Raw genomic sequence first — 72,089 nt, forward strand, 5'->3', positions numbered from 1 at the left:
AGCCAGCAGTGGCCAAATATCAGCTGCACCCAAGAATGCCCTCTGGACCTTTTTGCCGGTGCCCGAAGACTGCAGCCAGGTGCCAGCCTGCCCCAGAAAAATTTCATGAGACAGTGTAGCAGCAGTGTTTCGGATATTACGGAAAATCACAGCACACATCTGGCACCAGGCTTCACCCTTAACGACCTTGCGACAGCACAGGCAAATATTTCCACCTCCCAGGGTCTGCTGGCACCAGACGGATTCGGCAGTCTGTACCAAATGTCCTTCCATCAGTGGAACCGCTTTTCTCCATATGGCCCGAGAACCTCCCGTTTAAACCCCACTCTGCTCCTGGGGATATTTCCTTCCCACCAGAGCACCGCCAAGTATCAAGCTACAGAGTTGCAGCCTTTGTGCCCCCCTTTTTTACAGTCTTAATGAATTTATACCATCTCCTTTCTCCTTTCTCCCTTTTTAGTTTAGTCCCTGTGACTCTTTCCAATTTTCCACTTTCTTTCCAAATGCTTTTGGAGAAGGGTGCCTTTCCCATATTCTCCCCCCCCTCCCCAGTCTCTCTCCTCCTGGAAAAGTGGTTCCGTACCTTTCACGGCTACTCGCTCACCAAGTTCAGCTCTCTGCACCATGTTTCTGCTGAATTCTGTGGTTCAGGTTTTGCAGATTTTTGTGTTAATCCTCCAATCAATTTTCTAGGTGTGTAGGATTGTTTAGTGTTGGTCTCGTTCGGTAATAAAGAGATTTTAAACAAATTACCCAACTAGTTGCACGTGAAAAGCCAAATGAAACATGTATTAAGTACATTGTAGTTAGGCAGTGAAATATAAGTCCAGTCGATAGCATGTATACAAACACGTTTAGAAACACCTGTAATTATATGTATTTAAAAGGTTTTTGAAAAACTCATTTAGAACAGAGCTGTTTCAGGCAGTTCAGGATATGGGCATTATAGAGATGGATGTGAGCACACTTCTTACTGGATGTTTTTAAGAAGCTAATTTACAAATGCTTTAAGGAAATCATTTTTATTGGAGTTAAGAACGTGGAAAACCCCTCATGTGAATATAGAGGGTTTAAACAAAAGTTCCTACTAGATATACACTTGAAGCTACATAAATAATGCATTATCACACAGTACTTTTAGGCACTTAAAGCTAGGTCATTTTCTAGTGCTTCTACACAAGGGTTTAAGAATTCTGACTGCCTATTCCCAAGAAGTTTTTAAAACCCTCTTAGAGAAAAAGGTACTTTTCAGCAGTAAAGCATTAGTGTTTACACAGGGAGGTTGTGGGTAAATTGTTACTCTACATGTCTATGAGGTACAAGAGTGTCACTTGAAGCACTCCCAAAATGATGCTTTATGCACTTCAGCACGGGTCCTTTCCCTGTGGTTAATATAGAATAGTTTTAAAGAATTTATTTAAATTCCAGCTAGTTAACATACAGTGTAATATTTGTTTCAGGTGTAGAATAACAGTACCTTCACCCTTCCTTACAACTGCCTAGTGAACTTCACAAAGAGCACTCTCTATTCGCCATCCACTGTGAAACCCATTCCACACCAATCTCCCCTCAGATTCCATCATGTCCTATACAGTTAAGAGTATGCTTCTTGGTTTTCCACTCTTTTTTTTCCTCTATGATCATCTTTATATTTTGCTTCTTATATTTAACATACGAGTGAAAGCACGTAGCCCAGTGCCATGTGGGCTGGGTGGTAAAGGGCATATCTGCAATCTTAAGTATGCATTGGGGACCAGCCTACTTCTAGGTGTCGTGGTTGGTAATTACACCAGACAACTCACCCCTTCCTCATAGAGCTGCCCTTCAAGAAGTAGCATGATGGTGGAATCCTACAGGGGTCATTTTCTTCCTCACCTTCATCCCTGGAAGCAGGGAGAACAGAGAGCACACTGATGAACCCATGGGTCAGGGGAATGGAGGTAGCTGAGATCACAGAGAATGAAATCTCACAAAAAAGAAAAGCTGGGGAACTAGGGCATAACTCAAATATTCCTTAGATTTAGGTGATTATGTAGACAGTTCATGAAGTGGGTATGACGGGGGGTGATGAAGATGAACAACTTGGCCCAGGGGAAGAAGACCCACACACAGGAACAAGGGAAGGAGCATTCAGAAACAGGAGACTCATGCAGGAGAAGGGTCTGAGGATTCTACGAAGATGGATTTTGGTTTGTCAGGTTGATTTGCTTGCCTCGTGGTTCAGTGTGATCTATGGAGACTCCAGGAGTCAGAGAGCACATGGACAGAGGGAGAATAGATTCATCTTTAGGGAGGATGTGATGGGAAGGGTAAGATGAGGCAATCTGATATCCATATGGCCTCCTGAGGATGTTTCGTGTTAATGAAATCAGAGAAATGATTGTTGTCACTGGCAAGATGAATCCAAAGTTCCTACTTTTATTACCCTTTAAGAACATGAAACAGCTCATCTCCAATGCAGGAAGTAGCCTTCTTTAGATCTATCTTGGTAGAATATAAGGACTATGTTTCTAAGACTTTAAAAAATCCTCTAATGTTTTCTTGAAATCCTCAGTAACATAGAAGCTGAAGGAATTTTGCAACCCATGTTCATGCTCTATTTGTATAAGTGTCATGTGTGTAAATTTAAAAAAATTACAGCCTGACACTTTTGGACATTATTTACTGAAATATCCCAGAGAAATTTTCAACTGAAACTAGTCACATTGTTCTGCCAGCATCTGAAGTCTTTAAGCTCAAAATTCCTGTTCTTAGGTCCTGCAGTTATTTCTACGAAGTAAACTCTTCTTTGCTGACCCAGTGTTTTTCTTGAAATCCACCCCCCAAAACACATTGTTTTGGCAACAGATGATTGCTTTGGATCATGAATCTATCCATCATAAGGGGAGGAGAAAATAAGGGGAGATAAATTTGGGCAGCTAAGGCCTAGGCATGAAGACATAACATGACATTCATGGGGAGAGAAAGGACATTCCAGAAGGACACGGACATGGAGAGACCAAGGTCAAAGAAAGGAGAGTTCTGTCGTAACTTTTAATGGTTGGCTTTGTGTCCCTGAGGGGCTGAATTATGGTGGAACCATAGGCAGGAGAGCAGACTGTGATCTCACTCAGGTCATGGTAACACGTTCTGTGGGATGGAGCCCCAACTCAGCCTCTGAGATGACAGCGTGGAGTCTGCTTAGGATTCTCTCTCTCCTTCCCTCTCTGCCTCTCCTAATTTTTCTTTCTAACTCAAAATAAATAGATATTAAAGCAAATGAATGAATGAATGAATGAGTAAATAGTGTTCCCTCAGAATCTTGTATGTGCAAATTTTAACCCACATTGTGATTATTTGCAGATAAGGCATTGAAGGTTGTAATTATAGGTAAATGAGGTCAAAAGGGTGGTGTCCAAATAAAAAGGGCTGGTTTCTTTAAAAGAACTGATAGAGACAACAGAAGACAGAGAAAATGCCATGTGATGACCCAGGAAGAGCACCACAATTGGCGCACAATTGGTGAGAGACTTCAGGAGAAATCAAACCAGGCAACACCTTGAACATGGACTGCAGAACTGTGAGAAAATAAACACTTTTTTTGATATAGCCACCCACCGTGTGGTATTGTTACGGTAACCCTAGCAAAGAAGCACAATCCTCAGGGACTCTGTCTCCCAAGTCTGTCCTCCCCTACAAAAGAAATATTGAATATTATTTTTGCTATACCTGTGATGATTTTTTCTCAAACTGAAAAGTCTTTTTGAATATAATTCAGAAGCAAAAAGCGTACTGATGTAGGTCTTCCATAAAAGCAAAGAGGCATAATGAGAACTTCTGAAAGGTGGGAATATCTATACATTGATTCTGACACATGTGCTACATTATTGTAGGCTCATTGCCAGAGGGGCTCTGGTCCATGGGACACGAACATATGTTCATAAGTACTTAGTTCAAGGACATTTTATTTTTTCTAATTTTCATTTATTTTGAAGAGAAAGAGAGACAGAGCACGAGTTGGGGAGGGGCAGAGAGAGAAAGAGGGAGACACAGAATCAGAAGCAGTCCAGGCTCTCAGCTGTCAGCACAGAGTCTGACACGGGGCTTGAACTCACAAACCCTGAGATCATGACCTGAGCCAAAGTGGGACTCCTAACCAAATGAGCCACCCAAGAGACCCTCAAGAACATTCTAATTAAATCTGAATGACCCAGGTATGCGTCTGGTCAGATGTCACAGATTAAGAGACAGTTTTACTTCTTTGAAGAGCTTGTATGTGCTGTTCAAGGAGTAGGCATAAGGAGGCTGTGCAGACCCCTCTTTCTCTCTAGGCCTGGGTTCCAGCTGAGTGAAGGCAGTGCTGTACTGGGAAGACCTTCACCCAAAAGATGGCTGAGGAGCACCTGCAAGAAGCAGAGAGACAGGAACTCCCAGCTGACAAATTGGGAAGCATAGAGTCCTCTGTTCAATCGATAGACATGTCGACCAGGTTTGGACCTGGTGCCCAGGGCTCTTGCTCCCCCATTCCCCACTGCTCACAGTTCCAGTCTCTTTAGGATTGCTTCTTTCACTTATAAGTGTACATAGAAATTTCCTCTCTCTTTTTGTGGACTCTTAACACCTGCCCATTCATCACTGAGTCATCATAGTCTGTATGGACCTAGCAGAATTTGTTTACCCATTCAGCTTTGAAGGACAATTGTTGCTTTAAAATTTTTAGGCAGTCATGAATACATCTTTAATAAACATTTTTTGGGGCGCCTGGGTGGCGCAGTCGGTTAAGCGTCCGACTTCGGCCAGGTCACGATCTCGCGGTCCGTGAGTTCGAGCCCCGCGTCGGGCTCTGGGCTGATGGCTCAGAGCCTGGAGCCTGTTTCCGATTCTGTGTCTCCCTCTCTCTCTGCCCCTCCCCCGTTCATGCTCTGTCTCTCTCTGTCCCAAAAATAAATAAAAAACGTAAAAAAAAAAATAAAATAAAATAAACATTTTTTTTAAGATTATTTTGTGGACACAAGTCACTCATTTAGGGAAATACCTAAGAGTGTGAATTCTGTACTGTTTTATATTAGAGTTTTTGTGTCTTTGTAAGAAACTGTCAAGATAGTTCCAAAGTGCCTGGGGCATTTTGCATTCCGTGTAGCAATGAATGAAAGTTCCTGCTGTCCTACATCCAGGGCATCATTTAATGGTTATCGCCGTGTTGAATTTTAGCCATGCTACCGGAATTCCACTCGTAGCACATTGCTTAATTGGTCATACCCCATTGCCATATTATGTTGGACGTCTTTTCACATGTGTAATAGTCATTTGAGTATCTTCCTTGGTAAGCAGTGTATTCAGATCTACTCATTTTGGAGGCACTGCGTGGCTCCTGGGAGCTCAGGAGCTCAGGAAATCTCTAACTCAAAATAAAGAGAGAAACAGTATCTCTAAGATTTCAGAGCTCAAGAATTCTTAAATTCCCAGATTGTACATGGGACAAGAGGGAGCTGAAAAGAGGGTCACTTTGTTCTCCCAGGCAACACATCCTGCACAACTCTTTAGTCATCGCCACCATGAGCAACGGTGGGGCCATTTTGCTTGTGGAAACAAAGAAATTATTTTTGGGTTAGAAGACCAATGTATTCCAAAGGATATATTTTTATTGATCTTATCCAGATACCCCGAGTTCAGACCTTAAACCCTCTAGATACATTAGGACAAGTAATGGCAAAAGCCAAGACCTTGTCTGTTGGTTACAGGCAGGGACAGAAGAATGAATAGGACAGCTGAGGAAATAGAGGGTATATTATTAGCCCATAGTGCCTCATGGAACAAGAGCTCCTTGTGAAATTTGCAGGTATTCAGTTCTATAATGATGGCCAACAGCATTGATCACAGGCTGCAGCCCAGAGGCCACTAAAAAGTTGTTTTAACAAACCTGGATCCGGGATTTCAGGCTCACACTGCAGGTGGGTCTTCACTGTACTTCCTGGTCAAAAACCTATGGGTTCTGCCTGAGAGTACTGGCACAATTGGTAACTCCAATATTCTTGTTCAAACGTCCCAGGACCTAATCCTAACCCTATTCAAGGCTCAACCCCTCTGGGGGCCCAATACCTGTATCTGAGAACAGAACAGAGAGGGAGCACATAGCCCGTGTGGGACTGTTCAGTGTGGAATTTGGAAGATCACCATGCCGTTTCCAAAGAAAGGATGGTGCTGCACAAGGAGGAAATGAGGCCGACCTCTGCCTGGCACACACCCTAGGCAGACCCTTGATACCAGAGACGAAGCCTGACCCACAGGTTCCCATGTGCCCTCCATTCAGTCCTGCACTGAGGGATTTCAGAGCCTTGACACTCCTAGGACCTAAACCTAACCCTAGCCAGAGCTCTGGCCCTAAGGGGGCCCAACATGGACATCTGAAAAAGAGAACGTGTTGTGGTGGGCCGATGACCAACAGGGAATATCTCAACGTGGAAGCCACACTTTCATCATGACATTACCACGGCTAGAATGGAGCCATAGGAGGGGACCCTGAGACCATGCTTAAGCCTGGCTTACACAAACGTTTGGTTCCTTTTTTCCAACCCTAAACGTGACCCACACCCACACATGGGCCCTCGTTTCAGCCCTACAGGGAGATCATGCCCCTGTGGGTGGTTGTGCCCAAGACGCTTCTGGGGAGCCAACCCTAACCCTACCCACGACTCTGCCTCTAAGTCACCTCTTAGGTATGAGAAAAAAACAGACGTGGGGCACCTGATGGGTGCAGAAATATTAAGTTATGCTGAATTGGAACATGGGATTTTCAGGGCCTGGAGATTCAAAGGGGATACGGTGCCCAATCTGAAACCTGGAATGAACAATAGGCTGTCTGCTGCACCAAAACCATACGCCTGTCCTGCAACCCCAATGGGTGGCCTCACTTCCACCTTCTAGGGATATCACAGGACTAATGTTGGCTCTGTTCTTGAAAGGTCTGAGCCTTACCCCTAGACAAGACTCTTTCCTTATGGGGATCCAATTCCTGGGTCTGAGAACACCACGGATTTGGCGTCCAGAAGCAGTGCAGAATTAATCAACAGGGAACTTGGAACATCACCAGGCCATTTCCAAAGCCCCGCACAAGGGGGATCCTGAGGCAAAACCTAAGCTTGACCCACACCGTAGGTGTCTTTGAACCCAAAGACTAAGCCCTCCAGAAAGATCCACAGCACAGGTGGTGGTGTTGCCCCGGCATGGCCAGGGAGCCAACCCTAACACTAGCCATGGCTTTATTCAAAGGGGGTCCACCTCCCAGGTCTGAAAAAAAAAAAAAAGAGCAGACTTGGCGCACTTGATGGGTGCAACATTCTTCATCGAGGAACCCTGGAGTTGACCATGGAACTGCCAGGGCCCAAAAGGAGCTTCCATCCAGGATCCAGGGCCAATGCTTAAGCCTGGAGCACACCACTAGCCCTCCAATGCAACCAAACCCGTCACCTGTCCTTCACATGAACAGGCACCCTCAACTCAACCCTCCAGGGAGATCCCTGAACTGGTGTGGTTTGTGCCCCTGACACCTCCCAGAGCCTAACACTAACCCTATTCAAGGCTGGATCCCTGTGGGGGCCCAATACCTAGGTCAGAGAACAGAACAGATAGGGGGTCCATAACTGGTGAGAGATTATTCAGCGTGAAATTTGGAAGATCACCATGCCATTTTCAAAGCAAGGATGATGATACACAAGACAGAAAGACACAACAAACACTTGGCCCTAGAGATGAATCCTGACCCACAGCCTCCCATGAGCCCTCCACTCAGCCTTCCAGGGAAACCACTGCACTGCTGGGGGTTCAGAGCCTGGATCCTCCTGACCTCAACCCTAGTCAGGGTTCTGACCTTAAGTGGGTCCACCATGGACGACTGAAAGAAAAGAAAAAAAGAATGGATGGGGACCAATGACCAGTGGGGAATATCTCCTCATGGAAGCCAAACTTTTGTTATGACATTTCCATGGCTGGGATGGAGCTGTAGGAGGGGATCCTGAGACCATGCTTAAGCTTGGCCCACAAAAAATGTTTGGCTCTTGTTTTCCAACCTTAAACCTGACCCACACCCACTTATGGGCCCTCTTTTCAGCACTCCAGGGAGATCAGGCCACTGTGGGTGGTTGTGCCCAAGACAAAACGGGGAGCCAACCCTAGCCCTACCCATTGCTCTGCTTCTAAGGGGGATCACCTCCTAGGTCTGAGAAAGATGTGGGGAGCCTGACTCAGACCATGGGGTTTCCAGACATGAAGGGAGATTCGAAGGGTATGTGGTGCCCAAAGCACAACATGCAAAACACAATCACCCATCCTCTGCTCTTAAACCCTGTGTGTGTCCCACACCCTAACAGGTTGCCTCGACTCAGCCTTCCAGGGAGATCACGGGACTCCTGTAGGATCTGCCCCTCGGTAGGCCACAAACTCCCACTCTGCTCCTGTGCTCAGTGAGAGCTATCAGGCTCTCCTGTGCCAAAGGAAAGAAGGCCTTTAGTCCCTGGGTGTTTGTTGCTTAGCCTGCTGTGCTATGGAGTGTGAAGGTGAGCCAGCTTGGCTCACTGACATGGACGATTGAGTTTCCTTCATTCTGAGAAGCATACAGTTAACAGATGGGAAGTAAGAACCAGGAGGGCATCAGCATTTGAAGAGCCCTTGCCAGGAAGTAGAGAACCAAGTCCTTGTGACACATAGCTACAGCTCAAATAGCTGTAGCTCAAATACTTCTGCCTCCCTCAACTGGTGGGAAAAGTGGCAGGGATAGACCAAGCCATAAATCACTGCCTCCTAATGATAGAAGGGAGGCTTCTTGATGACCAGGATCCCAGGTGTATTCTTTCAGAGGGCCCCCTTGGCCTAAACCCACAGGCCTTTCTTATTCCTGGTACAACCTGGTTGATAAGAGAATGCGCTGGGTACTTCATTCTCAACTTTCTCCAAATATCATGTATGGTGAAGAACTCTGGCAGGGTGTGTCTCCATTGCCACCCCTGAGCTATTTGATGAAAGATGGTTTGCATGGACGCTATTCCGGTGTGGGGAATAAGCTTAGGAATTCCTTAAGCCTGCCACTGATGGGTTAACAAGGCATAAAGAATTACAACGCTATAGGATGCTCACACCAAGTTTGGGTATGCAAGATTAAGTAAATAAGCATAGAGAGGGCGGGCAAAGACCCCAGTATAGACAGGGCAGAGCAAGGCCCCAATATAGAACAAAGGTATATGAGGTAATCAAGACTAGGTATTCAGGGTGGAAACACCCCCCCAATTTAGTACTAAAACAGAAAGCTGTCTTCACAGGAAGGAAGAACCAAATTAGGTAAACAGGTAAATTGGGCTATAGACCACTGTAAGGGAGAGGTGCCCAGGTGGAGCTAATTAGCAAAAGAAAAGTGCCCTGTTGACTCTAAGGTAGCATGTTTATCTGTCTTATCCCTTAGGTTAGCTAAGATAAACAGACATGGCGCCTCATGTATGCAGTTCTCAACCATCTGCCCTGCCCCCGGATTTTGTTTTATATTGACCGGAACTCCCTAACACTGTATGTCTTCAAAACCCCCTTTCTCTCACACCCATGAGTTAATGTTTGCAGATTCATTGTCTCTTTGTGCACGTCCATCATGCTTGTAAGCCTTCTGATCCTAACAAATACAGAGCAAAGACCCTTAATGAGGGCTCTTGTCTTCTCCTGGACATTAGCCATCCCTTGCGTTTTAATCCTGCATCCTGCTTTCTTGCTAGACAAGATAGAACTCTAGACCCAGAGTCTATGACTTTCCAGGACAGTATCTCCCAGTAATATCCTCTTGTTTCAACTTGTGGGTTTGGTTGTGTGCTTGTGATGGTGACAGAGGTATTGAATTTGGACCTTCTCATTTTGGTTTCAGAATGATGTAGTTCTCATCCAAACCTGGGTGTGTGAAGGTGCTTAGGGAGAATGCTGTGGATAGCCTAAGCCAGAGGTTGGGGGTGGAAACTTCCTCCTTTGTGGACAAGTGGGAGTGGAACACTGGGTCTCTTTCCCTGGTTTTCTGCATGCCCAATTGAATGCACAGCTTTGACTCACCTTGGAGTCATTCCTCTCCCATTGCTGCTTTCTTCCCTTGGTCTCAGTTCAAACATGGAACCTACACCAACTGAGGTCCCCAGTTTGAAGGTGAGTTTCCAAGATTTTCCTGACCCAATGCAGGGCTCTTGGAGTCTAATGTCCCAGAAGACAGCTATCCCCCCTGTCCCTGAACCCTGGGTGCTGGGCAGCCTACAGTACTGTGGGATTGGGTAGCCACATGGACCCCTGCCCCTAATGGATGGAGCTATCCTCATTCAATTAAATAAACCGTTTGTACATGTGCAATGTGTTCCTTGACCTGATCAGTGCATAAAAAGCCTTTGAATAAAATAGTGCACCTAACCTTCATTCCCACCTCTTGATCACACATGGAAGCACATTCTTCATATATCAGAGACTCTGCTGCCCATCATGAAGGATACGATAAGAAACACCCCACAAGCCAAAGTTCCCCTCTATTTCCTAAGGGAGAATGTGGGCCTCTTGCTCACAGGGCTCCAATGTTTGCAGCACTCCTGTAGCCACAACCCACAAAAAGTTGTGATTCCTGAGCAAGACGGCTTCTGAATACATTGTGCTAGTCATGTTCTTTCTAAACATGAAAAACTCTGGCCCTCCGTGTATCCAGTTTGACATTGCTTTATCATCCATCAAGGTTAGGCTTGGGGTCCATACAAATTCAGCTTGCAGATATCCAATGTGGACCAGCCCTTGTGACTGTGGGACAGGTGGAGGAAAAGGGGCCCTGGTGTTTTGGTTTTAGAACTACATGGACATCCAGAGTCCTAGGGCATCGGAAGGGGTCCAGCTCAGAGCTGTTTGTAGGGGAGGCTGTGCCAGACATATTAACAGGGAACTGGCCACCTTGCTGGGCCTGGGGGAAATGAAGATAAGCATTTCCTTTCCACATTGATTGCATCCCCATTGGAGGAAAATATTGGATGCCCTTTGGTCCTGGCTGTAGCCATTCCCTCTCCCTCTCTGTGTTTCTGACTCTTTATTCACCCTTAGGAGCCATGGAGCAGGCACTCAGCACATACCCAGTGATGGGCGTCAGGTTCCCCCTTGGACTGTGCTCAGTACCAGCCATGAGCATCGGTTATCCCAAAGGAGAATAGCCCTCCTGTCCCTGAGCTTGTTGCTTGGCTGTTTGTAGCAAGTGGTGGGGGAGGGGAGTCAGTTTAACCTCCTTGCTCTGCCTGATTGAGGTGCTTTCCTTCTGAAAACCAGAGAGTTCACACAGGAAGAGTAGTCTCCAGAAGCTTGTCAGCACATAAAGATGTTTTTACAAGAGTGCAGAATTGCCCCTCTCCACAATTTAGATCCACAGTGGTGGGAACTTCCCTGGTACAGTATTGTCACGGCTCACTCCATTCAATGATGGGAAAAGCAACAAAAGCAGACTAAGTCCCAGGGCTCTGAAGTAAAAAGGCAGGCCTGGTGCTGACAGGGCTCCCAGATAGACTCAAGAGGGGGTTTTTGCCTAAGTCCTCTGGTGTTTCCTCTTCCCATAGCCAGCCAGGTTGCCAGGAGTTGGTGCTGGACACTCCTTTCTCCATAGAATTCCTATTCCAATCTCTGAAGAACTCTGGCCCTCCTTATCCACCTGGACACAGTTTTGCTTTCTTATAGAAACAAGGTTCTTCCTGCAATGCAACAGAGTCAGTGTCTCAAGAGTTCTATCCTCTGCCTTCCACCTGGGAGTCTGGTCCAGTCCTTGTGACTGGGGAAGAGATTTTTCCACAGGGATCATTCTTTATTAATTCACTGTGTTTCAGAAGCATGTGACCATTCCGAGGCCCGGGGCATTTGAAGGAGCCCAGCAGCGGATGTTTGGTGTGTAGGCTGGGCCAGAGACTGGGGGCAGGGAGCTGGCTGGCATCCTTCTGGGCCGAGGGCAAATGCAAGACATCTTCTTTGCAAGTAGATAACCATACCCACAGGAAATGTCAAACTTTGTCCCTCCTGGCATCCATTTCCTTCCCCTTGCTGTTTCTGAAAATTTATGTTTTCCTCCCTTGGGATCCATGGAGCCATCACTCAGCTCACATACTTGGTAAGGCCACAAACTTCCACTCTGCTCCTGTGATCAGTGAGAGCTATCAGGCTCTGCTCTACCAAAAGAAAGCAGGCATTTAGTCCCTGGATGCTTGTTGCTTGGCCTGCTGTGCTATGGAGTATGTTGGGGAGCCAGCTTGCCTCACTAACGTGGATGATTGAGTTGCCTTCATTCTGAGAAGCATACAGTTTGTACATGGACAGCATGAACTGGGAAGGGATCAGCATTGGAAGAGTCCTTGCCAGGAATTAGGGAACCAAGGACATGTTGCAGATTCCTGGGCAAGAACACTCAGAAATCAATAGCTCCAGTTCAAACACTGCTTCCTCCCTCAACTGATGGGAAAAGTGATGGGTATAGACCAAACCAGAAATCACTGGATCCTAAAGAAAGACCAGACTTCTTGCTGACCAGGCTTCCAGGTGTAGTCCTTCAGAGGGCTCCCTTGGCCTAATCCCACAGGCTTTTCTTATTCTGGCTATGACCCGGTTGCTAGGTGACTGCACTGGGTTCTTCATTCTCAACTTTCGCCAAATCTCGTATTTGGTGAAGAACTCTGGCAGGGTGTGTCTCAATTGCCACACCTGTGCCCTTTTGATGAAAGAGGGTTTACATGGACACAATTCCAGGACAGTGTGTCTCCAAGAAATATCCTCTTGTTTTAGCTTGGGGGTTTGGTGGTGTGCTTGTGATGGTGATAGAAGTATTGCATTGGGACCTTCTCAATTTGGTTTCAGAATGACGTGGCCCTCGGCAAAACGAGGGTCTGTGAAGGTGCCCGGAGAGAATGTTTGTGGGTACTCAAAGCCAGAGGTTGGGGTGGAACTCACCTGTGTGGGACAATAGGAAGGGAGTGTCGAGGTGTCTTTCTTCACTTTCCCCTGTGCCCATTTGAATGCACAGATGAGACTCACCCTGTAGTCATTCCCTCCCATTGCTGATTTTCTAACTTGGTCTCAATTTACACACTGAGACCATGTGACTCTCCCATACACAGCTGAGTTAGAAGTATTCGAAGTGAGTTTCCAGTCAGTTTCTGATCCAGTGGAGGGCTCTGAGCGATGTCCCAGAGGACAACAGACTCTCATGTCGCTGAGCTCCTGTTGCTTAGTAGGCTATTATAGCAATAGTAAATAATATTTCTTCTTTGGAAACAAGAGTCTCCCTGGAGTCGTTTCAGTGCCTTTGTTTCAGAATCATATGCTTTCTTATTAAGCTGGGAATCTTGTACAATGCTGGTGAGTGTGCAATAGGTTTGTCCACAGGCACTCTGCAGTTTTTGTTTCAGAATTTGTGGACACTATTGGTAGGGAAAAATGTGTTATAAGATGACTGACAGGACTGATAAGGGAATCTCAGTCCTTGTTAGAAGACTACCCTTCTGGGATTCCCTTCCTACCCTGCTTGCCACAGGCACAAAATTACTACTAATGGGTGTGGAAGTAACAGACTATAAACTGTCCCCTCTGCTGATGCTCTGGGCTCAGATCTCTGGAGAGTGATCTCCTCTGGGCCCACTGAGTGCCTGCCGCTTGGTTCTTCTGCCAGGTGTTACAGACCAGTTTCCATAACATCCAACCGCTCTGGCCCATTGTTGCCACCAGTTTGGGAAAACGGCGAGGCGGTGACAGAACGAGAAATCCCAATGGAGATGGCGTACTCTGCCTGAATTTTGGCAGTCTCCTTCTTGTTCGCTTTAGTCCGGCCCCACTCCGCTCTTCTTGCCGGACTCGAGGAGACTTGGCAATGGAGGATCTGGATCAGACATCGGTTATTAGTAAGGCCTGGGACCCAATTCTTTCCTGTGTTGTCCCCCTATAGTGGTGGAAGGGGGACCTGATCACTCCCCGGAGAACTCAGTGGTCTCATCTGTAGACATATTGTGGGAGGGAAGGTCATAACCTCTGGTGTGTATGTGAGTGTGAATGTACGACTCAGTCTGGCTTGCCTGATGAGTTCGATTCTGTGGCTTCACGGGCGGGCTTAAGGACCCCAAAGCCTACGGAGTATGAGTGGGCCCATCTGCGATTTCATGATGAATGGCATACAGTCTATGGTGGCATTGTAATAGTTTCCAATCGTAAGTCACAAAGCTGAGACCACTGTGGCTAAGCGTCACCTAAGTTCCTTCAGGACACTGCCAGATGGGCATCTGACTGGTCTCCTCATTAGAGGGAGCACCCCTATCCCTCTGTCTTTGTGACTCCACCTCACAGGAACATTATGGGGTTGGGACAGAGCAAACCTGCAGTTCTTGAAACTATGAGAATTTTGAGAAGGGGTTTTCTGGACAGTGTGGAATTAAGATAACGCCCAGTAAGTTAAGGACCCTGTGTGAGTTAGAATGGCCCAATTTGGTGTAGGAGGGCCTTTAGAAGGAAACTTGGATGTCCCAACCATCCGCTGCAACCGGCATGTTGTCACCAGAGACCCAGTTTACCCTGATCAGTTCCTGTATGGGTCCCAACCTCCCCAAATTCTCACCGGTGAACCAGAGGAAGAACTAATCTTGCCCCCACCATATGAACCTCCTGGTTCCTAATACTCTGCCACCTTTGGTCTCCCCACCACCTCCGGCCTTGGCAGATTCTCTCTCTCCTGGAACCAGTGGCCAGGTTGCGCCCTCCGCCAGGCACAGGTGTTCTCTAGATGCCAGGCCACAGCCACCAGTACTACTCTGGGGGAATTTGAGCAGGGGCGATGAAGCCCATGAATATTCTCAGCCCAAGGGGAATCCCCTGGCAATTATCAGAAACTATGCAGGCTTACACCCCGCTTGACCCTGAGGCAAAAGAGCACCACAACAAAAGGATGAGCAAAGTCCAGCCCCCAAAAGCGGGAGGCAAAACCTCCTTAGCAAAGGAACAATATGTCTGCCGCAAGGAGAAAGGATATTAAAGCAGAAATAGATTTAGATTGAGGGGGACCAGGATCACTTCTTCTTGGCCCCAATGAGCCCACAATCAAAATAGAAGTAGCGGGCCAAACTGTGACTTTTATGTGATTTCAGGAGCCACATGGTACCCTATGAAGTGGCCCGCTCCAATTCAGGACTGCCTTCGGCACGGTACGGGCCGAGGACAACCCCCTCCCCAGACTTGCCCACAATAGGGCCTCTGTCATTGTAGCCAAGAAATCAGGCATTCTGGTTGAATGCCAATCACCCTGGAAAACCCTGCCCTTGCCAGTCAGGAAGCCAGGAGGAGGGTAACAACCAGTTCAAGTCTTGCACTCTGTGGTCTCAAACCCATACACCTACCTCAGCCTGATACCAGGCTCTGCCAGCTGGTTTACCTGCCTAGACTGAAAGGATGCCTTTTTTCTGCCTCTGTTTGGCCCACTGAGCCAACCCTTGTCTGTCTTCAAATGGACCAAACCAGACACAGGGTGTTGGATGCAACTGATTTAGATATGCCTCCCACAGGGAGGCCTGCCCTCTTTGGGGAGGCAGTGACCGGGTACCTGATCAGCTTTCCAAGGGAGGCCACATGCTGCACTCTTCATTGTGTGGAGGATCTCCTCTTTGCCAGCAATACCCAAGAGAATTGTACAGAGGACACAAGGGCCTTCCTCCAACTCCTGCCAGACTCAGGATATCGGTTCTCATGGAAAAAGAGCATAGGGCAGGAAAAAAAATTGAAGGTCAACTTCCTCCCCTAGCGCCAAACTAAGAGGGGGCTCTGAGAGTTCCTGGGGGCTGCGGGATTCTGCCAAATCTGGATTCCCAGATTCTCAGCAATAGCAAGACCCCTCTATATTCTCTTGGTAGGGCCAGATTGAGAACCCCCTAGGTAGACAGAGGCCAAAGCTGCCTTCCGAGAGATAAAGGCTGCCTTGGGACAGGCATCAGCCCTTGGCCTGCCGCTTTTAAAATGATTTTCAGAAAAGATGGTACAGCTGCTTCTGTCTTTGCCCTTGCCCCCTGCTCCTGCATTTTCCTACATCTCCAGCTACAGCCAATGGTGTGGATGCCTCTCTGCCCACAGGCGCAGTGTTATGGAGGGCTGAGAGTTGAATTCATTCTGTGAAGTCTTCTCTCAGTACCTGCTTGGGTATACTTCAGAAGCCCCAAGGAGGAGGCTGAGACTGTGCCTTAAGGTGACTCTTGATGGAGTGGATTTATGATTTGGTGTTATTTAAGAAAACTTCGCTGTGTCTCAGCCTGAGAGAGGTGGCAGCTCTCAACCCTGGGCAAAAAAAAAAAAAAAAAAAGAAGGCCACAGAGGTCCAGGGACTCTCACCCTTCACTGCCAATGTCTGCAGAGCCAGAACAGGGCTCATCCTGGGGGAGAAGGAGAGTTGATAGACATAGATAGATATAGAGAGTTGATAGAGTTGGGGGGGGGTTTGCTGTTCTCAGATTCTAGGTGATGAGGTCGATGTACCACTGGGCACCCTTGAGGGCCCCTTGCCCGCAGGTTTTAGCTGGCCACAGACTGTTTCAGTTTGGAATAAGAAACTCATGCCTCTCCAACTCTCCGTTAGCACAATACCAGGACGTCCTCTGTGAGAATCCACTGGTCACTCAGTGCAGATGCTGAACCCTGCAACTTTCTTACCTTCTGAAGAAGGGAAACCAGATCATGACAGTTCTGAGGTGACTGGTTAAGTATTCCCAAGCTGCCCAGATCTGCGTGACCAGGCTGGACAGAACCCAGACTTCACCTTGTTCAGTGATGGTAGCAGTTTCATCACAGACGGCGTTCAAAAGGCAGGGTATGCAGTGACATGCCTTAATCTGAACCCTCACCATTCGCAAGGACAAGCGATTCAACCGACTCCCAGTACCCCTTTGCTACTGTACACGTACAAAGAGAGGGCAATCTACAAAGAAAAGGGCCTTACCGCAGCAGGGAAGAAATTTCCTCGAGGCTGGCTCCCAAAAGAAGTTCTACACTGCAAAGGACACCAGAATGGAAACAACCCTACAGCACAAGGAAGGGTTCGTCTAGCTGACAAAGCAGCCAAGAAAGCATCTAATAAGGAGGTGCTGTATATGATGATTGGGCACGGAGTCGAGGTAATGGTCACAGCCGTATTCATCCTCCTGCTGGTATGCAGACTGAAAATGTGTGCATAAAAACCCAGCCCTGGATGGCCCCAGGTATTAAAGATACAGAGCATCCAGAAGGAGGCGCCAGCGCTGCAACGGAAGGAGTCCCCGCCCATGGTGCTTGAAGCTGATTTGATGGTGACCTGAATAACTCCCACCTGCCCTCTGAAATGCTCTACGTGCTCAAGAATGTCCAGGTGCTGGGCCACATCGAGAAGCTGCTCTTCCTGGAGCTCTGCTGACACATGTTCTTCCAGTGGTTCAGTCACGGTGACTACATCTTCTGGCCAGGCCAGGTGGACGCCAGTATCTATGTGGTGGTGCAGGATGGGCTTCTGGAGCTCTGTCTGTCAGGGCCTGATGGGAAGGAATGTGTGCTGAAGGAAGTGATCCCTGGAGATAGCATCAAAAGCCTCCCAAGCATCTCGGACGCCATCACCAGTCACCAGCACCCCCAGGACACTATGTCTGCCCAGGTGGCCTGAGACTCCAACATGTTGCAACTGCCAGTGGAGGTCTTCTCTGCCATGTTCACCAAGTACCCCAAGAGCTTGGTTCAGGTGATGCAGATCATCATGGTGAGGTTACAGTGGGACACCTTTCTGGAACTTCACAACTACCTGGGTCTGATCAGGGAGCTCTTCACCTATGGGTTCCAGCCCCTGTGCCTCTTTCCTGGCCCTGGCCTCCTGGACTGTACCAGCCCCGTGCATGTCTCCGAGTGTGTGGTCAGTGCCTTAGCTATCGAGGAGCCAAAGGAGACTCTTAGCCAGCAACCTGACCTCACTGGGGCCCCACTACCTGAACCTGCAGGGGAACCAGTGACGATTCCCTCCTGAACAGCCAGGTCTTGCCCCATCATGCCAAAGCTGGCACGATCATCACCCACTAAGGCGACCAGGATGGAAGACTGCACTTGTGCTGTGGAGCTGCCTGCACATCTACACCCCTTCTCACCAGGGGACTTGGTCAAGATCAAAGACTGAAAAAGGATCCTCTCAAAAGATAGTGAACAGGGCCTTTTACGGGTATCACTCCATGGGTCCACCACTCCAGAATCAAGAGGACCAATTCTGAGGAGCCCCAAACTAGGAAAACTGAAAAACCCACTCAATGACTTTTTGGAGAATCCTACATTCTTAGGATCTTCAGCCCTGCTGCAGCCACACGCCAAAAGCTGGCTGGTCTACACATGACAGAAGCTTGAGGAATCACCAATCTGATAAAATAAGTAGACTGTTACTCCTTGCCATCAGGTTGGCAGAGGTTGCCCTAGAAAGCTGAGGAAATAAGTGTTCCTGTTCAAACTCACTTTCCTCTTATGGATAGGATATTTTGTTGGTATTGTTTTCCTCTAATCTGGGCCCCATTTGTAAGTATGGGGTATATTGAATGGAAGACTCTGGGAAATTTAAAAGGTTACTCTTTGGTTATGCTAGTTTGCCTGCCAGTAAGGAGGTTGCCAATGCCATCTGGGGAAGTGTTTACACTGATGTATGTGTCTCAAGCTTCAGAAAAAAAAAGAGATTAAATGATTTTGAGGACAATAGTTGAGGCTTAGAAAAACGTACAGCCTAAGGCCCAGGCTAAATGAGCTGTATTACTACCCCTATGACTAGGGGCAGGAATAGCCACGGGGAAAGGACTAGCATAGGAGACATAGGCTTTTCTGTGGGACTGACGAGAGGCCAACTCCCTAGTGTCCTTACAGAGCCAAATAAGATCCCTGGAAGGAGCTGCCCTCTAGAACAGATGGGCACTTGACCACCTCACTGCTGATAAAGGGGACACCTGCATCTTCCTTGGGGGAAAAAAATGCTGTTATTTTGTAAACCAGTCAGGAATAGTCAAAACCAAACTCAGGGAACTAAGAAAAGGAACAAGCCCATAAAAAATGAAGATGATGCCCTCCGATACAGACTAGGTTTGTTTAAAGGGGCATCAAAGGGGTAATGTTAGGGAAAAAAAATTGTAATAATATGGTCAACAAGACTGATAAGGGAATGCCAGTCCTAGTCAGAAGCCTACCCTTCCAGGATTTCCTTCCTACCCTGCTTGCCACAGGCACCAAATTACCACTAATGAGGGGTGCACAAGTAACAGACTATAAATTGTCCCATCTCTTGCTCTTGGCTCAGATCTCTGGAGAGTGATCTCCTCTGGGCCCACCAGTGTAAAATAAACCTCCTTCTTTCCAAGATCTCGGAGTGCTTCAGTGATCCAGACCAGATTCCATTCAGATATGTAGATATATAGACATATATACATGGATATATTCCTATATATACATATATATGGATAGATATATATACATGGATATATATGGATCTATCTATATATCGATATATTGAAATATCTATATCTATACCCCTCTCAATAGATAGATAGATTCCGGTGTCAGTTAAACAACTGTCTGACACAGGGCAGTATTCACAATGAAGGCAGCGAGCCCATCTTTCCAATCAATGTCAGTAGAACAGTGGGCTAAAATAATGTAGTGTATTTTACACAGACTATCCCTAATGCAGGGGATTCTAAATCTCTCAGTTTCTCCCTATACACTTTGCTTACTCTAACTATATATGTGGGCTTCTCCCTCCTTCATTTCCTGGATTAAGAGCCAACTGTCTCTGGCTAGTCTACCTCAGGATGGAGATTTTAAGAAAATTTCCCAAATAGCTGCATAATCTTTTGTCTCAGGGAACCCCCTTCTCTTCTCAGGCCCGACATAGAATGCCTAATTCCACTAGTGAAAAACAAAACAAAACAAAACAAAACAAAACGAAGCGAAATAATACAAAAACAAAAGAGAAATCAGTATCTTTTCATCTATCTGAAATGACAGGATTTAGGACCAGGTGAACTCTTTCTCTGCCCTCTGTGTCTTTATCTCTCTTCAAGCCTCTTTGTGGCTTCTCACCTTTTCTGCTTTCCTTCTTTCTCCCCTTTCTGCACAGCCTGGGGGTGTAACTTGCAAGTCTGGCTCTACAATGCCTCAGACCCAACACCTCGTCCCCAGGCCGTCAAAAGGCAAAAAACACCCTTCTTACACTTTAAATTTCCTCACTGGTTCCATGGGAAAAAATTGACAATGGTAAACTTTCAAGGGGACAAAGATAAAATATTATTAAGATAGGCATGCCTTTTAAATTATAAAACTTTATTAAGGTTTACGAAAGGTCAAATAAGTTCATGTTATCTCTGTTCCAATTTGTTAGCGAAAGGATGAATTAAAGTAATGGTTAAATTTGTCCGTCTCATAGTTTTCATGGGTAATTGTTAAAAATAGATTTCAGGGTCTTTGGTAACCTAAAACTTGAATATTTTCCTTAAATAATAAATTGAAAAAACTTTATAGGACACTTAGGCCTCTTGCAAATCAAATGGAATGCTGAAACATTGGTTGTGAAACAGAGGTTGACTTCTGACTGCTTGTGGCAAAAAAAGAAAAGAACCACTAAAACTGTCTAAATCCATTGAAAAAACATGCTTTATGCTCAATGGATTCATGAGTGTAACACCTAAAAAATATTCTGATGTATCAGACAAGTCAAAATTGGTAACCACTTAGTTTTCACTGGAGACTAAGGTTTGTAAGAGTGAAATTTCTGCTAAATGTAATCAAATCTAATGGAAAGAAGTAACTTCCTATATAAAAAATTAAGAGATATGTAAAATAGATATAAAAGTAACAAATTTTGTTAAAGGTAACAATCAACTCAACAAAGGAATACATAAATATGTTTATAAATATATAAATGTACCTATTTATAAGAAAATGAATATAAAAATATGTTTTTTTATAAATAAATGAATAAATAAATATAATTATTTATAAGTAAATAAATATAATGTTAATAAAGGGAAAACAAGAGGACAGCACACGCTTTTACACCGTTTTCCATAAGACTTGTTTGGAATTACCAATTCCTTATAATCCACAAGGCCGAGCAATTGAAAACTAAGCACATCAGACACTCAAAAACATGTTAAAGAATACAAAAAGGGAGAAACACACCTGGCTGTCTGCATTAAACCTCAGCTCCTTCTTGAGGGTGCTAGGATTACTGTCAACTTTTCAAATCTTAATCCTCAAGAACTAACTGCAGCTGAGTGATATTCTTCAAAATAAGATAAACCCTCTCAACCTATGGTGCTATGCAAAACCCCCGAAAGGAGGGTCCACATGGACTGGTCTCAAGAAACTTCTCACCTGGGGTCGAGGATATGCTTATGTTCTTTCAGATTCTGGACCTCTGTGGATACCCTCTCAGTTGGTGAAGACTTACCATGGCATCATGGAGACCCCCCCCCAGGACATCTTCCAATGAACCAAGACTTCCGGAGAATGACTCTGAGTGAGCGGCCACTGCCCCCTTTTTCAAGAAGAAAGAAGCTTCTTCATGGACTCCTCATCCTGAAGCCACTACACAAATGCAAGTCCTTGCCCCTGATATCACAAGGGGAAGCTTTAAATGCCTGTCCAACCAGGCCAGGATCCTCTTACAACACAATGGTTTTCAGATACCCAAATTCACAACTGATGGCCATGATTTCTGTCCTGCACAAAAATTCAATAAGTGTAATCCTGATTCTTCTCCTTGCCCTCATTTGCCCAGGCAAGCTCAATATTCAGATTGGGCTCATCTCCTTAACCCACCTCCATTTGATAGCGTAACACTCCTAGCCCGGGATATTCCTATTAGCAGTAATGACACAGAGTTCATGGAAGGAGTTAATCTTAACACAGCCTTCCAAACGGAACAAGAGTATTGGCTTTATATGCCAAGACCTCAATGGTGGCTTCCTGCAGCACCTCCTATGTGGTTAATAAACTTAGCAACTTATCTCCTTGTCTCCAACTAAAAATCAACTGGCTTTTGCATGTACAGTCTAAAACCTCTACAAGGCCAGACAATGTTACCTTTGTGTCCACCACAAGCTTTGATATACCTCAAAAAACAAGCATATCTCACCCTCATGATGTTATAGCTTGCTCTAGTCTCAGCTATTCAGACCACCCCTGGAATAATATTACTTGGGCAACCTGTTATGGAGAGACTGAGCATACGCTTCACTGAGGTATTTGACAGTATTATGGACAGGGTTGCTAGAGGACATCTTGAAATAAAATGTTCAAATAAGCCCACATCCTCTGAACAGTCTAGTAGAAGGAATGTTTTCTGGAAAGATGGAGGTTTATCTGGCCCTCCAATTTCTGCACATAAAGGGAAATGGAAAGGACCTTGCCTTTTTAATCTTTGGAAGCTAAGACTCCACTTCTTCACTCTTAGGATTAGCAACAGTGAAATTTATGCAAATTGGCATAGGAACACAACAAGGATCCGTTTGCATAGACCAGTATTTGTGTCCTTCTCCCTATGTTCTCTTTGCTACCTCCACTTTACAGATCAAATAACTAGAAAATAATCATCGTATCTCTACTTCCCAGGGCTGATTTACGTCTTGCATAAGTAATGAGGACATCACCTAATTATATATCAAGTCTTTATTAGTACTTAGTATGTCTCAACCTGGGTTCCTGTTCATAGCTCTGAGCCCTCCCTATATGCATCCTTGAGGACTAATAGCACTTTCCAAGCTTGTTCACCTCACTGAGGCCTCTCATAACCTCCAGTGACTCCCCAGCCTGTCCTCATAGCACACTTGTTCTTTTCACTATTACAGTTCTTGCCCCCCCTTCTATTTTCACATCTTGCCTGTCATACCTCTGTTCTCCCCAGCAGACTGTGAGGACCTGGCAGGGAGGGACCACTTTGTCATTGGAAGCCTTGCTTCCAACGTGGGCCCAGCAGATCCCCTGGCACAGGTGCATGGGTGGAGCAGTTACTGAATGAAGAAATAGGAGGACCGTGGAGCCCTTCCTCTACACTTTGCTTGGCTTCCTCTGTGAAGATTATTACTAGTCATGGGAGATTCCTATTGTATCTGAAGCAGGGGAAATCCAGAACCTCTGCAGAACGTTTGTCTTGTTCAATTCCTCCAGCAAATCTCAGTGGGAACCAGTGATACAGGAGCCTGCCTGTTCCCTGGTGTCCAGCGCTAGCACTGGAGACACAGGCATGAAGACCACCAAACAAAATCAGCACCATTATGTGGCTGACATGAAGGCAGTGGCCTTTTAAGTTCCCTGGGTAAACTCAGGACCTACAGGCTCCAAGGCTGGGCAAGGGATCTCCAGCTTCTGCGCTTCCCATTACTCTGTCCATCCCCAGTGTATACTTTTGACTCATGAGGCATCTTCCTGTCAGCCAGAAAAATGACACCCTGTTTCCAAATGAAGAGCCCGGGGGCCCAACATGCACTGGTATTGGCCTTGCACTCTAGACTCAGTGTCCTGTGCTCTGACATGTCCTTCCCTTTCCCGAGTCCTCACCACTTCAAGTCCCCAAGCCTCTCTAGGCTCTAAATGGCTCCCAGTAAGTATCAAGCACTTCTCTAGTATCCCAGAGCACAGTGAGTCATCCACGGAGAACCCAGGCCAATTGACACTTCATGACTCTATGGAACTCTCGAGAAATCCACTGCTAACACAACACTATATGGGAGAACACTGAAGCCTTATCTTCTGTAGCTATTGTCTAAACTAAGGGGAGTTAGTTCATCATATTTCCAGCTGCCCACAGAGTTGGGCTGTAGGACCCTAGGCCTTTCCTCTGGAGGCTGGGCCAAGGATGGCCCTGGGTCCAGCAGAAACCTAGGAACATCAAGAATTCATTGCCTATCTTTAGAACTTTGTACATGCAGATCCAGGGGGAAGATGGCAGCGTAGGAGGATGCTGGGCTCACTGCGTCTTGCTGATTACTCAGATTCCAACTACATTTGCCTAAATAACCCAGAAAACTGCCAGAAGACTAGCAGAATCGATTCTCTGGAGCCAAGCGCAGATGCAGAGGCCCACGGAAGAGGGTAGGAAGGGCGGAGAGGTGGTGCGCCTTACACGGACTGGCGGGAGGGAGCCAAGGCAGAAGGGCAGCCCGCCGGCCAAGCAGAGGCCCTGAGTCTGGCTTGCAAAAGCAGAGGGGTCAGACGGAGTGTGTTCTGACAGCAAGCGGGACTTAACATCTGGAAGTTTATATAAGTTAACAGCTCTGCTCAGAGAGCGGGAAGGCTGGAGGACAACGGGAGGGAGAGTTGCTGGGCCCCCGGGATGAGAGAGCTCAGCTTGACGGGGAACAAAGACGCTGGCCAGGACCATTTCCCTCGCCCATCCCCCAGCCAAAATCCCAAAGGGAAGCAGTTCCTGCCAGGGAACTTGCTCCCTCCGCGCAAACACCCAACGCTGTGCTTCTGTGGATCCATCGCTCTGGCGGTGGGTCTGACTCCCTCCCGGTGCCGCAGGTCCCCTCCCGAAGCGGATCTCCGAAGGATAAATGAGCTGAGACTGCCCCTCGCAACACTGTGCACCTTGCCGATCCACCCCAGCTAATACGCCAGAAGGTACACACCAGTCTGTGGCCCCAGCGGTGGGATGGGGGCAGACATCAGGTCTAACTGCGGCCCTGCCCTCCAACGCAAGTTATTCAAGACAGCACAGGGGAAGTGTCCTGCAGTTCCACACCACTCCAGGAACTATCCAAAATGACCAAACGGAAGAATTCCCCTCAAAAAAATCTCCAGGAAATAACAAGAGCTAAGGAACTGATCAAAAAGGACTTAAAACAGTATAACAGAGAGTGAATTTAGAATGTTACTCGAAATTAATCTCTGGGCTTGGAAACAGTATAGAGGACAGCAGAGAATCTATTGCTACAGAGATCAGGAACTAAGGAACAGTCAGGAGGAGCTAAAAAAATGCTATAAACGAGGTGAAAAATAAAAAGGAGACAACCACGGCTCGTACTGAAGAGGCAGAGGAGATAATAGGTGAACTAGAAGATAAAATTATGGAAACAGAGGAAACTGAGAAGAAATGAGATAAAAAATCCAGGAGTATCAGGGGAAAGTTAGAGAACTAAGTGATGCACTAAAGAGAAAAAATCTAGGCATAATTGGTATGCCAGAGGGGGAAGAGAGGGGGAAAGGTGCTGAAGGTGTACTTGAAGAAATCACAGGTGAGAACTTCTCTGATCTGGGGAAGGAAAAAGGCATTGAAATCCAAGAGGCACAGAGAACTCCCTTCAGACGTAACTTGAATCGATCTTCTGCACGACATATCATAGTGAAACTGGCGAAATACAAGGATAAAGAGAAAATGCTGAAAGAAGCTAGGGATAAACGTGCGGTAACATATAAAGGAGACCTATAAGATTCGTGACTGATCTCTCTACTGAAACTTGGCAGGCCAGAAAGGAATGGCAGGAGATCTTCAATGTGATGAACAGAAAAAATATGCAGCCGAGAATCCTTTGTCCAGCGTCTGTCATTTAGAATAGAAGGAGAGATAAATGTCTTCCCAAACAAAAACTGAAGGAATTCGTCACCACTAAACCAGCTCTACAAGAGATCCTAACGGGGATCCTGTGAGATAAAGTACAAGAGACATTTCTACAAGCATGAAACCTACAGACATCACAATGACTCTAAACCCATAGCTTTCTATAATACAACGTAAGTGGACTAAATGTGCCAACCAAAAGACATAAGCTATCAGAGTGGATAAAAAAACAAGTCCCATCTATTTGCTGTCTACAAGAAACTCATTTTAGACCTGAGGACACCTTCATATTGACAGTGAGGGGATGGAGAACTATTTATCATGCCACTGGAAGTCAAAAGAAAGCAGGAGTAGACATACTTAAGACTTTAATTTAAAGGCTGTAACAAGAGAGGAAGAAGGGCATTATATCATAATTACAGGGTCTATCCATCAGGAAGAGCTAACAATTATAAATGTCTATGCGCCGAGTATGGGAGCCCCCAAATATATAAAACAACTATTCACAAACATAAGCAACCTTATTGATAAGAGTGCGGTAATTGCAGGGGACTTTAACAGTCCACTTACAGATATGGATAGATCATCTAGACACATGGTCAATAAGGAAACAAGGGCCCTGAATGATACATTGGATCAGATGGCCTTGACAGATATATATAGAACGCTGCATCCCAGAGCAACAGAATAGACTTTCTTCTCGAGTGCACATGGAACCTTCTCCAAGATAGATCACATACTGGGTCACAAAACAGCCCTTCATAAGTATACAAGAACTGAGATCATATCAGGCATAATTTCAGACCTCAATGCCATGAAGCTTGAAAACAACCACAGGAAAGAGTCTGGAAAACCTCCAAAAGCATGGAGGTTAAAGAACACCTTACTAAAGAATGAGTGGGTCAACCAGGCAATTGGAGAAGAAATTAAAAAAATATATGGAAACTAAAATGAAATTACAATTCAAACGCTTTGGGATGCAGGAAAGGCAGTTATGAGAGGAAAATACATTGTAATCCAGGCCCATCTCAAGAAACAAGAAAAATCCCAAATACAAATTCTAACAGCACACCTAAAGGAAATAGAGGGGAACAGAAAGACAGCCTAAACCCAGCAGAAGAAGAGATATGACTTTCCAGGGGAGTCCTACCAGACGTCTAAAGCAGGGAAGATACCTATCCTTCTCATGCTATTCCAAAAAATAGAAAGGGAAGGAAAACTTCCAGTCTCATTCTATGAAGCCAGCATTACTTTGATTCCTAAACGAGACAGAGACCCATTTTAAAAAGAGACCTACAGGTCCATATCCCTGATGAATATGGATGCAAAAATTCACAAGAAAATACTAGCCAATTGAATTCAACAGCATATAAAAAGAATTATTCAGTGCTCGCTTCGGCAGCACATATACTAAAATTGGAATGATACAGAGAAAATTAGCATGGCCCCTCCGCAAAGATGACAGGCAAATTCGTGAAGCGTTCCATATTTTTAAAAATGAATAAATACGGGCGCCTGGGTGGCGCAGTCGGTTAAGCGGCCGACTTCAACCAGGTCACGATCTCACGGTCTGTGAGTTCGAGCCCCGCGTCGGGCTCTGGGCTGATGGCTCAGAGCCTGGAGCCTGTTTCCGATTCTGTGTCTCCCTCTCTCTCTGCCCCTCCCCCGTTCATGCTCTGTCTCTCTCTGTCCCAAAAATAAATAAACGTTGAAAAAAAAAATTAAAAAAAAAATGAATAAATAAAGCACAGGCATGAGAAAAAAAATAATAAAAATAAATAAAAAAATAAAGAAAAACTATAAGACATTAATCAAAGAAATTAAAGAATCCACAAAAAAAATGGAAAGATATTTTGTGTTAAAAAAAAAATTATTCACCGTGATCAAGTGGGATTCATTCCTGGGATGCAGGGCTGGTTCAACATTCGCAAATCCGTCAACGTGATACATCACAGTAATAAAAGATAAGAACCATATGATCCGGTCAATCGATGCAGAAAAGGCATTTGACAAAATTCAGCATCCTTTCTTAATAAAAACCCTCAAGAAAGGATAGAAGGGACACAAATATAATAAAAGCCATTTATGAAAACCCCAGCTAACATCACCCTCAATGGGGAAAAACTGAGAGCTTTTTCCCTGAGATCAGGAACACGACAGGGATGTCCACTCTCACCGCTGTAGTTTAACATAGTGTTGGAAGTTCTAGCATGAGCATTCAGACAACAAAAGGAAATCAAAGGCATCAAAATTGGCAAAGATGAAATCAGGCTTTGACTTTTTGCAAGATGACATGATATTATACATGGAAAATCCGATAGAGTCCACCAAAATTCTGCTCGAACTGATACATGAATTTAGCAAAGTTGCAGGATACAAAATCAATGTACAGAAATCAATTGTATTCTTATACACTAATGATGAAGCAACAGAAAGACAATAAACTGATCCCATTCACAATTGCACCAAGAAGCATAAAATAACTAGGGATAAATCTAACCAAAGATGTACAAGAGCTGTATGCTGAAAACTATAGAAAGCTTATGAAGGAAATTGAAGAAAATATAATGAAATGGAAAAACATTCCATTCTCACGGATTGGAAGAATAAATATTGTCAAAATGTCAGTACTACCCAACGCTATCTACACATTCAATGCAATCCCAATCAAAATTGCACCAGCATTCTTCCCGAAGCTAGAACAAGCAATGCTAAAATTCATATGGAACCACAAAAGGCCCCGTATAGCCAAAGTAATTTAGAAGAAGAAGACCAAAGCAGGAGGCATCACAATCCCAGCCTCTACTACAAAGCTGTCGTCATCAAGACAGCATGGTATTGGCACAAAACAGACACATAGACCAATGGAATAGAACTAGACCCAGAACTAGACCCACAAACGTATGGCCAACTAATCTTTGACAAAGCAGGATTTTCCAATGGAAATATCTCTCTAACAAATGGTGCTGGGAGAGCTTGGACAGCAACATGCAGAAGGTTGAAACTAGGCCACTTTCTCACACCATTCACAAAAACAAACTCAAAATGGATAAAGGACGTGAATGTGAGACAGGAAACCATCAAAACGCTAGAGGAGAAAGCAGGAAAAGACCTGTCTGACCTCAGTCATAGCAATTTCTTACTCGACACATCCCCAAAGGCAAGGGGATTAAAAGCAAAAAATGAACTACCGGGACTTCATGAAGATAAAAAGCTTCAGCCCAGCAAAGGAAACAACCAACAAAACTAGAAAGCAACCAACGGAATGGGAAAAGATGTTTGCAAATGACATATCGGACAAAGGGCTAGTATCCAAAATCTCTAAAGAGCTCACCAAACTCCACACTCGAAAATCAAATAACCCAGTGAAGACATGGGCAGAAGACATGAATAGACACTTCTCTAAAGAAGACATCCGGATGGCCAACAGGCACAGGAAAAGATGCTCAACGTCGCTCCTCATCAGGGAACTACAAATCAAACTCACACTCAGATATCACCTCATGCCAGTCAGAGTGGCCAAAATGAACAATTCAGGAGACTATAGATGCTGGAGAGGATGTGGAGAAACGGGAACCCTCTTGCACTGTTGGTGGGAATAAAATTGGTGCAGCCACTCTGGAAAACAGTGTGGAGGTTCCTCAAAAAATTAAAAATAGACCTAACTTATGACCCAGCCGTAGCACTGCTAGAAATTTACCCAAGGGATACAGGAGTACTGATGCATAGAGGCACTTGTACCCCAATGTTTATAGCAGCACTCTCAACAATAGCCAAATTATGGAAAGAGCCTAAATATCCATCAACTGATGAATGGATAAAGAAATTGTGGCTTGTGGCAATGAGAAAGAATGAAATATGGCCCTTTGTGGCAACGTGGATGGAACTGGAGAGTCTTATGCTAAGTGAAATAAGCCATACAGAGAAAGACAGATACCCAATGTTTTCACTCTTATGTGGATCCTGAGAAACTTAACAGAAACCCATGGGGGAGGGGAAGGAAAAAAAAAAAAAAAAGGTTAGGGTGAGAGAGAGCCAAAGCATAAGAGACTCTTAAAAACTGAGAACAAACTGAGGGTTGATGGGGGGTGGGACGGAAGGGAGGGTGGGTGATGATGGGTATTGAGGGGGGCATTTTTTCGGGATGAGCACTGGGTGTTGTATGGAAACCAATTTGACAATAAATTTCATATATTGAAAAAATATATATAAAAGTAAAAGCAAAAAAAGGAAAGAACTCTGTGCATGCACCTCTAAAAATTGACGCTGCTGCCCCATGACAGAGCTGTCTTTAACCGCTTTCTTCTTTCTGTCTCGTCACTTTCCCAAGTGTCCACTTTTTCTTCAACACATCTTTCTGTTTGTGTGTGCCAGTGCCCATGTGAGGATTTGCATAGCAGCATGACTCCAAATGGACAGCAAGTGCAGGCATGATTCCTCCCAGAATATGACAGCCTCTCCTTTCTAAAGCAAGAGTGATGGCAGGGGTTTCAGCCATGGCCTAAAACAGCAGATTCCAGCCTTCTCTTCTGGACTCCTCCCCCCCCCCCCCCCCGTGGTCTGGGCCAGTCTTAATCTCTTGATGAGATCATTCACCCCATTGTACCTTGAGAGCTCAGACACGTAACTACAAAAGCCATTTCTCCAGAGGATGTGATGTCAGGCTCCATTAACAGTGGATGGGGTGTCTGGTAGGGAGTGCTCAGCCACGCCTGTATACTAAGAATTCTGGTGTACTGTATACAACTGTAAAAGCCGGCATAATATAGGCAAATGTGTGGAGCCAGTGAAGATATAGCAGGTCTTTGTCCTCTACCAGGTACGCAGGACATCACTGACCCAGGAGTGTAGGCGTGTGCTCCCTTGCTTTATGACGTGTGCTAATGCAGCCAAGACTCTGCTCAAGAAGTAGGTCTTCAGCACCCACCCCACCCCACTAGCACCTACTTTTCCCAGTAGAGACGGCATGGATATCATTCAGGCAGAAACACTATATCTCTGAATACCTCCACACCTTCCACACCTGCCTCTGCTGCTAGGCATGCAGAGATCTGTTATTCAGAAAGACATAGATCATTTCCGAAGGCAAATAATTCTCCAAAGATAAAGTTCTTGCTTTGCTTACAGTTATAGTTGTGCCCCTGTATTAGATATCTGAGGAAGAAACATGAAACCGATGTGTTTCTTTCTCATACAAGTGAAACCTGGACGTGGTTAGTCTATAACAAATTATGGATTGCCCACCATCACATACAAGTGATCTCCCTGCTCTAACATCTTAGTATATGATTTCCTTTGTCAACATCTAAAAAAATCAGAATCCATACTTCACACATTATGCTATGGATAAAACCTCAAGTTCTTTCCATAAAAATTAATTGGTCTTGAATAAAGTTTCCTTTAATTATTATATAAATTTAGATAAAATGCAACCTGTACATTGAGATATAGTGTTTTAAACTGATCAAGTAATTAAAGTGTTTTATTATTTTTCCTGAAAAACACTTTATCCACAAATATCCCATTTTGGCATATTTCTTACTTTGACGTTTATAAAGCACAGCACCAAAACAAAACTGTGTGTGTGAACAAAGCTCCAAGATAAACTGAGTTAGGATAGATGGCTCACAATGGAGGTGCAAAAGTAGCAAGACCAAATCATCTACTCATTTTTTTCCTATTTTTTCCCAAAATTTTATTTAAATTCTCGTTAGTTAACATACAGTGCAATATTAGTTTCTGGAGTACAATTCAGTGATTCCTCATTTATTCACAAAAACCAGTGCTCATCATAACAAGTGCCCTCCTCAACGCCCATCTGCCAATGCTCATCCCCCACCCACCCAGAAAGAGAAATCAGTGAATGACTCCATTGACAATTGCACCAATGGTACTTTGTAAGATAGATATCAATGTAACCAAAGAGGTATAAATTGTGTACTCTGGCAACATAACATGGAACTGAAAGAGGACAAAAATGAATGGGAAAACATTCCCTGCCCATGGTTTGGAAGTACAAACTTGGTTTAGATGGCTATACTACCCAAAGCAATCTACACATTTAAGGCAATCCTTAACAAAATACCACCGTTATCGTTCACAGAAAAAACGATCCTGAAATTCCTATGGAATGACATAAGACCCCAAGTAACCAAAGCAATCCTGAATAAGAAAAGCAAAGCTGGAGGTCTCATTTTGAACTTATTCCAAAGAGCCCTTAAAAGAAACACAAGAAAAACGAGACAACGGAAAGAAAGCTTAATGATTATTGTGACTGACTCACGTATTCCAAGAATACTTCCTTTTGTTTTGTCTGCATGCTCAGCAGTAATCAAATAAAATCAAATGTTTGCCTCTGAGATGTTTAGAATAAATGAAAAAAAAAAAAAAACACAGCAGAAGGTGTTATCCTGAAGTTTCAATGTTTCTGACATTCTCTAATCCTAAGTGTTTGAAAATATTCAAACTCCTCATTTCTAGCTGATAGTAGAATTTGAAAAAGTGCAGGAACCACAAATGACACACTGTCTTTCAAGTGAATTTAGATCTTTCTGTGTTTATGTCACATGTCACTTCCCTGTTTGGAGATTACACAGAAGTACTCAAAGCTCAACCTCTGGAAGGCTTCCCACTTTAGTTGAAAGATGGTTTCTCTACAGGCTTCTTTCACAGAGGTGAGTATATTGCACTATGTTCATAGGCCTCGCATGAGTCTTCAAACACTTCAAACTCAGTGAAACGAAGTTTAGGTGAAAGAGCCCCTCCCCAACAGTCTTGTTTCAGGGGGTTGAGCATTTGGCTCTTTCCATGTAGGTCATGCTTGGGTTTTCAAACTATGTTAACGTTGTAAAACCACATGTCAGGTGAAAGGTGCTTTCCCCACAGTGTGTTTTCACAAAAGTGAGTATGTGGAACTTTCCTCATAGGGCGGGCATACACGTCTCACCTAGCGATGTTAGTGGAAAGATGGTTTCCCCACAGTGTTTTTCCACTGATTTCAGTACATGGCGCTTTCTGAACGCATAGGACCCGCATAGGCCACGCACTCAGAGAAACCACAAGTTAGTTGAAAAATGCTTTCTCTACCGTATGGTTTCACAGAGTTGAGTGTATGGCACTTCGCGCATAGGCCCCGCATAGGTTTTCAAACGAGATGCTACTTGAAAAATTGTCCCACAGTGTATTCTCTCACGGTGTCCCTTTCCTCATCGATCCCCACAAAGGTTTTCAAACACTTCTTTCTACCTTAGTCATAAAAGATGTTCCTTGAAAGACGGTTTCCGCCCCAAGTGCTGTAGAAGGTATTTTCGGCGCAGGTCCCGCAGACATTTTCAGACATTTCTAACTGAGTGAACCGAGATGTTAGTTGAAAGACAGTTTCGCCACAGTGCTGTTTCACAGACAAGAGCGCATGGCACTCTCCTTCTAGGCGCCGCATGTGTATTCCAACACTTCTGACTCAGGGAAGGATTGTTTGTCCACAGTGTTGGTTCACAGAGTTAAGTCTATGGCTCCTTCCCCGTAAGCCATGCAAAGGATTTAAAACCATTTTCGCTTTGTGAAACAAGATGTTAACTGAAAGATGTTTATCCCACAGTGCTGTTTCATAGAGTTGAGAACACGCACCTTCTGCCTAAGCTGCGCAGTGTTTTTCAAACACTTCTAACAGTGAAACAAGATGTTAGTTGAAAAATGGCTTTTCCACAGTAATCTCTGACAGTGTCAATTATAAGTCCCTTTCCTAATTGTTCTCCGCGTAGATTTCCAAACATTTCTAACTCAGTGATGCAAAATATTAGTTGAAAGATGCTGTCCGCAAACTGCAGTTTGACAGAGTTGAGTATATTGCACTTTGGGCATAGGCCCCACATAGTTTTGAAAAACTTTTAATTTTAGGGCAACGAGATGTTAGTTGAAAGATGGTTCCCCCACCAGTGTTGTTGTTGGAAAGACGGTTTGTCCACAATATTCTCTCACGGCGTCAAGTATATGTCACTGTCCTGAACGTTCCCCGCATAGATTTCTCAAACATTTCTAATTTAGTGAACCGAGATGTTAGTGGAAAGATGGTTTGGCGACAGGGTTGTTTCACAGAGTTGAGAATATGGCACTTGGTCTGTAGGCGCCGCACTTGTCTTCAAAGCGTTCTCGTTTAGTGAAACCTGAGGTTAGTGGAAAGTTTTTCACCACAGAGTTGACCATAGGGCACTTTCGCCACAAGCCCCGCAAGTTTGTCAGGAGTTCCAACTAAGTGAAGTGAGATGTCAGCTGCAAGGTGGCTTCCCCACAACGTTGCTTCACAGATTGAGTCCATGGAACTTACCATTTGGGCCCCGCATAAGTTTCCAAACAGTTCTCAGTGAATTCAGATGTTTGTTGAAAGAGTCTTTCACCGCCGTGTAGATTGCCAGAGTAGCGTATAAGGCATTTTATGGGTCGGCCCCATAAACGGTTTGAACCACATCTACCATAGTGAAACCTGATGATTTTTGAAAGATAGTTTCTGCACAGTGTTTGTTCCATTCAGAGTTGAGCTTATGGCACGTTCGTCATTGGCCCCGCATAGTTTTTCAAACGCTTCTAACTTCTGAAGCAAGATGTTCGTTGAAGGATCGTTTCCACACAAAGTGTCTTTGCCAGAATTGAGTAAATAAAAGGCACCACCCCTTAGGCCACCCGTGTATGTTCCAACGACTCTGTGACTTAGTGAAACCAGATTTTGGGTGATGGCTTCCCTTCGGTGTTGTTTCACAGAGTATATGGCACTTACGTTGTAGGTCCTGCGTAGATTTTCAAGCAGTTCTCACTAAGTGAAATCAAGAGTTAGTTGAAAGGGTGTTTCACCACACTGTTGTTTCACAGAGTGGAGTGTATGGCACCATCCGCCTTGGTCCCGAATGTGTATTCAAGCGTTTCTAACTCGGTGAAAGCAGATTGTAGGGGAAACATGCCTTCCCCACCTTGTTGTTTCCAGAGTTGCGCCCATGGCACTTTCCATAAGTAGTTCATGCATAGGTTTTCAAAGTCTTCTTTGGGAAACTAGATGTGAGTTGAAAGTTGTTTCTCCATGGTGTTTTTTCGCAGAGTTGATTACCTGGCCCTTTCCACATGGTCCCCGCCTAGGTTTTATTACGCTTCTATCTAGTGACACAAGTTGTTAGTTGAAAGACGGTTTATCCACAGTATTCTCTCAGTGTCGAATGCATGCTACTTTCCACATCGTTCCCCGTATAGGTTTTCAAACACTTCGAACGTAGTGAGAAAATGTTGGTTGAACGACGGTTTCTGCAAAGTGCCGTTTGCCAGAGCTGAGTATATGGCAGTTCCGTCACAGGCCCCTCATAGTTTTTTGAAACCCTTCTAACTTGGTGAAACGAGATGGCAGTTGAAAGATGGCTTCCCCACGGTGCTTTTTCACAAACTTGAGTATATGGCACTTACTGTGTAGGCCCCGCCTAGGTTTTTTAAAGAAGTCTCTCCCACTCAGTGAAACCAGATGATAGTTGAAAGATTGTTTCACCACAGTGTTCTTTCACAGAGTGGAGTATAGGTCACTTTTGTCATAGGCCCCGAAAGGGTTTTCAAAGAGTTCTCACTTAGCGAAATCAGATGAGCGTTGAGTGTTTCAAAACAGTGCTGTTTCACAGAGTGGAGTGTATAGCACTATCTGCCTAGGCCCCTCACGTGTAGTCAAACTTTTCTAATTTAGTGAAATCAGATCTTAGATGAAACGTGGTTCCTACTCAGTGTTGTTTCGAGAGTTGAGCATATGGCTCTTTCCTTGTAGGTGATCCACAGGTTGTCAAACTATTTTAACTTGAAAATAGGTGATTTCAATATTTTAACTTGATGTTAGGTGAAAGATGCCTTGTCCACAGTGTTTTCTCACATAGTTGATTGAGTATATGCACCTTTCTGCATACTTCCCACATAGGTCTTCAAATCCTTCTTAGTGAAACAAGATAGATGGCAGTTGAAAGGTGGTTTGTTCACAGTATTCTCTCACAGAGTCGTGTATATGTCACTTTCTGCAGCGTTCCCCGCGTATGTTTTCATATACTTTTAACTTAGGGAAACAAGATGCTACTTGATAGATTGTTTTTGCAAAGTGCTGGTCGACGCCGCTAAGTATATGGCTCTTTTGGCCTAGGCCCCGAATAGGTTTTCCAAGAGTTCTCACTTGGTGAAATCAGGTGAGACTTGAAAGAGAGTTTCAAAACACTAGTGCTTGCAAAGTGCTGGTTGACAGAGTTGAGGCTATGGCACGTCCGGCATTGGCTTCTCATATAGTTTCTGGAACAATTCTAACTTAGTGAAACGAGACAGTGGAAAGAGGGTTTCCCCACAGTGTTGTTTCACAGAATTCAGTATATGACGCTCTCTGCCTGGTCCCCGCATTGCTCTTCAAACAACTCTAACTTAGTGAAAGGACATGTCAGTTGAAAGATGGTTTCCCTACCATGTTGTTTCACAGAGTTCAGTATATGACACTCTGCCCAGGCCCCGTATATGGTTACCACCACGTCTAACTTGGCGACAAGAGATCTTCCTTGCAAGACGGTATCCCCACAGTGTTTCACGGAGTAGAGGATATGGCACTATCCGCAAAGTCTCCGCCTGGGATTTCAAACACTTCTACCTTAGGGAAACGAGATGGTAGTTGAAAGATAGGTTCCCCAAAGTGCTACTTGACAGAATTGAGTACATGTAACTTTCCTCATTGGCTGTGCTAGGTTGTCCAGCAACTTCCAACGTAATGAAACAAGATAGTAGTCGAAGGATGGCTTCCCCACAGTGCTTTCGCACAGTTGAGTGGATGGCACTTTCCGCTTAGACTCCCGATAGATTTCCAACACTTCTCACTTAGTGAAACACGGTGTCAGTGGAAAGATGGTCCGACAACACTGTTGTTTTACGTCCCTGTCCTCATACTTCCTTGCATGGGTTTTCGAACGCTTCTGTCTTAGTGAAACAAGAGGCTCGTTGAAAGACGGTTTGTCCACGCTAATGTCTCCCAGTCTCGGCTGTATGTCACTTTCCACATCGTTCCCTGCATAGGTTTTTAACAATTCTCACTCAGCGATACAAGATGTTAGTTGAAAGATGGTTTCCGCCAAGTGCATTTTGAGAGGTGGGCCACAGTGTGTGGCACTTTGGGCATAGGCCGCGCATACATTTTCAAACTCTTGCCACAGTGAAAGGAGATGTTGGTTGAAAGGTGGTTTCCCTTCAGTGTTGTTTCTCCGCGTTGAGTATACGGCACTCACCCTGTAGTTCCCGCATAGGTTTCAAGCGGTACTCACCTAATTAGTGAAACCGGATGTTAGTTGAAAGATTGTTTCGCCGCCGTGTTGTTACCAAGAGTGGTTTCAAAGGGAATGACACTTTCGGAATAGGCCCCGCATAGGTTTTCAAACACTTCTAATTCGGTGAAACGAGAGGTTAGCGGAAAGATGGTTTGCCCACAAGAGTCTCTCACAGTGTCGTGTATACGTCACTTTCCACATCGTTCCGTGCATGGGTTGTCAAATATTTCTAACTCCGTGATGCAACATTTAGTTGAAAGATGGTTTCCGCACAGTGCAGCGTGATAGAACTGAGTATATGGTACTTTCTAACCTACTGAAAACGAGACGTTTACTTGAAAGGTGGTTTCTCCCCACCCCCATTGTTGCTTCTTAGAGTTGCGTCTATGGCATTTGCCCTGTAGGCCCCCCGCGTCGGTTTTCAAAGAGTTCCCAGTGAAATCAGATGTTAGTTGAAAGACTGTTTTACCACAGTGTTATTTCGGAGTGGAGTGTGTGGCACTTTGCGTGATGGTCCCGTAAGGGGTTTCAAACACACCGAACCTAGAGAAACCAGATGTTTGTTGAAAGATTCTTTCACCCCAGTGTTGTTTCACAGAGTTGAGTCTATGGCACTGTCTGCCTAGGCCCCGCATGTGTGGTCACTTTTCACTTAGTGAGACCAGATATTAGGTGAAAGATGTTTTCCCCACAGTTTTGTTTCACAGAGTTGAGTATGTGGCCCTTTCCCTGTGAGTGATTCGTAAGTTTTCACACTATCTTCACTTTGTGAAACCAGATGTGAGCTGAAAGACGCTGCGTCTCCACAGTGTTGTTTTGTTTTGTTTCTTTCACAAAGTTGAGTCTATGTCCCTTTCGGCCTAGGCCGCGCATAGGTTTTCCAACCCTTCTCCCTTAGCGAAACAAGATGACAACTGAAAGACGGGTTTCCCCACAGTGTAGTGCCCAGATTTCGGTATATGGCGCTTTCCGCATAGATCCCGCATAGGTTTTCAAACACTTCTACCCTAGTGAAACGACGTTAGTTGAAATATGGTTTCCACACAGTGTTTTTTCACAGAGGTGAGTATATGACTCCCTGTAGGGCCCGCATAGGTTTTCAGACAGTTCTCAGGTGAAACGAGATGTTAGGTCAAAGATAGGTTGGTTCCCCAAAGTGCTGCTTGACCGGGTTGAGTATATGGCACTGTCCCCACAGGTTCCGCATAGGTTTTCAAGCACTTCTAACTTAGTGAAACGAAATGTTACTTGAAAAGTAGTTTCCCCACAGTGTTTCACTGGGTCGAGTGTATGGCAGTTTCCACACAGGTGCGGTATAGTTTTCAAGCACGTCTAACTCGGGGACAGCACATGGTAGTTGAAAGAAGTTTTCCCCACAGTGTTGTTTCACAGAGTTGAGTGTAGGGCACTACCCCTTCCTAGGCAACACGTTTCCGTCAATTCTTAGTGGAAGGAGATGGGAGGATCGCTTCCCCATAGTGCTCCTTGACAGATTTGAGTATATGGCACTTACCGCGTAAGCTCCACTGACTCTTCTGACTTGAGACGAGATTTTAAGTGAAAGAAGTCTCTCCACAATATTTTTACACAGGATCGAGTATATGTCACAGTCACCATTTCCCCCCGCAAATGTTATCACAAACTTCTAACTTCGTGTTTGAAAAACCCATGCGGGGGCCTATGCGGATAGTGCCATATGCTGAACGCAACACTGTGGTGAACGCTTCTTCAGATACCATCTGGTTTCGCCGTTAGAAGTGTTTATAAACCTATGGGGGTTCGCCACGAAAGCGCCGTAAGCTCAAGACTGTGAAACCACAGTGTCCCGAAACTATCTTTCAACTACCATCTGGTTTCAGTACGCTAAAAGTGTTTGAACAACAGGCGGGGCCTATTGGGATACTACCATAAAGTCAACTCTGTGACACAACGCTGTGGTGAAACAACCTTTCAACTTACGTCTGGTTTCAGTAAGTGATTAAAACCTATATGGTGCCTATGAGGGAAGCGCCGTCTCTTCTCTCTGAGGCAACACTGCGAGGAACTAACAGTTCAAATAAGGTTCAACTGACGTTCAAAAAACGCCTCGTTTCATGAAGTTAGAAATGTTTGAAAAACTTGCGGGGCCTTTGCCGAAAGTGCCTTATAGTCTCTCAAACTGCACCTTGCAGAAACCATCATCTTTCAACTAACATGTCGTATCACGAAGTTAGAAGTCGTTGAATACCCATGTGGGGAACGATGTGGAAAGTGACATATACTCGACACGGTGGGAGAATACTGTGGACGAACCATCTTTCAACTAACATCTTGTTTCCCTGAGTTGGACGTGTTTGCAAACCTAAGGGGCCTAGGAGGGAAGTGCCATACACCGAAATCTGTAGAGCCGCACTGGGGGCGGGGGTGGGGGGTGGGGGACGGTGGGGGAGGAACCATCTTTCAACTGACACCTTGGCTCACTTAGAAGTGTTTGAAAAACCCGTGCGAGACCTACAAGGAAAGTGTAGGCAACACTGTGAAACAACGCTGTGTAGGAATCTTTGAACTCATATCATGTTTCCCTGTTACAGGTGGAGAAATCCTCTATCTATTAGTATAAAGAAAGCGCCGTTTACTTAACTTCGTGAAACATCATTGTGGGGAAACTATCTTTCAAAAACCACTGGGTCAACTAAGTGGTAAGTGTTGGAAAACCCATGAGGGGCTTACACGGAAAGTGCCAGACACTCAACTCTGTCACCCATCACTGTGTTGAAACCGTTGTGAAACAACCATCTCGTTTCACAAGTTTAGAAGTGTTCAGAAACTTCTGTGGGGCTCGTGAGTAAAGTGCCATTAACCTCTGTCAAACAGCGCGTAGCGGGCAAGGTCTGCCCACTAACATCACGTTTCACTGTTACACGTCTTTGAAAACCCATGTGGAGCTTACGCGGTAAGTGCCATATACTCAAATCTGTCAAGGAGCACTATGGGGAAGCGATCCTCCCATCTCCTTCCACTAAGAATTGACGGAAACGTGTTGCCTAGGAAGGGGTAGTGCCCTACACTCAACTCTGTGAAACAACACTGTGGGGAAAGCTTCTTTCAACTACCATGTGCTGTCCCCGAGTTAGACGTGCTTGAAAACTATACCGCACCTGTGTGGAAACTGCCATACACTCGACCCAGTGAAACACTGTGGGGAAACTACTTTTCAAGTAACATTTCGTTTCACTAAGTTAGAAGTGCTTGAAAACCTATGCGGAACCTGTGGGGACAGTGCCATATACTCAACCCGGTCAAGCAGCACTTTGGGGAACCAACCTATCTTTGACCTAACATCTCGTTTCACCTGAGAACTGTCTGAAAACCTATGCGGGCCCTACAGGGAGTCATATACTCACCTCTGTGAAAAAACACTGTGTGGAAACCATATTTCAACTAACGTCGTTTCACTAGGGTAGAAGTGTTTGAAAACCTATGCGGGATCTATGCGGAAAGCGCCATATACCGAAATCTGGGCACTACACTGTGGGGAAACCCGTCTTTCAGTTGTCATCTTGTTTCGCTAAGGGAGAAGGGTTGGAAAACCTATGCGCGGCCTAGGCCGAAAGGGACATAGACTCAACTTTGTGAAAGAAACAAAACAAAACAACACTGTGGAGACGCAGCGTCTTTCAGCTCACATCTGGTTTCACAAAGTGAAGATAGTGTGAAAACTTACGAATCACTCACAGGGAAAGGGCCACATACTCAACTCTGTGAAACAAAACTGTGGGGAAAACATCTTTCACCTAATATCTGGTCTCACTAAGTGAAAAGTGACCACACATGCGGGGCCTAGGCAGACAGTGCCATAGACTCAACTCTGTGAAACAACACTGGGGTGAAAGAATCTTTCAACAAACATCTGGTTTCTCTAGGTTCGGTGTGTTTGAAACCCCTTACGGGACCATCACGCAAAGTGCCACACACTCCACTCCGAAATAACACTGTGGTAAAACAGTCTTTCAACTAACATCTGATTTCACTGGGAACTCTTTGAAAACCGACGCGGGGGGCCTACAGGGCAAATGCCATAGACGCAACTCTAAGAAGCAACAATGGGGGTGGGGAGAAACCACCTTTCAAGTAAACGTCTCGTTTTCAGTAGGTTAGAAAGTACCATATACTCAGTTCTATCACGCTGCACTGTGCGGAAACCATCTTTCAACTAAATGTTGCATCACGGAGTTAGAAATATTTGACAACCCATGCACGGAACGATGTGGAAAGTGACGTATACACGACACTGTGAGAGACTCTTGTGGGCAAACCATCTTTCCGCTAACCTCTCGTTTCACCGAATTAGAAGTGTTTGAAAACCTATGCGGGGCCTATTCCGAAAGTGTCATTCCCTTTGAAACCACTCTTGGTAACAACACGGCGGCGAAACAATCTTTCAACTAACATCCGGTTTCACTAATTAGGTGAGTACCGCTTGAAACCTATGCGGGAACTACAGGGTGAGTGCCGTATACTCAACGCGGAGAAACAACACTGAAGGGAAACCACCTTTCAACCAACATCTCCTTTCACTGTGGCAAGAGTTTGAAAATGTATGCGCGGCCTATGCCCAAAGTGCCACACACTGTGGCCCACCTCTCAAAATGCACTTGGCGGAAACCATCTTTCAACTAACATCTTGTATCGCTGAGTGAGAATTGTTAAAAACCTATGCAGGGAACGATGTGGAAAGTGACATACAGCCGAGACTGGGAGACATTAGCGTGGACAAACCGTCTTTCAACGAGCCTCTTGTTTCACTAAGACAGAAGCGTTCGAAAACCCATGCAAGGAAGTATGAGGACAGGGACGTAAAACAACAGTGTTGTCGGACCATCTTTCCACTGACACCGTGTTTCACTAAGTGAGAAGTGTTGGAAATCTATCGGGAGTCTAAGCGGAAAGTGCCATCCACTCAACTGTGCGAAAGCACTGTGGGGAAGCCATCCTTCGACTACTATCTTGTTTCATTACGTTGGAAGTTGCTGGACAACCTAGCACAGCCAATGAGGAAAGTTACATGTACTCAATTCTGTCAAGTAGCACTTTGGGGAACCTATCTTTCAACTACCATCTCGTTTCCCTAAGGTAGAAGTGTTTGAAATCCCAGGCGGAGACTTTGCGGATAGTGCCATATCCTCTACTCCGTGAAACACTGTGGGGATACCGTCTTGCAAGGAAGATCTCTTGTCGCCAAGTTAGACGTGGTGGTAACCATATACGGGGCCTGGGCAGAGTGTCATATACTGAACTCTGTGAAACAACATGGTAGGGAAACCATCTTTCAACTGACATGTCCTTTCACTAAGTTAGAGTTGTTTGAAGAGCAATGCGGGGACCAGGCAGAGAGCGTCATATACTGAATTCTGTGAAACAACACTGTGGGGAAACCCTCTTTCCACTGTCTCGTTTCACTAAGTTAGAATTGTTCCAGAAACTATATGAGAAGCCAATGCCGGACGTGCCATAGCCTCAACTCTGTCAACCAGCACTTTGCAAGCACTAGTGTTTTGAAACTCTCTTTCAAGTCTCACCTGATTTCACCAAGTGAGAACTCTTGGAAAACCTATTCGGGGCCTAGGCCAAAAGAGCCATATACTTAGCGGCGTCGACCAGCACTTTGCAAAAACAATCTATCAAGTAGCATCTTGTTTCCCTAAGTTAAAAGTATATGAAAACATACGCGGGGAACGCTGCAGAAAGTGACATATACACGACTCTGTGAGAGAATACTGTGAACAAACCACCTTTCAACTGCCATCTATCTTGTTTCACTAAGAAGGATTTGAAGACCTATGTGGGAAGTATGCAGAAAGGTGCATATACTCAATCAACTATGTGAGAAAACACTGTGGACAAGGCATCTTTCACCTAACATCAAGTTAAAATATTGAAATCACCTATTTTCAAGTTAAAATAGTTTGACAACCTGTGGATCACCTACAAGGAAAGAGCCATATGCTCAACTCTCGAAACAACACTGAGTAGGAACCACGTTTCATCTAAGATCTGATTTCACTAAATTAGAAAAGTTTGACTACACGTGAGGGGCCTAGGCAGATAGTGCTATACACTCCACTCTGTGAAACAGCACTGTTTTGAAACACTCAACGCTCATCTGATTTCGCTAAGTGAGAACTCTTTGAAAACCCTTTCGGGGCCTATGACAAAAGTGACCTATACTCCACTCTGTGAAAGAACACTGTGGTGAAACAATCTTTCAACTATCATCTGGTTTCACTGAGTGGGAGAGACTTCTTTAAAAAACCTAGGCGGGGCCTACACAGTAAGTGCCATATACTCAAGTTTGTGAAAAAGCACCGTGGGGAAGCCATCTTTCAACTGCCATCTCGTTTCACCAAGTTAGAAGGGTTTCAAAAAACTATGAGGGGCCTGTGACGGAACTGCCATATACTCAGCTCTGGCAAACGGCACTTTGCAGAAACCGTCGTTCAACCAACATTTTCTCACTACGTTCGAAGTGTTTGAAAACCTATACGGGGAACGATGTGGAAAGTAGCATGCATTCGACACTGAGAGAATACTGTGGATAAACCGTCTTTCAACTAACAACTTGTGTCACTAGATAGAAGCGTAATAAAACCTAGGCGGGGACCATGTGGAAAGGGCCAGGTAATCAACTCTGCGAAAAAACACCATGGAGAAACAACTTTCAACTCACATCTAGTTTCCCAAAGAAGACTTTGAAAACCTATGCATGAACTACTTATGGAAAGTGCCATGGGCGCAACTCTGGAAACAACAAGGTGGGGAAGGCATGTTTCCCCTACAATCTGCTTTCACCGAGTTAGAAACGCTTGAATACACATTCGGGACCAAGGCGGATGGTGCCATACACTCCACTCTGTGAAACAACAGTGTGGTGAAACACCCTTTCAACTAACTCTTGATTTCACTTAGTGAGAACTGCTTGAAAATCTACGCAGGACCTACAACGTAAGTGCCATATACTCTGTGAAACAACACCGAAGGGAAGCCATCACCCAAAATCTGGTTTCACTAAGTCACAGAGTCGTTGGAACATACACGGGTGGCCTAAGGGGTGGTGCCTTTTATTTACTCAATTCTGGCAAAGACACTTTGTGTGGAAACGATCCTTCAACGAACATCTTGCTTCAGAAGTTAGAAGCGTTTGAAAAACTATGCGGGGCCAATGACGAACGTGCCATAAGCTCAACTCTGAATGGAACAAACACTGTGCAGAAACTATCTTTCAAAAATCATCAGGTTTCACTATGGTAGATGTGGTTCAAACCGTTTATGGGGCCGACCCATAAAATGCCTTATACGCTACTCTGGCAATCTACACGGCGGTGAAAGACTCTTTCAACAAACATCTGAATTCACTGAGAACTGTTTGGAAACTTATGCGGGGCCCAAATGGTAAGTTCCATGGACTCAATCTGTGAAGCAACGTTGTGGGGAAGCCACCTTGCAGCTGACATCTCACTTCACTTAGTTGGAACTCCTGACAAACTTGCGGGGCTTGTGGCGAAAGTGCCCTATGGTCAACTCTGTGGTGAAAAACTTTCCACTAACCTCAGGTTTCACTAAACGAGAACGCTTTGAAGACAAGTGCGGCGCCTACAGACCAAGTGCCATATTCTCAACTCTGTGAAACAACCCTGTCGCCAAACCATCTTTCCACTAACATCTCGGTTCACTAAATTAGAAATGTTTGAGAAATCTATGCGGGGAACGTTCAGGACAGTGACATATACTTGACGCCGTGAGAGAATATTGTGGACAAACCGTCTTTCCAACAACAACACTGGTGGGGGAACCATCTTTCAACTAACATCTCGTTGCCCTAAAATTAAAAGTTTTTCAAAACTATGTGGGGCCTATGCCCAAAGTGCAATATACTCAACTCTGTCAAACTGCAGTTTGCGGACAGCATCTTTCAACTAATATTTTGCATCACTGAGTTAGAAATGTTTGGAAATCTACGCGGAGAACAATTAGGAAAGGGACTTATAATTGACACTGTCAGAGATTACTGTGGAAAAGCCATTTTTCAACTAACATCTTGTTTCACTGTTAGAAGTGTTTGAAAAACACTGCGCAGCTTAGGCAGAAGGTGCGTGTTCTCAACTCTATGAAACAGCACTGTGGGATAAACATCTTTCAGTTAACATCTTGTTTCACAAAGCGAAAATGGTTTTAAATCCTTTGCATGGCTTACGGGGAAGGAGCCATAGACTTAACTCTGTGAACCAACACTGTGGACAAACAATCCTTCCCTGAGTCAGAAGTGTTGGAATACACATGCGGCGCCTAGAAGGAGAGTGCCATGCGCTCTTGTCTGTGAAACAGCACTGTGGCGAAACTGTCTTTCAACTAACATCTCGGTTCACTCAGTTAGAAATGTCTGAAAATGTCTGCGGGACCTGCGCCGAAAATACCTTCTACAGCACTTGGGGCGGAAACCGTCTTTCAAGGAACATCTTTTATGACTAAGGTAGAAAGAAGTGTTTGAAAACCTTTGTGGGGATCGATGAGGAAAGGGACACCGTGAGAGAATACACTGTGGGACAATTTTTCAAGTAGCATCTCGTTTGAAAACCTATGCGGGGCCTATGCGCGAAGTGCCATACACTCAACTCTGTGAAACCATACGGTAGAGAAAGCATTTTTCAACTAACTTGTGGTTTCTCTGAGTGCGTGGCCTATGCGGGTCCTATGCGTTCAGAAAGCGCCATGTACTGAAATCAGTGGAAAAACACTGTGGGGAAACCATCTTTCCACTAACATCGCTAGGTGAGACGTGTATGCCCGCCCTATGAGGAAAGTTCCACATACTCACTTTTGTGAAAACACACTGTGGGGAAAGCACCTTTCACCTGACATGTGGTTTTACAACGTTAACATAGTTTGAAAACCCAAGCATGACCTACATGGAAAGAGCCAAATGCTCAACCCCCTGAAACAAGACTGTTGGGGAGGGGCTCTTTCACCTAAACTTCGTTTCACTGAGTTTGAAGTGTTTGAAGACTCATGCGAGGCCTATGAACATAGTGCAATATACTCACCTCTGTGAAAGAAGCCTGTAGAGAAACCATCTTTCAACTAAAGTGGGAAGCCTTCCAGAGGTTGAGCTTTGAGTACTTCTGTGTAATCTCCAAACAGGGAAGTGACATGTGACATAAACACAGAAAGATCTAAATTCACTTGAAAGACAGTGTGTCATTTGTGGTTCCTGCACTTTTTCAAATTCTACTATCAGCTAGAAATGAGGAGTTTGAATATTTTCAAACACTTAGGATTAGAGAATGTCAGAAACATTGAAACTTCAGGATAACACCTTCTGCTGTGTTTTTTTTTTTTTTTCATTTATTCTAAACATCTCAGAGGCAAACATTTGATTTTATTTGATTACTGCTGAGCATGCAGACAAAACAAAAGGAAGTATTCTTGGAATACGTGAGTCAGTCACAATAATCATTAAGCTTTCTTTCCGTTGTCTCGTTTTTCTTGTGTTTCTTTTAAGGGCTCTTTGGAATAAGTTCAAAATGAGACCTCCAGCTTTGCTTTTCTTATTCAGGATTGCTTTGGTTACTTGGGGTCTTATGTCATTCCATAGGAATTTCAGGATCGTTTTTTCTGTGAACGATAACGGTGGTATTTTGTTAAGGATTGCCTTAAATGTGTAGATTGCTTTGGGTAGTATAGCCATCTAAACCAAGTTTGTACTTCCAAACCATGGGCAGGGAATGTTTTCCCATTCATTTTTGTCCTCTTTCAGTTCCATGTTATGTTGCCAGAGTACACAATTTATACCTCTTTGGTTACATTGATATCTATCTTACAAAGTACCATTGGTGCAATTGTCAATGGAGTCATTCACTGATTTCTCTTTCTGGGTGGGTGGGGGATGAGCATTGGCAGATGGGCGTTGAGGAGGGCACTTGTTATGATGAGCACTGGTTTTTGTGAATAAATGAGGAATCACTGAATTGTACTCCAGAAACTAATATTGCACTGTATGTTAACTAACGAGAATTTAAATAAAATTTTGGGAAAAAATAGGAAAAAAATGAGTAGATGATTTGGTCTTGCTACTTTTGCACCTCCATTGTGAGCCATCTATCCTAACTCAGTTTATCTTGGAGCTTTGTTCACACACACAGTTTTGTTTTGGTGCTGTGCTTTATAAACGTCAAAGTAAGAAATATGCCAAAATGGGATATTTGTGGATAAAGTGTTTTTCAGGAAAAATAATAAAACACTTTAATTACTTGATCAGTTTAAAACACTATATCTCAATGTACAGGTTGCATTTTATCTAAATTTATATAATAATTAAAGGAAACTTTATTCAAGACCAATTAATTTTTATGGAAAGAACTTGAGGTTTTATCCATAGCATAATGTGTGAAGTATGGATTCTGATTTTTTTAGATGTTGACAAAGGAAATCATATACTAAGATGTTAGAGCAGGGAGATCACTTGTATGTGATGGTGGGCAATCCATAATTTGTTATAGACTAACCACGTCCAGGTTTCACTTGTATGAGAAAGAAACACATCGGTTTCATGTTTCTTCCTCAGATATCTAATACAGGGGCACAACTATAACTGTAAGCAAAGCAAGAACTTTATCTTTGGAGAATTATTTGCCTTCGGAAATGATCTATGTCTTTCTGAATAACAGATCTCTGCATGCCTAGCAGCAGAGGCAGGTGTGGAAGGTGTGGAGGTATTCAGAGATATAGTGTTTCTGCCTGAATGATATCCATGCCGTCTCTACTGGGAAAAGTAGGTGCTAGTGGGGTGGGGTGGGTGCTGAAGACCTACTTCTTGAGCAGAGTCTTGGCTGCATTAGCACACGTCATAAAGCAAGGGAGCACACGCCTACACTCCTGGGTCAGTGATGTCCTGCGTACCTGGTAGAGGACAAAGACCTGCTATATCTTCACTGGCTCCACACATTTGCCTATATTATGCCGGCTTTTACAGTTGTATACAGTACACCGGAATTCTTAGTATACAGGCGTGGCTGAGCACTCCCTACCAGACACCCCATCCACTGTTAATGGAGCCTGACATCACATCCTCTGGAGAAATGGCTTTTGTAGTTACGTGTCTGAGCTCTCAAGGTACAATGGGGTGAATGATCTCATCAAGAGATTAAGACTGGCCCAGACCACGGGGGGGGGGGGGGGGAGGAGTCCAGAAGAGAAGGCTGGAATCTGCTGTTTTAGGCCATGGCTGAAACCCCTGCCATCACTCTTGCTTTAGAAAGGAGAGGCTGTCATATTCTGGGAGGAATCATGCCTGCACTTGCTGTCCATTTGGAGTCATGCTGCTATGCAAATCCTCACATGGGCACTGGCACACACAAACAGAAAGATGTGTTGAAGAAAAAGTGGACACTTGGGAAAGTGACGAGACAGAAAGAAGAAAGCGGTTAAAGACAGCTCTGTCATGGGGCAGCAGCGTCAATTTTTAGAGGTGCATGCACAGAGTTCTTTCCTTTTTTTGCTTTTACTTTTATATATATTTTTTCAATATATGAAATTTATTGTCAAATTGGTTTCCATACAACACCCAGTGCTCATCCCGAAAAAATGCCCCCCTCAATACCCATCATCACCCACCCTCCCTTCCGTCCCACCCCCCATCAACCCTCAGTTTGTTCTCAGTTTTTAAGAGTCTCTTATGCTTTGGCTCTCTCTCACCCTAACCTTTTTTTTTTTTTTTTCCTTCCCCTCCCCCATGGGTTTCTGTTAAGTTTCTCAGGATCCACATAAGAGTGAAAACATTGGGTATCTGTCTTTCTCTGTATGGCTTATTTCACTTAGCATAAGACTCTCCAGTTCCATCCACGTTGCCACAAAGGGCCATATTTCATTCTTTCTCATTGCCACAAGCCACAATTTCTTTATCCATTCATCAGTTGATGGATATTTAGGCTCTTTCCATAATTTGGCTATTGTTGAGAGTGCTGCTATAAACATTGGGGTACAAGTGCCTCTATGCATCAGTACTCCTGTATCCCTTGGGTAAATTTCTAGCAGTGCTACGGCTGGGTCATAAGTTAGGTCTATTTTTAATTTTTTGAGGAACCTCCACACTGTTTTCCAGAGTGGCTGCACCAATTTTATTCCCACCAACAGTGCAAGAGGGTTCCCGTTTCTCCACATCCTCTCCAGCATCTATAGTCTCCTGAATTGTTCATTTTGGCCACTCTGACTGGCATGAGGTGATATCTGAGTGTGAGTTTGATTTGTAGTTCCCTGATGAGGAGCGACGTTGAGCATCTTTTCCTGTGCCTGTTGGCCATCCGGATGTCTTCTTTAGAGAAGTGTCTATTCATGTCTTCTGCCCATGTCTTCACTGGGTTATTTGATTTTCGAGTGTGGAGTTTGGTGAGCTCTTTAGAGATTTTGGATACTAGCCCTTTGTCCGATATGTCATTTGCAAACATCTTTTCCCATTCCGTTGGTTGCTTTCTAGTTTTGTTGGTTGTTTCCTTTGCTGGGCTGAAGCTTTTTATCTTCATGAAGTCCCGGTAGTTCATTTTTTGCTTTTAATCCCCTTGCCTTTGGGGATGTGTCGAGTAAGAAATTGCTATGACTGAGGTCAGACAGGTCTTTTCCTGCTTTCTCCTCTAGCGTTTTGATGGTTTCCTGTCTCACATTCACGTCCTTTATCCATTTTGAGTTTGTTTTTGTGAATGGTGTGAGAAAGTGGCCTAGTTTCAACCTTCTGCATGTTGCTGTCCAAGCTCTCCCAGCACCATTTGTTAGAGAGATATTTCCATTGGAAAATCCTGCTTTGTCAAAGATTAGTTGGCCATACGTTTGTGGGTCTAGTTCTGGGTCTAGTTCTATTCCATTGGTCTATGTGTCTGTTTTGTGCCAATACCATGCTGTCTTGATGACGACAGCTTTGTAGTAGAGGCTGGGATTGTGATGCCTCCTGCTTTGGTCTTCTTCTTCTAAATTACTTTGGCTATACGGGGCCTTTTGTGGTTCCATATGAATTTTAGCATTGCTTGTTCTAGCTTCGGGAAGAATGCTGGTGCAATTTTGATTGGGATTGCATTGAATGTGTAGATAGCGTTGGGTAGTACTGACATTTTGACATTTATTCTTCCAATCCGTGAGAATGGAATGTTTTTCCATTTCATTATATTTTCTTCAATTTCCTTCATAAGCTTTCTATAGTTTTCAGCATACAGCTCTTGTACATCTTTGGTTAGATTTATCCCTAGTTATTTTATGCTTCTTGGTGCAATTGTGAATGGGATCAGTTTATTGTCTTTCTGTTGCTTCATCATTAGTGTATAAGAATACAATTGATTTCTGTACATTGATTTTGTATCCTGCAACTTTGCTAAATTCATGTATCAGTTCGAGCAGAATTTTGGTGGACTCTATCGGATTTTCCATGTATAATATCATGTCATCTTGCAAAAAGTCAAAGCCTGATTTCATCTTTGCCAATTTTGATGCCTTTGATTTCCTTTTGTTGTCTGAATGCTCATGCTAGAACTTCCAACACTATGTTAAACTACAGCGGTGAGAGTGGACATCCCTGTCGTGTTCCTGATCTCAGGGAAAAAGCTCTCAGTTTTTCCCCATTGAGGGTGATGTTAGCTGGGGTTTTCATAAATGGCTTTTATTATATTTGTGTCCCTTCTATCCTTTCTTGAGGGTTTTTATTAAGAAAGGATGCTGAATTTTGTCAAATGCCTTTTCTGCATCGATTGACCGGATCATATGGTTCTTATCTTTTATTACTGTGATGTATCACGTTGACGGATTTGCGAATGTTGAACCAGCCCTGCATCCCAGGAATGAATCCCACTTGATCACGGTGAATAATTTTTTTTTTAACACAAAATATCTTTCCATTTTTTTTGTGGATTCTTTAATTTCTTTGATTAATGTCTTATAGTTTTTCTTTATTTTTTTATTTATTTTTATTATTTTTTTTCTCATGCCTGTGCTTTATTTATTCATTTTTTTTTTAATTTTTTTTTTCAACGTTTATTTATTTTTGGGACAGAGAGAGACAGAGCATGAACGGGGGAGGGGCAGAGAGAGAGGGAGACACAGAATCGGAAACAGGCTCCAGGCTCTGAGCCATCAGCCCAGAGCCCGACGCGGGGCTCGAACTCACAGACCGTGAGATCGTGACCTGGTTGAAGTCGGCCGCTTAACCGACTGCGCCACCCAGGCGCCCGTATTTATTCATTTTTAAAAATATGGAACGCTTCACGAATTTGCCTGTCATCTTTGCGGAGGGGCCATGCTAATTTTCTCTGTATCATTCCAATTTTAGTATATGTGCTGCCGAAGCGAGCACTGAATAATTCTTTTTATATGCTGTTGAATTCAATTGGCTAGTATTTTCTTGTGAATTTTTGCATCCATATTCATCAGGGATATGGACCTGTAGGTCTCTTTTTAAAATGGGTCTCTGTCTCGTTTAGGAATCAAAGTAATGCTGGCTTCATAGAATGAGACTGGAAGTTTTCCTTCCCTTTCTATTTTTTGGAATAGCATGAGAAGGATAGGTATCTTCCCTGCTTTAGACGTCTGGTAGGACTCCCCTGGAAAGTCATATCTCTTCTTCTGCTGGGTTTAGGCTGTCTTTCTGTTCCCCTCTATTTCCTTTAGGTGTGCTGTTAGAATTTGTATTTGGGATTTTTCTTGTTTCTTGAGATGGGCCTGGATTACAATGTATTTTCCTCTCATAACTGCCTTTCCTGCATCCCAAAGCGTTTGAATTGTATTTTCATTTTAGTTTCCATATATTTTTTTAATTTCTTCTCCAATTGCCTGGTTGACCCACTCATTCTTTAGTAAGGTGTTCTTTAACCTCCATGCTTTTGGAGGTTTTCCAGACTCTTTCCTGTGGTTGTTTTCAAGCTTCATGGCATTGAGGTCTGAAATTATGCCTGATATGATCTCAGTTCTTGTATACTTATGAAGGGCTGTTTTGTGACCCAGTATGTGATCTATCTTGGAGAAGGTTCCATGTGCACTCGAGAAGAAAGTCTATTCTGTTGCTCTGGGATGCAGCGTTCTATATATATCTGTCAAGGCCATCTGATCCAATGTATCATTCAGGGCCCTTGTTTCCTTATTGACCATGTGTCTAGATGATCTATCCATATCTGTAAGTGGACTGTTAAAGTCCCCTGCAATTACCGCACTCTTATCAATAAGGTTGCTTATGTTTGTGAATAGTTGTTTTATATATTTGGGGGCTCCCATACTCGGCGCATAGACATTTATAATTGTTAGCTCTTCCTGATGGATAGACCCTGTAATTATGATATAATGCCCTTCTTCCTCTCTTGTTACAGCCTTTAAATTAAAGTCTTAAGTATGTCTACTCCTGCTTTCTTTTGACTTCCAGTGGCATGATAAATAGTTCTCCATCCCCTCACTGTCAATATGAAGGTGTCCTCAGGTCTAAAATGAGTTTCTTGTAGACAGCAAATAGATGGGACTTGTTTTTTTATCCACTCTGATAGCTTATGTCTTTTGGTTGGCACATTTAGTCCACTTACGTTGTATTATAGAAAGCTATGGGTTTAGAGTCATTGTGATGTCTGTAGGTTTCATGCTTGTAGAAATGTCTCTTGTACTTTATCTCACAGGATCCCCGTTAGGATCTCTTGTAGAGCTGGTTTAGTGGTGACGAATTCCTTCAGTTTTTGTTTGGGAAGACATTTATCTCTCCTTCTATTCTAAATGACAGACGCTGGACAAAGGATTCTCGGCTGCATATTTTTTCTGTTCATCACATTGAAGATCTCCTGCCATTCCTTTCTGGCCTGCCAAGTTTCAGTAGAGAGATCAGTCACGAATCTTATAGGTCTCCTTTATATGTTACCGCACGTTTATCCCTAGCTTCTTTCAGCATTTTCTCTTTATCCTTGTATTTCGCCAGTTTCACTATGATATGTCGTGCAGAAGATCGATTCAAGTTACGTCTGAAGGGAGTTCTCTGTGCCTCTTGGATTTCAATGCCTTTTTCCTTCCCCAGATCAGAGAAGTTCTCACCTGTGATTTCTTCAAGTACACCTTCAGCACCTTTCCCCCTCTCTTCCCCCTCTGGCATACCAATTATGCCTAGATTTTTTCTCTTTAGTGCATCACTTAGTTCTCTAACTTTCCCCTGATACTCCTGGATTTTTTATCTCATTTCTTCTCAGTTTCCTCTGTTTCCATAATTTTATCTTCTAGTTCACCTATTATCTCCTCTGCCTCTTCAGTACGAGCCGTGGTTGTCTCCTTTTTATTTTTCACCTCGTTTATAGCATTTTTTTAGCTCCTCCTGACTGTTCCTTAGTTCCTGATCTCTGTAGCAATAGATTCTCTGCTGTCCTCTATACTGTTTCCAAGCCCAGAGATTAATTTCGAGTAACATTCTAAATTCACTCTCTGTTATACTGTTTTAAGTCCTTTTTGATCAGTTCCTTAGCTCTTGTTATTTCCTGGAGATTTTTTTGAGGGGAATTCTTCCGTTTGGTCATTTTGGATAGTTCCTGGAGTGGTGTGGAACTGCAGGACACTTCCCCTGTGCTGTCTTGAATAACTTGCGTTGGAGGGCAGGGCCGCAGTTAGACCTGATGTCTGCCCCCATCCCACCGCTGGGGCCACAGACTGGTGTGTACCTTCTGGCGTATTAGCTGGGGTGGATCGGCAAGGTGCACAGTGTTGCGAGGGGCAGTCTCAGCTCATTTATCCTTCGGAGATCCGCTTCGGGAGGGGACCTGCGGCACCGGGAGGGAGTCAGACCCACCGCCAGAGCGATGGATCCGCAGAAGCACAGCGTTGGGTGTTTGCGCGGAGGGAGCAAGTTCCCTGGCAGGAACTGCTTCCCTTTGGGATTTTGGCTGGGGGATGGGCGAGGGAAATGGTCCTGGCCAGCGTCTTTGTTCCCCGTCAAGCTGAGCTCTCTCATCCCGGGGGCCCAGCAACTCTCCCTCCCGTTGTCCTCCAGCCTTCCCGCTCTCTGAGCAGAGCTGTTAACTTATATAAACTTCCAGATGTTAAGTCCCGCTTGCTGTCAGAACACACTCCGTCTGACCCCTCTGCTTTTGCAAGCCAGACTCAGGGCCTCTGCTTGGCCGGCGGGCTGCCCTTCTGCCTTGGCTCCCTCCCGCCAGTCCGTGTAAGGCGCACCACCTCTCCGCCCTTCCTACCCTCTTCCGTGGGCCTCTGCATCTGCGCTTGGCTCCAGAGAATCGATTCTGCTAGTCTTCTGGCAGTTTTCTGGGTTATTTAGGCAAATGTAGTTGGAATCTGAGTAATCAGCAAGACGCAGTGAGCCCAGCATCCTCCTACGCTGCCATCTTCCCCCTGGATCTGCATGTACAAAGTTCTAAAGATAGGCAATGAATTCTTGATGTTCCTAGGTTTCTGCTGGACCCAGGGCCATCCTTGGCCCAGCCTCCAGAGGAAAGGCCTAGGGTCCTACAGCCCAACTCTGTGGGCAGCTGGAAATATGATGAACTAACTCCCCTTAGTTTAGACAATAGCTACAGAAGATAAGGCTTCAGTGTTCTCCCATATAGTGTTGTGTTAGCAGTGGATTTCTCGAGAGTTCCATAGAGTCATGAAGTGTCAATTGGCCTGGGTTCTCCGTGGATGACTCACTGTGCTCTGGGATACTAGAGAAGTGCTTGATACTTACTGGGAGCCATTTAGAGCCTAGAGAGGCTTGGGGACTTGAAGTGGTGAGGACTCGGGAAAGGGAAGGACATGTCAGAGCACAGGACACTGAGTCTAGAGTGCAAGGCCAATACCAGTGCATGTTGGGCCCCCGGGCTCTTCATTTGGAAACAGGGTGTCATTTTTCTGGCTGACAGGAAGATGCCTCATGAGTCAAAAGTATACACTGGGGATGGACAGAGTAATGGGAAGCGCAGAAGCTGGAGATCCCTTGCCCAGCCTTGGAGCCTGTAGGTCCTGAGTTTACCCAGGGAACTTAAAAGGCCACTGCCTTCATGTCAGCCACATAATGGTGCTGATTTTGTTTGGTGGTCTTCATGCCTGTGTCTCCAGTGCTAGCGCTGGACACCAGGGAACAGGCAGGCTCCTGTATCACTGGTTCCCACTGAGATTTGCTGGAGGAATTGAACAAGACAAACGTTCTGCAGAGGTTCTGGATTTCCCCTGCTTCAGATACAATAGGAATCTCCCATGACTAGTAATAATCTTCACAGAGGAAGCCAAGCAAAGTGTAGAGGAAGGGCTCCACGGTCCTCCTATTTCTTCATTCAGTAACTGCTCCACCCATGCACCTGTGCCAGGGGATCTGCTGGGCCCACGTTGGAAGCAAGGCTTCCAATGACAAAGTGGTCCCTCCCTGCCAGGTCCTCACAGTCTGCTGGGGAGAACAGAGGTATGACAGGCAAGATGTGAAAATAGAAGGGGGGGCAAGAACTGTAATAGTGAAAAGAACAAGTGTGCTATGAGGACAGGCTGGGGAGTCACTGGAGGTTATGAGAGGCCTCAGTGAGGTGAACAAGCTTGGAAAGTGCTATTAGTCCTCAAGGATGCATATAGGGAGGGCTCAGAGCTATGAACAGGAACCCAGGTTGAGACATACTAAGTACTAATAAAGACTTGATATATAATTAGGTGATGTCCTCATTACTTATGCAAGACGTAAATCAGCCCTGGGAAGTAGAGATACGATGATTATTTTCTAGTTATTTGATCTGTAAAGTGGAGGTAGCAAAGAGAACATAGGGAGAAGGACACAAATACTGGTCTATGCAAACGGATCCTTGTTGTGTTCCTATGCCAATTTGCATAAATTTCACTGTTGCTAATCCTAAGAGTGAAGAAGTGGAGTCTTAGCTTCCAAAGATTAAAAAGGCAAGGTCCTTTCCATTTCCCTTTATGTGCAGAAATTGGAGGGCCAGATAAACCTCCATCTTTCCAGAAAACATTCCTTCTACTAGACTGTTCAGAGGATGTGGGCTTATTTGAACATTTTATTTCAAGATGTCCTCTAGCAACCCTGTCCATAATACTGTCAAATACCTCAGTGAAGCGTATGCTCAGTCTCTCCATAACAGGTTGCCCAAGTAATATTATTCCAGGGGTGGTCTGAATAGCTGAGACTAGAGCAAGCTATAACATCATGAGGGTGAGATATGCTTGTTTTTTGAGGTATATCAAAGCTTGTGGTGGACACAAAGGTAACATTGTCTGGCCTTGTAGAGGTTTTAGACTGTACATGCAAAAGCCAGTTGATTTTTAGTTGGAGACAAGGAGATAAGTTGCTAAGTTTATTAACCACATAGGAGGTGCTGCAGGAAGCCACCATTGAGGTCTTGGCATATAAAGCCAATACTCTTGTTCCGTTTGGAAGGCTGTGTTAAGATTAACTCCTTCCATGAACTCTGTGTCATTACTGCTAATAGGAATATCCCGGGCTAGGAGTGTTACGCTATCAAATGGAGGTGGGTTAAGGAGATGAGCCCAATCTGAATATTGAGCTTGCCTGGGCAAATGAGGGCAAGGAGAAGAATCAGGATTACACTTATTGAATTTTTGTGCAGGACAGAAATCATGGCCATCAGTTGTGAATTTGGGTATCTGAAAACCATTGTGTTGTAAGAGGATCCTGGCCTGGTTGGACAGGCATTTAAAGCTTCCCCTTGTGATATCAGGGGCAAGGACTTGCATTTGTGTAGTGGCTTCAGGATGAGGAGTCCATGAAGAAGCTTCTTTCTTCTTGAAAAAGGGGGCAGTGGCCGCTCACTCAGAGTCATTCTCCGGAAGTCTTGGTTCATTGGAAGATGTCCTGGGGGGGGGTCTCCATGATGCCATGGTAAGTCTTCACCAACTGAGAGGGTATCCACAGAGGTCCAGAATCTGAAAGAACATAAGCATATCCTCGACCCCAGGTGAGAAGTTTCTTGAGACCAGTCCATGTGGACCCTCCTTTCGGGGGTTTTGCATAGCACCATAGGTTGAGAGGGTTTATCTTATTTTGAAGAATATCACTCAGCTGCAGTTAGTTCTTGAGGATTAAGATTTGAAAAGTTGACAGTAATCCTAGCACCCTCAAGAAGGAGCTGAGGTTTAATGCAGACAGCCAGGTGTGTTTCTCCCTTTTTGTATTCTTTAACATGTTTTTGAGTGTCTGATGTGCTTAGTTTTCAATTGCTCGGCCTTGTGGATTATAAGGAATTGGTAATTCCAAACAAGTCTTATGGAAAACGGTGTAAAAGCGTGTGCTGTCCTCTTGTTTTCCCTTTATTAACATTATATTTATTTACTTATAAATAATTATATTTATTTATTCATTTATTTATAAAAAAACATATTTTTATATTCATTTTCTTATAAATAGGTACATTTATATATTTATAAACATATTTATGTATTCCTTTGTTGAGTTGATTGTTACCTTTAACAAAATTTGTTACTTTTATATCTATTTTACATATCTCTTAATTTTTTATATAGGAAGTTACTTCTTTCCATTAGATTTGATTACATTTAGCAGAAATTTCACTCTTACAAACCTTAGTCTCCAGTGAAAACTAAGTGGTTACCAATTTTGACTTGTCTGATACATCAGAATATTTTTTAGGTGTTACACTCATGAATCCATTGAGCATAAAGCATGTTTTTTCAATGGATTTAGACAGTTTTAGTGGTTCTTTTCTTTTTTTGCCACAAGCAGTCAGAAGTCAACCTCTGTTTCACAACCAATGTTTCAGCATTCCATTTGATTTGCAAGAGGCCTAAGTGTCCTATAAAGTTTTTTCAATTTATTATTTAAGGAAAATATTCAAGTTTTAGGTTACCAAAGACCCTGAAATCTATTTTTAACAATTACCCATGAAAACTATGAGACGGACAAATTTAACCATTACTTTAATTCATCCTTTCGCTAACAAATTGGAACAGAGATAACATGAACTTATTTGACCTTTCGTAAACCTTAATAAAGTTTTATAATTTAAAAGGCATGCCTATCTTAATAATATTTTATCTTTGTCCCCTTGAAAGTTTACCATTGTCAATTTTTTCCCATGGAACCAGTGAGGAAATTTAAAGTGTAAGAAGGGTGTTTTTTGCCTTTTGACGGCCTGGGGACGAGGTGTTGGGTCTGAGGCATTGTAGAGCCAGACTTGCAAGTTACACCCCCAGGCTGTGCAGAAAGGGGAGAAAGAAGGAAAGCAGAAAAGGTGAGAAGCCACAAAGAGGCTTGAAGAGAGATAAAGACACAGAGGGCAGAGAAAGAGTTCACCTGGTCCTAAATCCTGTCATTTCAGATAGATGAAAAGATACTGATTTCTCTTTTGTTTTTGTATTATTTCGCTTCGTTTTGTTTTGTTTTGTTTTGTTTTGTTTTTCACTAGTGGAATTAGGCATTCTATGTCGGGCCTGAGAAGAGAAGGGGGTTCCCTGAGACAAAAGATTATGCAGCTATTTGGGAAATTTTCTTAAAATCTCCATCCTGAGGTAGACTAGCCAGAGACAGTTGGCTCTTAATCCAGGAAATGAAGGAGGGAGAAGCCCACATATATAGTTAGAGTAAGCAAAGTGTATAGGGAGAAACTGAGAGATTTAGAATCCCCTGCATTAGGGATAGTCTGTGTAAAATACACTACATTATTTTAGCCCACTGTTCTACTGACATTGATTGGAAAGATGGGCTCGCTGCCTTCATTGTGAATACTGCCCTGTGTCAGACAGTTGTTTAACTGACACCGGAATCTATCTATCTATTGAGAGGGGTATAGATATAGATATTTCAATATATCGATATATAGATAGATCCATATATATCCATGTATATATATCTATCCATATATATGTATATATAGGAATATATCCATGTATATATGTCTATATATCTACATATCTGAATGGAATCTGGTCTGGATCACTGAAGCACTCCGAGATCTTGGAAAGAAGGAGGTTTATTTTACACTGGTGGGCCCAGAGGAGATCACTCTCCAGAGATCTGAGCCAAGAGCAAGAGATGGGACAATTTATAGTCTGTTACTTGTGCACCCCTCATTAGTGGTAATTTGGTGCCTGTGGCAAGCAGGGTAGGAAGGAAATCCTGGAAGGGTAGGCTTCTGACTAGGACTGGCATTCCCTTATCAGTCTTGTTGACCATATTATTACAATTTTTTTTCCCTAACATTACCCCTTTGATGCCCCTTTAAACAAACCTAGTCTGTATCGGAGGGCATCATCTTCATTTTTTATGGGCTTGTTCCTTTTCTTAGTTCCCTGAGTTTGGTTTTGACTATTCCTGACTGGTTTACAAAATAACAGCATTTTTTTCCCCCAAGGAAGATGCAGGTGTCCCCTTTATCAGCAGTGAGGTGGTCAAGTGCCCATCTGTTCTAGAGGGCAGCTCCTTCCAGGGATCTTATTTGGCTCTGTAAGGACACTAGGGAGTTGGCCTCTCGTCAGTCCCACAGAAAAGCCTATGTCTCCTATGCTAGTCCTTTCCCCGTGGCTATTCCTGCCCCTAGTCATAGGGGTAGTAATACAGCTCATTTAGCCTGGGCCTTAGGCTGTACGTTTTTCTAAGCCTCAACTATTGTCCTCAAAATCATTTAATCTCTTTTTTTTTCTGAAGCTTGAGACACATACATCAGTGTAAACACTTCCCCAGATGGCATTGGCAACCTCCTTACTGGCAGGCAAACTAGCATAACCAAAGAGTAACCTTTTAAATTTCCCAGAGTCTTCCATTCAATATACCCCATACTTACAAATGGGGCCCAGATTAGAGGAAAACAATACCAACAAAATATCCTATCCATAAGAGGAAAGTGAGTTTGAACAGGAACACTTATTTCCTCAGCTTTCTAGGGCAACCTCTGCCAACCTGATGGCAAGGAGTAACAGTCTACTTATTTTATCAGATTGGTGATTCCTCAAGCTTCTGTCATGTGTAGACCAGCCAGCTTTTGGCGTGTGGCTGCAGCAGGGCTGAAGATCCTAAGAATGTAGGATTCTCCAAAAAGTCATTGAGTGGGTTTTTCAGTTTTCCTAGTTTGGGGCTCCTCAGAATTGGTCCTCTTGATTCTGGAGTGGTGGACCCATGGAGTGATACCCGTAAAAGGCCCTGTTCACTATCTTTTGAGAGGATCCTTTTTCAGTCTTTGATCTTGACCAAGTCCCCTGGTGAGAAGGGGTGTAGATGTGCAGGCAGCTCCACAGCACAAGTGCAGTCTTCCATCCTGGTCGCCTTAGTGGGTGATGATCGTGCCAGCTTTGGCATGATGGGGCAAGACCTGGCTGTTCAGGAGGGAATCGTCACTGGTTCCCCTGCAGGTTCAGGTAGTGGGGCCCCAGTGAGGTCAGGTTGCTGGCTAAGAGTCTCCTTTGGCTCCTCGATAGCTAAGGCACTGACCACACACTCGGAGACATGCACGGGGCTGGTACAGTCCAGGAGGCCAGGGCCAGGAAAGAGGCACAGGGGCTGGAACCCATAGGTGAAGAGCTCCCTGATCAGACCCAGGTAGTTGTGAAGTTCCAGAAAGGTGTCCCACTGTAACCTCACCATGATGATCTGCATCACCTGAACCAAGCTCTTGGGGTACTTGGTGAACATGGCAGAGAAGACCTCCACTGGCAGTTGCAACATGTTGGAGTCTCAGGCCACCTGGGCAGACATAGTGTCCTGGGGGTGCTGGTGACTGGTGATGGCGTCCGAGATGCTTGGGAGGCTTTTGATGCTATCTCCAGGGATCACTTCCTTCAGCACACATTCCTTCCCATCAGGCCCTGACAGACAGAGCTCCAGAAGCCCATCCTGCACCACCACATAGATACTGGCGTCCACCTGGCCTGGCCAGAAGATGTAGTCACCGTGACTGAACCACTGGAAGAACATGTGTCAGCAGAGCTCCAGGAAGAGCAGCTTCTCGATGTGGCCCAGCACCTGGACATTCTTGAGCACGTAGAGCATTTCAGAGGGCAGGTGGGAGTTATTCAGGTCACCATCAAATCAGCTTCAAGCACCATGGGCGGGGACTCCTTCCGTTGCAGCGCTGGCGCCTCCTTCTGGATGCTCTGTATCTTTAATACCTGGGGCCATCCAGGGCTGGGTTTTTATGCACACATTTTCAGTCTGCATACCAGCAGGAGGATGAATACGGCTGTGACCATTACCTCGACTCCGTGCCCAATCATCATATACAGCACCTCCTTATTAGATGCTTTCTTGGCTGCTTTGTCAGCTAGACGAACCCTTCCTTGTGCTGTAGGGTTGTTTCCATTCTGGTGTCCTTTGCAGTGTAGAACTTCTTTTGGGAGCCAGCCTCGAGGAAATTTCTTCCCTGCTGCGGTAAGGCCCTTTTCTTTGTAGATTGCCCTCTCTTTGTACGTGTACAGTAGCAAAGGGGTACTGGGAGTCGGTTGAATCGCTTGTCCTTGCGAATGGTGAGGGTTCAGATTAAGGCATGTCACTGCATACCCTGCCTTTTGAACGCCGTCTGTGATGAAACTGCTACCATCACTGAACAAGGTGAAGTCTGGGTTCTGTCCAGCCTGGTCACGCAGATCTGGGCAGCTTGGGAATACTTAACCAGTCACCTCAGAACTGTCATGATCTGGTTTCCCTTCTTCAGAAGGTAAGAAAGTTGCAGGGTTCAGCATCTGCACTGAGTGACCAGTGGATTCTCACAGAGGACGTCCTGGTATTGTGCTAACGGAGAGTTGGAGAGGCATGAGTTTCTTATTCCAAACTGAAACAGTCTGTGGCCAGCTAAAACCTGCGGGCAAGGGGCCCTCAAGGGTGCCCAGTGGTACATCGACCTCATCACCTAGAATCTGAGAACAGCAAACCCCCCCCCAACTCTATCAACTCTCTATATCTATCTATGTCTATCAACTCTCCTTCTCCCCCAGGATGAGCCCTGTTCTGGCTCTGCAGACATTGGCAGTGAAGGGTGAGAGTCCCTGGACCTCTGTGGCCTTCTTTTTTTTTTTTTTTTTTTGCCCAGGGTTGAGAGCTGCCACCTCTCTCAGGCTGAGACACAGCGAAGTTTTCTTAAATAACACCAAATCATAAATCCACTCCATCAAGAGTCACCTTAAGGCACAGTCTCAGCCTCCTCCTTGGGGCTTCTGAAGTATACCCAAGCAGGTACTGAGAGAAGACTTCACAGAATGAATTCAACTCTCAGCCCTCCATAACACTGCGCCTGTGGGCAGAGAGGCATCCACACCATTGGCTGTAGCTGGAGATGTAGGAAAATGCAGGAGCAGGGGGCAAGGGCAAAGACAGAAGCAGCTGTACCATCTTTTCTGAAAATCATTTTAAAAGCGGCAGGCCAAGGGCTGATGCCTGTCCCAAGGCAGCCTTTATCTCTCGGAAGGCAGCTTTGGCCTCTGTCTACCTAGGGGGTTCTCAATCTGGCCCTACCAAGAGAATATAGAGGGGTCTTGCTATTGCTGAGAATCTGGGAATCCAGATTTGGCAGAATCCCGCAGCCCCCAGGAACTCTCAGAGCCCCCTCTTAGTTTGGCGCTAGGGGAGGAAGTTGACCTTCAATTTTTTTTCCTGCCCTATGCTCTTTTTCCATGAGAACCGATATCCTGAGTCTGGCAGGAGTTGGAGGAAGGCCCTTGTGTCCTCTGTACAATTCTCTTGGGTATTGCTGGCAAAGAGGAGATCCTCCACACAATGAAGAAGAGTGCAGCATGTGGCCTCCCTTGGAAAGCTGATCAGGTACCCGGTCACTGCCTCCCCAAAGAGGGCAGGCCTCCCTGTGGGAGGCATATCTAAATCAGTTGCATCCAACACCCTGTGTCTGGTTTGGTCCATTTGAAGACAGACAAGGGTTGGCTCAGTGGGCCAAACAGAGGCAGAAAAAAGGCATCCTTTCAGTCTAGGCAGGTAAACCAGCTGGCAGAGCCTGGTATCAGGCTGAGGTAGGTGTATGGGTTTGAGACCACAGAGTGCAAGACTTGAACTGGTTGTTACCCTCCTCCTGGCTTCCTGACTGGCAAGGGCAGGGTTTTCCAGGGTGATTGGCATTCAACCAGAATGCCTGATTTCTTGGCTACAATGACAGAGGCCCTATTGTGGGCAAGTCTGGGGAGGGGGTTGTCCTCGGCCCGTACCGTGCCGAAGGCAGTCCTGAATTGGAGCGGGCCACTTCATAGGGTACCATGTGGCTCCTGAAATCACATAAAAGTCACAGTTTGGCCCGCTACTTCTATTTTGATTGTGGGCTCATTGGGGCCAAGAAGAAGTGATCCTGGTCCCCCTCAATCTAAATCTATTTCTGCTTTAATATCCTTTCTCCTTGCGGCAGACATATTGTTCCTTTGCTAAGGAGGTTTTGCCTCCCGCTTTTGGGGGCTGGACTTTGCTCATCCTTTTGTTGTGGTGCTCTTTTGCCTCAGGGTCAAGCGGGGTGTAAGCCTGCATAGTTTCTGATAATTGCCAGGGGATTCCCCTTGGGCTGAGAATATTCATGGGCTTCATCGCCCCTGCTCAAATTCCCCCAGAGTAGTACTGGTGGCTGTGGCCTGGCATCTAGAGAACACCTGTGCCTGGCGGAGGGCGCAACCTGGCCACTGGTTCCAGGAGAGAGAGAATCTGCCAAGGCCGGAGGTGGTGGGGAGACCAAAGGTGGCAGAGTATTAGGAACCAGGAGGTTCATATGGTGGGGGCAAGATTAGTTCTTCCTCTGGTTCACCGGTGAGAATTTGGGGAGGTTGGGACCCATACAGGAACTGATCAGGGTAAACTGGGTCTCTGGTGACAACATGCCGGTTGCAGCGGATGGTTGGGACATCCAAGTTTCCTTCTAAAGGCCCTCCTACACCAAATTGGGCCATTCTAACTCACACAGGGTCCTTAACTTACTGGGCGTTATCTTAATTCCACACTGTCCAGAAAACCCCTTCTCAAAATTCTCATAGTTTCAAGAACTGCAGGTTTGCTCTGTCCCAACCCCATAATGTTCCTGTGAGGTGGAGTCACAAAGACAGAGGGATAGGGGTGCTCCCTCTAATGAGGAGACCAGTCAGATGCCCATCTGGCAGTGTCCTGAAGGAACTTAGGTGACGCTTAGCCACAGTGGTCTCAGCTTTGTGACTTACGATTGGAAACTATTACAATGCCACCATAGACTGTATGCCATTCATCATGAAATCGCAGATGGGCCCACTCATACTCCGTAGGCTTTGGGGTCCTTAAGCCCGCCCGTGAAGCCACAGAATCGAACTCATCAGGCAAGCCAGACTGAGTCGTACATTCACACTCACATACACACCAGAGGTTATGACCTTCCCTCCCACAATATGTCTACAGATGAGACCACTGAGTTCTCCGGGGAGTGATCAGGTCCCCCTTCCACCACTATAGGGGGACAACACAGGAAAGAATTGGGTCCCAGGCCTTACTAATAACCGATGTCTGATCCAGATCCTCCATTGCCAAGTCTCCTCGAGTCCGGCAAGAAGAGCGGAGTGGGGCCGGACTAAAGCGAACAAGAAGGAGACTGCCAAAATTCAGGCAGAGTACGCCATCTCCATTGGGATTTCTCGTTCTGTCACCGCCTCGCCGTTTTCCCAAACTGGTGGCAACAATGGGCCAGAGCGGTTGGATGTTATGGAAACTGGTCTGTAACACCTGGCAGAAGAACCAAGCGGCAGGCACTCAGTGGGCCCAGAGGAGATCACTCTCCAGAGATCTGAGCCCAGAGCATCAGCAGAGGGGACAGTTTATAGTCTGTTACTTCCACACCCATTAGTAGTAATTTTGTGCCTGTGGCAAGCAGGGTAGGAAGGGAATCCCAGAAGGGTAGTCTTCTAACAAGGACTGAGATTCCCTTATCAGTCCTGTCAGTCATCTTATAACACATTTTTCCCTACCAATAGTGTCCACAAATTCTGAAACAAAAACTGCAGAGTGCCTGTGGACAAACCTATTGCACACTCACCAGCATTGTACAAGATTCCCAGCTTAATAAGAAAGCATATGATTCTGAAACAAAGGCACTGAAACGACTCCAGGGAGACTCTTGTTTCCAAAGAAGAAATATTATTTACTATTGCTATAATAGCCTACTAAGCAACAGGAGCTCAGCGACATGAGAGTCTGTTGTCCTCTGGGACATCGCTCAGAGCCCTCCACTGGATCAGAAACTGACTGGAAACTCACTTCGAATACTTCTAACTCAGCTGTGTATGGGAGAGTCACATGGTCTCAGTGTGTAAATTGAGACCAAGTTAGAAAATCAGCAATGGGAGGGAATGACTACAGGGTGAGTCTCATCTGTGCATTCAAATGGGCACAGGGGAAAGTGAAGAAAGACACCTCGACACTCCCTTCCTATTGTCCCACACAGGTGAGTTCCACCCCAACCTCTGGCTTTGAGTACCCACAAACATTCTCTCCGGGCACCTTCACAGACCCTCGTTTTGCCGAGGGCCACGTCATTCTGAAACCAAATTGAGAAGGTCCCAATGCAATACTTCTATCACCATCACAAGCACACCACCAAACCCCCAAGCTAAAACAAGAGGATATTTCTTGGAGACACACTGTCCTGGAATTGTGTCCATGTAAACCCTCTTTCATCAAAAGGGCACAGGTGTGGCAATTGAGACACACCCTGCCAGAGTTCTTCACCAAATACGAGATTTGGCGAAAGTTGAGAATGAAGAACCCAGTGCAGTCACCTAGCAACCGGGTCATAGCCAGAATAAGAAAAGCCTGTGGGATTAGGCCAAGGGAGCCCTCTGAAGGACTACACCTGGAAGCCTGGTCAGCAAGAAGTCTGGTCTTTCTTTAGGATCCAGTGATTTCTGGTTTGGTCTATACCCATCACTTTTCCCATCAGTTGAGGGAGGAAGCAGTGTTTGAACTGGAGCTATTGATTTCTGAGTGTTCTTGCCCAGGAATCTGCAACATGTCCTTGGTTCCCTAATTCCTGGCAAGGACTCTTCCAATGCTGATCCCTTCCCAGTTCATGCTGTCCATGTACAAACTGTATGCTTCTCAGAATGAAGGCAACTCAATCATCCACGTTAGTGAGGCAAGCTGGCTCCCCAACATACTCCATAGCACAGCAGGCCAAGCAACAAGCATCCAGGGACTAAATGCCTGCTTTCTTTTGGTAGAGCAGAGCCTGATAGCTCTCACTGATCACAGGAGCAGAGTGGAAGTTTGTGGCCTTACCAAGTATGTGAGCTGAGTGATGGCTCCATGGATCCCAAGGGAGGAAAACATAAATTTTCAGAAACAGCAAGGGGAAGGAAATGGATGCCAGGAGGGACAAAGTTTGACATTTCCTGTGGGTATGGTTATCTACTTGCAAAGAAGATGTCTTGCATTTGCCCTCGGCCCAGAAGGATGCCAGCCAGCTCCCTGCCCCCAGTCTCTGGCCCAGCCTACACACCAAACATCCGCTGCTGGGCTCCTTCAAATGCCCCGGGCCTCGGAATGGTCACATGCTTCTGAAACACAGTGAATTAATAAAGAATGATCCCTGTGGAAAAATCTCTTCCCCAGTCACAAGGACTGGACCAGACTCCCAGGTGGAAGGCAGAGGATAGAACTCTTGAGACACTGACTCTGTTGCATTGCAGGAAGAACCTTGTTTCTATAAGAAAGCAAAACTGTGTCCAGGTGGATAAGGAGGGCCAGAGTTCTTCAGAGATTGGAATAGGAATTCTATGGAGAAAGGAGTGTCCAGCACCAACTCCTGGCAACCTGGCTGGCTATGGGAAGAGGAAACACCAGAGGACTTAGGCAAAAACCCCCTCTTGAGTCTATCTGGGAGCCCTGTCAGCACCAGGCCTGCCTTTTTACTTCAGAGCCCTGGGACTTAGTCTGCTTTTGTTGCTTTTCCCATCATTGAATGGAGTGAGCCGTGACAATACTGTACCAGGGAAGTTCCCACCACTGTGGATCTAAATTGTGGAGAGGGGCAATTCTGCACTCTTGTAAAAACATCTTTATGTGCTGACAAGCTTCTGGAGACTACTCTTCCTGTGTGAACTCTCTGGTTTTCAGAAGGAAAGCACCTCAATCAGGCAGAGCAAGGAGGTTAAACTGACTCCCCTCCCCCACCACTTGCTACAAACAGCCAAGCAACAAGCTCAGGGACAGGAGGGCTATTCTCCTTTGGGATAACCGATGCTCATGGCTGGTACTGAGCACAGTCCAAGGGGGAACCTGACGCCCATCACTGGGTATGTGCTGAGTGCCTGCTCCATGGCTCCTAAGGGTGAATAAAGAGTCAGAAACACAGAGAGGGAGAGGGAATGGCTACAGCCAGGACCAAAGGGCATCCAATATTTTCCTCCAATGGGGATGCAATCAATGTGGAAAGGAAATGCTTATCTTCATTTCCCCCAGGCCCAGCAAGGTGGCCAGTTCCCTGTTAATATGTCTGGCACAGCCTCCCCTACAAACAGCTCTGAGCTGGACCCCTTCCGATGCCCTAGGACTCTGGATGTCCATGTAGTTCTAAAACCAAAACACCAGGGCCCCTTTTCCTCCACCTGTCCCACAGTCACAAGGGCTGGTCCACATTGGATATCTGCAAGCTGAATTTGTATGGACCCCAAGCCTAACCTTGATGGATGATAAAGCAATGTCAAACTGGATACACGGAGGGCCAGAGTTTTTCATGTTTAGAAAGAACATGACTAGCACAATGTATTCAGAAGCCGTCTTGCTCAGGAATCACAACTTTTTGTGGGTTGTGGCTACAGGAGTGCTGCAAACATTGGAGCCCTGTGAGCAAGAGGCCCACATTCTCCCTTAGGAAATAGAGGGGAACTTTGGCTTGTGGGGTGTTTCTTATCGTATCCTTCATGATGGGCAGCAGAGTCTCTGATATATGAAGAATGTGCTTCCATGTGTGATCAAGAGGTGGGAATGAAGGTTAGGTGCACTATTTTATTCAAAGGCTTTTTATGCACTGATCAGGTCAAGGAACACATTGCACATGTACAAACGGTTTATTTAATTGAATGAGGATAGCTCCATCCATTAGGGGCAGGGGTCCATGTGGCTACCCAATCCCACAGTACTGTAGGCTGCCCAGCACCCAGGGTTCAGGGACAGGGGGGATAGCTGTCTTCTGGGACATTAGACTCCAAGAGCCCTGCATTGGGTCAGGAAAATCTTGGAAACTCACCTTCAAACTGGGGACCTCAGTTGGTGTAGGTTCCATGTTTGAACTGAGACCAAGGGAAGAAAGCAGCAATGGGAGAGGAATGACTCCAAGGTGAGTCAAAGCTGTGCATTCAATTGGGCATGCAGAAAACCAGGGAAAGAGACCCAGTGTTCCACTCCCACTTGTCCACAAAGGAGGAAGTTTCCACCCCCAACCTCTGGCTTAGGCTATCCACAGCATTCTCCCTAAGCACCTTCACACACCCAGGTTTGGATGAGAACTACATCATTCTGAAACCAAAATGAGAAGGTCCAAATTCAATACCTCTGTCACCATCACAAGCACACAACCAAACCCACAAGTTGAAACAAGAGGATATTACTGGGAGATACTGTCCTGGAAAGTCATAGACTCTGGGTCTAGAGTTCTATCTTGTCTAGCAAGAAAGCAGGATGCAGGATTAAAACGCAAGGGATGGCTAATGTCCAGGAGAAGACAAGAGCCCTCATTAAGGGTCTTTGCTCTGTATTTGTTAGGATCAGAAGGCTTACAAGCATGATGGACGTGCACAAAGAGACAATGAATCTGCAAACATTAACTCATGGGTGTGAGAGAAAGGGGGTTTTGAAGACATACAGTGTTAGGGAGTTCCGGTCAATATAAAACAAAATCCGGGGGCAGGGCAGATGGTTGAGAACTGCATACATGAGGCGCCATGTCTGTTTATCTTAGCTAACCTAAGGGATAAGACAGATAAACATGCTACCTTAGAGTCAACAGGGCACTTTTCTTTTGCTAATTAGCTCCACCTGGGCACCTCTCCCTTACAGTGGTCTATAGCCCAATTTACCTGTTTACCTAATTTGGTTCTTCCTTCCTGTGAAGACAGCTTTCTGTTTTAGTACTAAATTGGGGGGGTGTTTCCACCCTGAATACCTAGTCTTGATTACCTCATATACCTTTGTTCTATATTGGGGCCTTGCTCTGCCCTGTCTATACTGGGGTCTTTGCCCGCCCTCTCTATGCTTATTTACTTAATCTTGCATACCCAAACTTGGTGTGAGCATCCTATAGCGTTGTAATTCTTTATGCCTTGTTAACCCATCAGTGGCAGGCTTAAGGAATTCCTAAGCTTATTCCCCACACCGGAATAGCGTCCATGCAAACCATCTTTCATCAAATAGCTCAGGGGTGGCAATGGAGACACACCCTGCCAGAGTTCTTCACCATACATGATATTTGGAGAAAGTTGAGAATGAAGTACCCAGCGCATTCTCTTATCAACCAGGTTGTACCAGGAATAAGAAAGGCCTGTGGGTTTAGGCCAAGGGGGCCCTCTGAAAGAATACACCTGGGATCCTGGTCATCAAGAAGCCTCCCTTCTATCATTAGGAGGCAGTGATTTATGGCTTGGTCTATCCCTGCCACTTTTCCCACCAGTTGAGGGAGGCAGAAGTATTTGAGCTACAGCTATTTGAGCTGTAGCTATGTGTCACAAGGACTTGGTTCTCTACTTCCTGGCAAGGGCTCTTCAAATGCTGATGCCCTCCTGGTTCTTACTTCCCATCTGTTAACTGTATGCTTCTCAGAATGAAGGAAACTCAATCGTCCATGTCAGTGAGCCAAGCTGGCTCACCTTCACACTCCATAGCACAGCAGGCTAAGCAACAAACACCCAGGGACTAAAGGCCTTCTTTCCTTTGGCACAGGAGAGCCTGATAGCTCTCACTGAGCACAGGAGCAGAGTGGGAGTTTGTGGCCTACCGAGGGGCAGATCCTACAGGAGTCCCGTGATCTCCCTGGAAGGCTGAGTCGAGGCAACCTGTTAGGGTGTGGGACACACACAGGGTTTAAGAGCAGAGGATGGGTGATTGTGTTTTGCATGTTGTGCTTTGGGCACCACATACCCTTCGAATCTCCCTTCATGTCTGGAAACCCCATGGTCTGAGTCAGGCTCCCCACATCTTTCTCAGACCTAGGAGGTGATCCCCCTTAGAAGCAGAGCAATGGGTAGGGCTAGGGTTGGCTCCCCGTTTTGTCTTGGGCACAACCACCCACAGTGGCCTGATCTCCCTGGAGTGCTGAAAAGAGGGCCCATAAGTGGGTGTGGGTCAGGTTTAAGGTTGGAAAACAAGAGCCAAACATTTTTTGTGGGCCAAGCTTAAGCATGGTCTCAGGATCCCCTCCTACAGCTCCATCCCAGCCATGGAAATGTCATAACAAAAGTTTGGCTTCCATGAGGAGATATTCCCCACTGGTCATTGGTCCCCATCCATTCTTTTTTTCTTTTCTTTCAGTCGTCCATGGTGGACCCACTTAAGGTCAGAACCCTGACTAGGGTTGAGGTCAGGAGGATCCAGGCTCTGAACCCCCAGCAGTGCAGTGGTTTCCCTGGAAGGCTGAGTGGAGGGCTCATGGGAGGCTGTGGGTCAGGATTCATCTCTAGGGCCAAGTGTTTGTTGTGTCTTTCTGTCTTGTGTATCATCATCCTTGCTTTGAAAATGGCATGGTGATCTTCCAAATTTCACGCTGAATAATCTCTCACCAGTTATGGACCCCCTATCTGTTCTGTTCTCTGACCTAGGTATTGGGCCCCCACAGGGATCCAGCCTTGAATAGGGTTAGTGTTAGGCTCTGGGAGGTGTCAGGGGCACAAACCACACCAGTTCAGGGATCTCCCTGGAGGGTTGAGTTGAGGGTGCCTGTTCATGTGAAGGACAGGTGACGGGTTTGGTTGCATTGGAGGGCTAGTGGTGTGCTCCAGGCTTAAGCATTGGCCCTGGATCCTGGATGGAAGCTCCTTTTGGGCCCTGGCAGTTCCATGGTCAACTCCAGGGTTCCTCGATGAAGAATGTTGCACCCATCAAGTGCGCCAAGTCTGCTCTTTTTTTTTTTTTTCAGACCTGGGAGGTGGACCCCCTTTGAATAAAGCCATGGCTAGTGTTAGGGTTGGCTCCCTGGCCATGCCGGGGCAACACCACCACCTGTGCTGTGGATCTTTCTGGAGGGCTTAGTCTTTGGGTTCAAAGACACCTACGGTGTGGGTCAAGCTTAGGTTTTGCCTCAGGATCCCCCTTGTGCGGGGCTTTGGAAATGGCCTGGTGATGTTCCAAGTTCCCTGTTGATTAATTCTGCACTGCTTCTGGACGCCAAATCCGTGGTGTTCTCAGACCCAGGAATTGGATCCCCATAAGGAAAGAGTCTTGTCTAGGGGTAAGGCTCAGACCTTTCAAGAACAGAGCCAACATTAGTCCTGTGATATCCCTAGAAGGTGGAAGTGAGGCCACCCATTGGGGTTGCAGGACAGGCGTATGGTTTTGGTGCAGCAGACAGCCTATTGTTCATTCCAGGTTTCAGATTGGGCACCGTATCCCCTTTGAATCTCCAGGCCCTGAAAATCCCATGTTCCAATTCAGCATAACTTAATATTTCTGCACCCATCAGGTGCCCCACGTCTGTTTTTTTCTCATACCTAAGAGGTGACTTAGAGGCAGAGTCGTGGGTAGGGTTAGGGTTGGCTCCCCAGAAGCGTCTTGGGCACAACCACCCACAGGGGCATGATCTCCCTGTAGGGCTGAAACGAGGGCCCATGTGTGGGTGTGGGTCACGTTTAGGGTTGGAAAAAAGGAACCAAACGTTTGTGTAAGCCAGGCTTAAGCATGGTCTCAGGGTCCCCTCCTATGGCTCCATTCTAGCCGTGGTAATGTCATGATGAAAGTGTGGCTTCCACGTTGAGATATTCCCTGTTGGTCATCGGCCCACCACAACACGTTCTCTTTTTCAGATGTCCATGTTGGGCCCCCTTAGGGCCAGAGCTCTGGCTAGGGTTAGGTTTAGGTCCTAGGAGTGTCAAGGCTCTGAAATCCCTCAGTGCAGGACTGAATGGAGGGCACATGGGAACCTGTGGGTCAGGCTTCGTCTCTGGTATCAAGGGTCTGCCTAGGGTGTGTGCCAGGCAGAGGTCGGCCTCATTTCCTCCTTGTGCAGCACCATCCTTTCTTTGGAAACGGCATGGTGATCTTCCAAATTCCACACTGAACAGTCCCACACGGGCTATGT

General features: G+C 45.2%; 2 non-coding genes across 2 annotated transcripts; one reads left to right on the forward strand and one right to left on the reverse strand.

Moving 5' to 3' along the window:
* Positions 1–26,956: 26,956 nt before the first annotated feature.
* On the forward strand, positions 26,957–27,063 carry LOC112853806 (U6 spliceosomal RNA). Its single transcript, XR_003222933.1, has one exon. It is a non-coding gene; the product is annotated as a U6 spliceosomal RNA (small nuclear RNA).
* Positions 27,064–51,131: 24,068 nt separating this feature from the next.
* Positions 51,132–51,238, reverse strand: LOC147580826 (U6 spliceosomal RNA). The gene has a single exon (XR_015251765.1). It is a non-coding gene; the product is annotated as a U6 spliceosomal RNA (small nuclear RNA).
* Between the last annotated feature and the right edge of the window lie 20,851 nt (positions 51,239–72,089).

This window comes from Puma concolor, chromosome B2 (genome assembly GCF_028749965.1).
Source record: "Puma concolor isolate L17-30 chromosome B2, mPumCon1.1.hap2, whole genome shotgun sequence".
NCBI lineage: Eukaryota > Metazoa > Chordata > Mammalia > Carnivora > Felidae > Puma > Puma concolor.